The following is a 60948-nucleotide window of genomic DNA, read 5'->3' on the forward strand; positions in this document are numbered from 1 at the left end:
CAACAACCTATATTTCCTAATTATACATTACATTTTAAAAATGAACTACACAATCACACCTTATTCAAGATCAAAAATACATATACATATAACAAAATTGACCTTAAAATCCATACCAATGCAAATTATTCATACCTATATCATATCCCGCTTTAAATGTAAAAGAACATTTATAAACAATATTTTGGGAACATGGGCACAGTTTTTTCTCTCCAAACTGCTTTCTGTTGAATGGGGACGTCGTTAATTAGGTCTTTTATGGTATAACCTGTGTGCTAGTTTCATCTCAGTTGGCAGTTGAGCAAAGCAATTTTCTGAAGATGTTCACAACAACCTTTCAGGAGGGCGTGATCTATCATATCAAATTGGAATAGAAGAAATCCACAGTGTCTGGTCCTCTGTGAAAACAAAGGAAGATGTAATAGCCAGAACCTGGAAACAACCTAGATGCCCTTCAATGGAAGAATGGATGAAGAAAGTATGGAATATATACACGCTAGAGTACTACGCTGCGGTAAAAAACAATGACTTCTCGAATTTTGCATGCAAATGGATGGAAATAGAAAACACTATCCTGAGTGAGGTGTCCCAGACCCAAAAAGATGAATATGGGATGTACTCACTCATAATTGGTTTCTAGCCATAAATAAGGAACACGGAGTTTACAATAGGTGAACCTAAAGAAGCTAAGTAAGAAGGTGAACCCAAGGAAAAACATATAGTTGTCCTCTTGGCTAAGGGAAGTAGACCAAATTTCCGGGGAGAAAATGGGGTGGGGTGGGATGGGGATAAGGGGAGATGGGGAGAGAAAAGGGAGAAGGGGAGGATGGGGGGACCTGGGAAACAGGAGAATTGGGATAAAGGAAAGGTGGATAGGGGAGCACGGAACCACAATTCTTAGTTAAGGGAGCCACTTTAGGGTGGGCAAGAGACTTGACCCTAGAGGGGCTCCCTAGTGCCCAAGATGAGGTTCCCAGTTAGTTCCTTGGGCAGCTGAGGATTGGGAACCTGAAATGACCCTATCCTATAGCAATACTGACAAATATCTTGCATATCATCATAGAACCTTCATCTGGTGATGGGTGGAGATAGAGACAGAGACCCACACTGGAGCACTGGACTGAGCTCCCAAGGTCCCAATGAGGAGCAGAAGGAGGGAGAACATGAGCAAAGAAGTCGGGACCACGAGGCGTGCACCCACCCACTGAGACAGTGGGGCTGATCTATTGGGAGCTCACCAAGGCCAGCTGGACTGTGACCGAAAAAGCATGGGATAAAACCGGACTCTCTGAACATGGAGAACAATGAGGGCTGATGAGACACCAAGGACAACGGCAGGGGGTTTTGATCCTACTTAATGTGCTGGCTTTGTGGGAGCCTAGCCAGTTTGGATGTTCACCTTCCTAGATATGGACGGAGGGGGGAGGACCTAGTACTTACCACAGGGCAGGGAACCCGGACTGCTCTGTGGACTGGAGAGGGAGGGGGAGAGGAGTGGGGAGAGGGGGAGAAGGGTGGGAGGAGGGGAAGGGAAATGGTTGGCTGGGAGGAGGTGGAAACTTGTTTTTTGTTTATGTTTTTTTTTCTTCTTTTCGCAATAAAAAAAAAAGAAGAAGACCCACTCCAAAGCATCATATTCTTAAACCCAAATTTTGAAATCGTAATACACTTATAGCCATTCTGGTTTAGCTTGGCAGCCCATGTAATGAAATGTCTCTCCCTATTTAGCTCCTTTACAGTCAAAAATTTTAAAGAAAGCACAGTGTACATAATCCATATTCTCTGTGAATTTTTTATTTTTACGTGGCTTATTTTTCTTTATTTCTTTTAATCTCTTAACTATCTGTATTCTGTTTTTTTAAAGACTTTACCTTTTTTTTTAAACCATTAACTTTATTCTCTATATTTTTTTTCTTCTCTTTCTCAAGCCTACGTACATTCATCCAACAGTGTGGTCTTTTATGTCTGAATCTGTTTTATTGTGAATCTGTAACATTTTTTTACTATCCAGGAGCATTTCTTAAAATGTTAAGCAGAGCCTAAAAACTTAAGTTGCACCATGTACAGGTAATATGGTCATAAGGTACAGCCTGTTTCCTGCCCAGTCTAAACCTTACCTGTGCTGTTTTTATGGTAATTACGGTAGTTCCTGCCTGAGATCAGCACAGTTCAGCACCGCAGAGCTGAGCAGCTCCTGCCTCAAAGCCATTTGGTGCCTCTGAGCCACACACAGTTCCAGGCACACAGCAGTCCACATTGCCATCAAGCAAGCCGTAGAGCTTTACTCCAAATGCTCCATTCAAAAGCTCTGTCTCCCACAGGGGCCAGACAGAGATCTCAATAGCAGCACAGCCCCAGGAAGTCGCGCTTTAAAATGACACAGCGTTTTTTTCTGCTACTGTTGCCGAATCAGGAAATCTCTCTACAGCACGCCACCAACAAACAGCAAAAATCTGTGTTAAATTCTCTCTCCCTTATTTTTAAGCCTTCTCAGGTTTTTTAAGTGGGTTTAGTCCATCACGTCGGGCACCATTTGTAGTAATAGGGACGGCGGGGCTGCGTTCCCAGCACCGCGGCCGCCTGCTCAGCTAGCTTATGCCCCGAAATAACAACACACAAACTGTATTCTTTTAGACACTGCTTGGCCCTTTAGCTCTAGCCCTTACTGGCTAATTCTGATATCTTGATCAACCCATCTCTAATAATCTGTGAGCACCGGTCTTACCGGAAAGATTCTAGCCCACGTCCATCCTGGGTCGGAGCTTCATTGCGTGTGTCTGCCCAGGAGCCTGGAGAGCGGAGCATGGCATCTCTCTGAGGCGTCTGCCCCCGAGAGGAAAGCTGTGGAGTCTGAGCTCACTTCCTCTTCCTCCCAGCGTTCTGTTCTGTTTACTCCTCCCACCTATCTTCTAACCAATGAGGGCCAAGCAGTTTCTTTTTATTTAACCAATGACCTTCCTCCATCACACACACACACACACACAGAGAGAGAGAGAGAGAGAGAGAGAGAGAGAGAGAGAGAGAGACTTAATTTTTGATAAGAGACCAGAAACACAGACTTGGAAGAGACAGCTTCTTCAGGAAAAGTTTCTGATCAAACTTGATGACTCATGTAGAAGCATGAGACTAGATCCAGATTTATTAACTTGCACAACATTTAAGTTCAAATGGAACAAAGGCCTCAACATAACACCAGATATACTAAACATAACAAAAGAGAAAATATGGAATGCCTTTGAGCTCATTGGCACAGATAAATACTCTCTGAAAAGAACAAAGTTATCACAGGCACTAAGATCAGCCATTAATAAAACTAAGAAGCTTCTTCAATGCATAGGACACTGTGATTTCCCCAAAGCTGTAACCCCAAGAGAGGGTTAATTTCTAAAGTATATAAAGACCACAACAAAGTAGATGTCTTAGTTAGAGTTTCTATTGTTGTGAAAAAAACACCAGGACCAAAAAACAAGTTGAGGAAAAATGGTTTATTTGGCTTATGACTCAGCATTTCTGTTCATCACTGAAGAAAGTCAGTGCCCAAACAAGGCAAGATCCTCGAGAAAGGAGCTGATGGAGGGGCCATGGAGGGGTGCTGCTTATGCCTTGCTTCTCATGGCTTGTTGAGCCTGTTTTCTTATAGAACCCAGAACCTCCAGTGCAGGGTTGTCACCACTGACCATTGGCCGGACCCTTCCCTACTGATCACTAACTGAAAAAGGGCTTTACAACTGGATCTCATGAAGATATTTCTTTAATGAGGCTCCTTCTTCTGTCATGACTCTAGCTTGTGTCGATTTGACATACAAAACATGCCAGTAGAGAAAATATCAGTAAAACAAATAACCCAGTTTTAAAATGGGGTACAAACCTAAACAAAGAATTCTTTGTTTTTTATTGAGAAAAGGAAAAAAAAACAAGTTTCCCCCTCCTCCCAGCCTCCCATTTCCCTCCCCCTCTTCCCACCCTTCTCCCCCTCCTCCCACCCTTCTCCCCCTCCCTCTCCAGTCCAAAGAGCAGTCAGGGTTCCCTGCCCTGTGGTAAGTCCAAGGTCCTCCCCCCTCTGTCCATATCTAGGAAGGTGAACATCCAAACTGGCTAGGCTCCCACAAAGCCAGCACATTAAGTAGGATCAAAAACCCGTGCCATTGTCCTTGGCGTCTCATCAGCCCTCATTGTTCGCCATGTTCAGAGAGTCCGGTTTTATCCCATGCTTTTTCAGTCACAGTCCAGCTGGCCTTGGTGAGCTCCCAATAGATCAGCCCCACTGTCTCAATGGTTGGGTGCACCCCTTATGGTCCTGACTTCCTTGCTCATGTTCTCCCTCCTTCTGCTCCTCATTGGGACCTTGGAAGCTCAGTCCAGTGCTCCAGTGTGGGTCTCTGTCTCTATCTCCATCCATCACCAGATGAAGGTTCTATGGTGAAATGCAAGATATTCGTCAGTATTGCTATAGGATAGGGTCATTTCAGGTTCCCTATCCTCAGCTGCCCAAGAAACTAACTGGCGAAATATAAAAGGGCTCTGAAACACTTAAAAAAATGTTCAACATCTTTAATCATCAGGGAAATATAAATCAAAACTATTTTTACATTTCATTTTATGTAAGTCAGTAAAACCAATGACACCTGCTGGCAAAAATGTAGAGTAACACACATACATTGCTAGTGGGAGTACAAACTTGTACAGTCAGTATGGAAATCAGTGTGGTGTTTCCACAGGATCATGGCTGTCTGTATACATCCAGTGAGGCTTCTTCCTTCTGCAAACACTTGCTCTGCCATGTTTATTGTTGCTTCATTTATAATAGTCATGTGATTTCTTTAAATGGATTATCATATGTGGATTTGGATTGATGTGCAGGAGGGAGAATCGGGGATGATAAGAAGAATGAGAACCATGATCAGACTGAATATATTTTATGAAAAAATGTCCAAATATGTATAGTTACTGAATCATGCTACCTCTGAGTGTATATATATATATGTATATATTCCTGCCTCAACACATTTAATCTATGTAATTTTATAATATAATTATTAGAAGACATCAAAATTTCAACTATTCATCTTTAGAAACATCTGCATATGTATTGGTTTTCAAATATTTAATACAGAAATATTGAATTATAAATCACGAGAAATGTGGGGGATGTAATATAACTTCCAACAGAGTTAATTGGCATCTCAAGTCCTGTTGTTTATATTTTCTTGCTTGTTACTCCGAATTTCTTTTTATATTACTTGCCTAGATTTTTAAAATTCCATATTTAACAATATTTTGCCTGCATGTATATATGTACACCATGTATGTGCCTGGTGCCCGCAGAGGTCAGAAGAAAACTTTGTATCACCTGGAACTAGATTATAGTTGGCTTTGAGCCACCATGTAGGTGCTGTGAATCAAACATGATTTCTCTCCAAGAACTACAGTACTCCTAAGTACTGAGCTACTTCTCCTTCCCCTCTTCCCCTTTTTAAGTTTTGTTTTGAACTAAAAAACTTACAATATTTCTTCATTATATATAAGTGTTATAAATAATCATAAGCATATTTTTCCATTTTCTTCTTTAATGAAGTTTAACAGTATTATTTGTGCTTTTTAAACTCTGTTTTTCATACACAAATAGATGATAAAGAATTAAGCAAAGAAGGAAAAAGTTACGTTTTGTTGTTTTTTGTTAGCAAGGTACTAGTAGCTTAAATTGAGTTGAATATGAAAATTGTTAGTATCTGAATGCTGAACATTAAATATCTCTTATTACCTACTGTGGGATGTAATTCATGGAACAGACATGTGACATTTAAGTTAAAGGAAAAGAATCTACCCCCCTTAAACTCAGACAATCAGACCAGTGCTGCTTGAGTACCATTATTCACAGTCTTTTCATAAGCTACTTAATTTCTACTTCTTGAAGTTGTGCAAATAGATAAGAAGAGTAGACACCAATACTTAAGAATTATACAATTTTGCAGACTATTTGACTTGTTTCATTGTTTAAATGATCTAATAGACCACTTTTAAGTTTTCTCTCAAGCAGCAATGTCAAGGCTGCATCCCTTATCTTAAAGTGATCTTCAAGATCCTTTCACATATTGTGAAGATATACTATATCCATCCAAATCTAGAAAGTTCACTAATGCTTTTTAACTTAAGATATAAGTGGAAGATTTTGGCTCAAGCCTAAGATTCCAGTGTTTCTGAAGCTAAGAAAGAACAAGTTCAATCTCAACTATGAAGTAAAACAGACAGCCCCCAACCAAGCCACAAATGCTATAGATACACATCCTCAAGAAATTTAGTTTAAGTGAACAACATTCAAATTAACATATACCTTTAAAACAGATTTTCATAAAATATTTTTCTTTGAAGAGTTGTCTCGGATGCTTTATTTCTCAAACAGTACACATTTCATGTAAGAGTTAGTGAAAGCATTTCTTATGAAAGAACCCATAAACTATTATGTTTAATGCATACCCAAACATTGTGCTTAAATTTACTAGAGAAACATTGTATAACATCCATATTATAGCAATATTCTCTCTGTACAGTGTTACATGAAACCATTATTATATAGAAAACTATTATTCAAAAGAAAAATAGCATATGTGGACTTATAAAATTCTTATTTAAAAAGAATATTGAATATGAAAGACAAAAATACTAAAGTCTTTCTAGAGGCAGACTTCAGCATATAAGGAAAATGAAAAAGAATCTCCTTTGGAAACATTAAGCTCTTTCTAGCCATTTTAATAAAAAAGTGTTTTAAACACCCAAACACATGCAGAAAGAAATACTAAAAACTCAGGGGAATAAGAATAACTCTCCCAGATTGGTCATCTCTTAGAGAAACCTCTATAAATCTACTGATAACACAATAGGAAGACTTGGCTTTTTAATTTTTCTTGCATCCTGAGACTATGCTGATGGCAGAACCTGAGAAGAAAAGCCAACATGCTTTCCATAAACTGTTTTCTCTCTCGGGTGTACAAGGTAGTCAGACACAAATGGAATTTTGGTAACCATGAATGGACTTCGCTAGAAAGAATAAGTGATACCTAACTTCAGACTTTTCTCAGATGTGCTGCCTGGTGATCTATTTAAGGTACATTTCAACATTTTCACTAATGAGGTTAAATTATATGGAGTGCTCTTAAGTGTGGATGCTGTATGTAAGGGTACTGTGTTTAAAGCAAGGAAAGTGCATACTATTCACAGCTGTGTATATGGGTTACATACACTCTGGTGTTCAGACTCCTCGTCATTAGTGTGGATATCATGATTATATTATTGTGAGAAATGGATACATCTGTGATTAAAATGAAATATTTACAACTCAGAGGACAGAACTTTTCAACTAATAATTTCTCAGATGCTCAAAAAACAGTTGTCAGAGTGAGAACATTGTTGTTCCTTCCTTCCTTTATTTTTCCTCCTTCCTTCCTTTCTTCTTTCTTTCCTTCACATGAACAACTGCTTCTTTAAGTCTAATAAAACTAAATACATTTTCAACTTGTCATCTTGAAGTTGAAAGCAAAGACACATGATAAATGCTGTTTTCTATTATCCCTCCATTAGCAGTTTATTTGTTTTTTGGAAAAATTGTTTCAGCAAGTAATACAAGTATTCTTACTCTTCTGATATTATTGCTTAGAAAATAATATGCTTGAAGTTTTGTAAGAAATGATGACACAGGACCTGGGTTAGTTGGAGTGTTTGTCAATGATAGATAATATTAAACATATTTTTCCATAACTGGACACTAGGTATAGTACAGGGAAGGGTTCTAAATCAGGAAGAGTGCCTTAAGTCCCTGTGTAGTCTGCTGGTTTAAGTATGCACACTTAACTTTCTCTGGGCTATAGAAGGTGCTTCTGAACTGTTCGGAAAAAAGAAAAGATTGAAACTGCTTTGGTGCTCATGGTGGTGACTCAGTCTCTCTTAACATAAACAAAATCACACAAACAGAAAGAACTTTTAGAATTCCTTAGCAAAGCAATAAAAGGGAACAGTAAAGTCCTTTCCTGTTTCACAAGAACAGCAAGACATGCAAAACTGAGGCATATTGGGAAAACAACAAAGAAAAAAATTAGTAATCTGAAGAGGATACTTTGCCTAGAGAGTGGCAGAAAGGAATTTATGTAGCTATTAGCTACACAGCAATATGATTTTTACTGCTAAATAATAATCTTAGGTAAAAAATATGCCGGTTTTGTAAAATTTTATCATAGAGGACAATTACCAGTAACTTTTAAATTTATCAATATTCTTTGTGACCACAATATTAAGTTTTTCACTTGAAATATACTTAAAAGAAACTATTCAGAATGATATTTTTCTACTCATTCCCTTGATAGGTCTGAATGTTTTATACACTTTGCAGTTAACAAAGACATTGCATTAATTTCTGATATTAATATGCTATCAAAAGCAATGGTGCTAAAGAAAATGGGAAGGAAGATTTGCAATGTGGACAGCAGGACACAGGGAATCAAATTTCTCACGTTCACTACTCTAGAACATGGCTCGGTGGCCACAGTTGTGCAGCGAGGGATTCTGAGCAAGACAAGAAAAAGATAAGGATCTTACAGTGTCTGACTGTTAGAGAAAAGAAAGCAATGGAATGTCTGGGAATAAATACAGAGAACGTGAGTTAGTTCTTATATGAGAACATGGAAACAGAAGCCAAAGAGCAAAAGAAAGTTTTAAACAGTTGAATTTATGGTATTGCCATTTGTGAAAAGATTATAATACTTTTTAAAACTCTTAAAGGTAAGATTATATGGACTGAGAAGTCTGTATTTAGGACTATATTTTATATGCTTACACAGACATACATGAAACAACAAATGATGAAAAGAAAAGTCACTAATTTGAAATTGAGAAAGTGTGGGTACATGGGAGTCGGTGGAGGAAAGAGAGTGAAGGCCAGAAAATGATATATTTATACTATAATCTCAGAAATATCATTGTAATGTTAAAAAGGAAAAATCATTAATCTCAGATGCTATGTGGTTACCCTGCTGGCTTCACTTTTGCCAGTGAAAGCTTTGCAAATCTCAGGGCCATTTACAGTAATTTAAAGGAAAAAGATTTTAATTGTTATGTTTAATTTTAAATATTTGGTTCATAAGAACTAAATCCATTATTTATAACATAAATAAATATTATTTTATGTTTTTCCTTCTATAATACTAAATACATTCAAATATTCATGAGTGGATAGTTAATCCTCTATTTTTCACTTAATTTAGTATTGAAAAGATGAGGCTTCATATTATTACTTCCTTATTAAGTGTATTTTCAATAGAATCATAGTGTTATTTTAGTTTGTAATAGTCTTATAGAAACAGCCACCTTATTATGATTGTTTTAGATAGTTTTCTGTTTAAAATATTTTGAAAATATTATATTCTAATGTAAATTTTCTTCATTTAACTTTATTTTATGTATTATATTCTTCATGTAAATATCCTTCATTTAACTTTATTTTGGAATATAATTTAATGACTGGGAATGATAATAAAAAGAATATAAACATGTTCATGTTTCTAAATTTTTTTGCTGAAGTATTTTCCTGAATTAATATTTGAGTGTATAAATGTTATAATAATTGGTATAATTTTAAGATGTGGTTTTCTTTTCTTTTTATTTATCTGTATGTGTTTTGGTATGATTGATATATGCCATTATTCTGCAGGAGTCTATTACAGCCAGACAAGGAATTGAGCTTCTGATCTAGAGTTAGAGAGGGCTATACAACCTGATTTGGGTGCTGCAAAATGAATTCAAGTTCCCTGGATGAAAAATACGTGCTTTTAACCATTGAACCATCTCTCCAGCATCTAAAATGTCATTTTTAAACTGACATTTGTTCTTTAGCTGATTCAATTTTCATCAACGTATGCATGTGGACACTGTTTAAATATTCAAAATTCAAATCATTTATTGAATGATAGTTTGTAGAATGTGTGGATAGGAAATAAGGATTTGGCTTGGTATGGTGACCCAGGATTGAAATACCAACATCTAGAGAGAAAATAGAAGATCTGAAATTTAAAGTCATCCTAGACTAAGTGATATGTACACAGTTCCCACAACAGTGGTGTCTTTGAGTACAGCCTGGGCTGCATCAGACCTTCTCACCCTCTCTTCCTCCAATGTCTGTCCTCAACACAAAATAGAGATATACTCAATTGTCTTTCATGGACCCAAAACGCTGAAGACTGGTAGTCCAATAAATGGTGCATGGCTATTCTACAGACAGTCTTTCTCTCACTCATTTAATAACAGAAAGTGAGCTATTTTTCTTTTTACTTAAAATTTTACTTAGTCTCATTTTATGTTAGCACATGACAGTATTGATGATCACAGACTATCACTCACATAGTTTTACATGAATCAGACACTGCTTTACTGTGAATACCTTTGTCAAGATCATAAAATAAACATTGAAAACCATATTTACCTAAACATTTTATTTATATTTAGCTTAATCTTGAATTATAACCCCTTTAATATTATATTATAGGAATAAATCTATACTGCACACTCTGCTTAGATCGATTATGTTTTCAATGGTTTAAAATCACAAGTCTTGTGATCAGAAATCACAACTACATTACATTTATTTTCCACAGTGGGTGTGTTAACATGTGTTCTGAAACTTGACTCACTGGGAAATGTTAGTGTCATTTTTGTTTGTAACAAATAAGAATTGACTATCTTAATTAAAATTAGAGATATGAAGCTAAATTCACTTAATATTAAAATTAGCATAGGGTTATACTTTCTTTGGAATTCCTCAGTTTTCTACTTATAAGAAAGCTCACACAGGAGTAACTAACTTGGACCACTAATTTTAAGAACATGAGGAGGCACAGTGTATTGAAATGGTCACAACTCACTAAAACATTTAAAAATAATTTGCCATGTGAGTTATTATGAAAAAAACAATAGTCAATTTTGACCACATATGAGCAGGAATTACAACTAGCAGTATCTTAACTTCTCTCTGATTATATGTGACAATTTGTTTTAAACACTCATTTATATCTATGCTTTTGATTCCATCCTTATTTTTGTGACTTTTCCCTAAAACATGTAGGATGTACCCACTTATAAAATACATAAGAATGAAACTCAAGGTGTCTAGAACTTTGAGAATATAAAGTAAGATAATCCACCGTGACATTTTAGATTTCAGTACATGTCTCAGAGTCTGGAGTAGCTGTTGTTTTCATTTGCATTTACATTGTGTAAAATGCTAGGTTCATTCTGACATTTCATGCGAAAGCGCCACGCCTGTTGTCCTCTTATTAAACTTTGTTCTTCCTGAATTAGCTCTGAAAAACAATTGCTAATCTAAGTGGTGATCATCCTAATTTATAGTAAAGGATTACTGCCTGGTCCAGTGAGTTTATAGGGTTTCTTTCAAACCACTGTTTCCTTGATTTTAGTATGTGAGTAGATGGAGGTCATATTAAATAAGGTAGTGAGGAATTGAACTCAAGACATCATGTAAATTACTGTTGAAAAATAAATAGCCCGTCATATGATATATTTATGAACATTAGAAATGATGTCTACTTTCTTTAGATGTCACACATTTAAACATCTCATTTTTTATTTCAGAACAAATACATTTTTCTTATGCACACAGATATTTTACCATTAGACATGTGCACATACATATATATGCACATGAATATATTCACATATGAGAATAATTCACAGAAAAAGATATAGACATTTTTGGGTGGTAACTACCTGAAGAAAATGTATTAGAAAACTGGAATATTTACATAGAAGATTTGTGGAAGTACTTGCTTTGGATGATATAGTTGAGTGGGTTTTTTGTGTGAATTAATTACATCTAACATTATAATGGAATGCTACCATGAGTAACATTTTGATACTTTTCAAATTTAAACATTTAGTACTTGGAGATGAGCAGTAAGACATTATGACATGTTTTATAGTGAATTCTTATAAATTTGAAAGCATGCATCATAGCAAATAATTACGTTAGAAGACTCTAAATTTCATTTCATTCATTAATTTCATTCTAAATTAAATTTTTTAGCTATATGTTGTCACTAATTTTCATTCATAGCTGATTGGCCCTTGGCCTTCTGATCCTTCATTATTGACTCTGTTGCTTTATCAAGATGTCTCATTTGCAAAAGGACAAAAGAAGACTATGCTTTACCCCTTAGAGGGTGAAAGGGATTACAAAGAACACCCCCTTCTGTGAAGTTTTTACAAAGGAGAAAAATCTCATTCTTGACCCTATTAATTCTGTGGAGAGATCATGGATGTTAGATCTTCTGTCTGTAAAAACCCAGATTGAGTATCTTTCTTGTTTGATCATAAAATTTTGGGGTAAGTTTTGCAAAATTAAAACTTACAAACCACTATGACATAATGCTGACTAGGTCTAGGTATTTAAGGTCAGAGCAACTGTTTTTATTTGCATTTTTTGTAGTAGTTCACTTAGCTGTTATGAAAACAGGATAAGTTTTGCAAAGTTCTTGTCATTTTATAAAGTGATAAATTTTGCGAAATTTACAACCTTTCAACATATGCATACAGAGGAATGCTGCATACTTTTTTAGAGAATTTTTTGCTTAATAAAGAACAGATTAATTCATTGGAAGTTTCTATAAATCAACATGTGTACATACATTTAAGCTGAATCTATGCTTTTGAGGTTTGTCCTAAAATATTTTGCCTCTTCTGTGGGTAAATAAGACACTGTTGTGATCAGACAATGAGACTTACAACGTGTTCTTCACTTGTATATAGGATACTTAACAATTCATTTCAATGGTTTACTTCGAGAATCACATAAGAACTAATGAAAACTGACCCAGCATAACTGAAACTTCAGAGATAGACTACTCGATTTAGTCTCACCAAAGTAGATATTTTTATCTTCAAAATATCAAATGTGGCTATTTATAGTATTCAATAATGTATCTCAACTTCAATACTACATGCTATGCAACTATTCCTTAAAAATATTATATTTTTAATGGCAAAACAATCAAGGAAGTAGCAACTTGTACATGGTGATTATATAAATTTAAAGATTTATTTTTCTCTCATAATTTCAGATTTATGTGAAAAGCTTTTACTTCAGTATCTCCTTGAGAATAATGCAAAACCAGAGCATTGTCACTGAGTTCATACTCCTCGGGCTTTCACAGAATGCAGAAGTTGAGAAAATACTGTTTGTTGTATTTTTGATGATCTACCTTGCAACTCTTTGGGGCAACATGTTAATTGTGGTGACCATCATCTACAGTCCTGCACTGCTTGTTTCCCCCATGTACTTCTTCCTGATATTCCTGTCCTTATTGGATGCATGCACTTCTTCTACTGTCACACCCAAGATGATTGTAGACTTCTTCTATGAGAGGAAGACCATATCTTTTGAATGTTGCATGACACAATTGTTTGCTTTCCACTTCTTCACTGGGGTAGAGGTGATAGTCCTGTCAGCCATGGCCTATGACCGTTATGTGGCCATTTGCAAGCCCTTACACTACTCTTCCATTATGACCCGAAGGCTCTGTGGTTTTTTGGTGACAATATCCTGGACTGGAGGCTTCTTGCATTCTATCATACAAATTACTTTCACTTTGCAACTGCCATTCTGTGGGCCTAATGTCATTGATCACTACATGTGTGACTTGTTCCCATTACTGAAGCTTGCCTGTACTGACACACATATATTTGTCATTTTGGTGTTTGCTAACAGTGGGTCTATCTGCATCATAATCTTCTCTATTCTGCTTGTCTCCTATGGCGTCATATTGTACTCTCTGAGAGCCCACAGCTCTGAAGGGAGACTGAAAGCTCTCTCTACCTGTGGATCCCACATTACTGTTGTGATTTTGTTCTTTGTGTCATGCATATTAATATATGCACGACCTACATCAGCTTTCTCCTCTGAAAAAAGTGTATTTTTATTTGCCACCATCTTGACACCACTTCTGAATCCTATGGTGTACACTTTCAGGAATAAGGAAATGAAGAATGCTATCCGGAAAATGTGTAAGAGATTTATAGCAGTTTCTCATGACTATTAAATTATTATATTTCCAGTGCTTTGGAGACAGTGTTTAGGTAATACCAATGTAGTGAAAACTTAGGATATTTTTTACTGATGTTCAGCACCCATGTCAAAAGTCAGACATGGTAGTATACTTTCAATGAAGTACGGGTGTTGTAAAGTATTACCAAAACTAGTGAAGTCAAGGTTCAGTAGAGAGCTTGTCTTAAGGATATAAGGTAGAAAACAATAAATGGACAGAGTCAGTGTCTTCCTTTTTCTCAACATGCATGTGGACAGGTACATAAAACATCCCCTTCTCATTTGCATATACACATGCACACTATTCACATAGGTATACATACACAAATCGATAATTACAGTTAGAAAACTAATTTAAAAAATATCAAGAAGTCAGGGTTGGGGATTTAGCTCAGTGGTAGAGTGCTTGCCTAGTAAGTACATGGCCCTGGGATCAGTCCTAAGCTAAAAAAGAAAAAAAAAAGAAAGAAAAAGAGAAAATAAAAAAAATATCAAGAAGTCACTGTGTATTAGGAAAAGTAATTTATCAGTCATTATATTTAAAAGATGCATCATTTTTTATAGAATGCATTAACACCGGTATGAGAAAACTGTGTTTCTAAGATCACACTTTCACTATGAATTGACTAATTAGCATAGACATATGAAAATTTGTGGAAACACAGAACTGACTTAGAGTACAGGCTGGGACAGATGAGATGAAGTTGGGAAATGACTGCTTGGCATACCAAGCATAAATGGAAGCATACTTTCTCTGCTCATTTCCCAAAGTTCTTTCAGAATTTGTATCTTTGATAACAATGTGGCTTTTGAGGTCAGTTCTTCAGGCTTCACCAGATATAGATTAATAAAGTGCTTTGCTTCTTTATACTTTTTATTTTGTATTGAGACATTGTTTCATGCAGGGTGAGGTAAGAGTATCTCATGGTCATCTATGTGGGTAAGGGGGGGGTTGAGAGTTGAGGTAATGCTTTTTAGTCTGTGTAAAAAGCCATGCAAAATAAAGCTTGTTATGCAGTTGTTCATACTCTCCATCCCCTGTGTCCTGCTTGAAACCCTTGCCCAGGAACTCCAACACACTAGATGATGACAAAAATGGAAACTAATTTAACTTTATTCTTTCAAAAAGAAAAAACCATTTATAGTGAATGAAAGCTTGGCTGGGTATAGTAGTCTGGGCTTGAAACAGTGATTTTTTCAAACACTTGGAATGGGTAAATTTGTCTTACTAGTGTGTATTTTAAGTAAGGAGAAGAAACATATGTGAATGCTCCAAGAGAAAATGGGTTCCTTAAGAGATGATGAGACCTCAGAACCTAAAAATGCATAGACTCATGGCTAAAGCCTAAAGTCCAAGTTTTGCTGGATCATTTGAACACATTTTAAAACTGGGACTATTAATGCCTGGAGGAAACTGAGTCAGGTGCTGAATTTCTAAAATGACCAGACAATTAGAATTTCTAAGGATTGATGTGGGTACCCCTCTTTTTTATGATTTATTTAACTTTATTTTATGTGCATTGGTGTGAAGGTATCAGATCACCTGGAAGTGGATTTTCAGACAGTTGTGAGCTGCCACATGAGTGCTGGGAATTGAACCCGGTTCCTCTGGAAGAGCAGTCAGTGCTCTTAACCACTGAGCCATCTCATCCCCAGCCCCATGGATACCCCTTTTGAATGAGCTATGGGACCTGATTCTCTGGGAAAAACCCATGTTACAACATAAACCATAGACAAATATTGACTATTATCTAAAATGTTCATATACTGAGCATATCTATCATGCTATATTCAGATGTTTGTTTACATTTAAGGGGATATTATATAGATACGAATAATTTGCATTCATGGATCTTGTTTTATTGATACAAATTTGAGGTCAATTTTGTTATATGTATTTCTGATCTTGACTAAGGTATTGTTTTTGTGTAGCTCATTTAAAAATGTAATGTATAATTAAGAAATATAGGTTAGTAGATAGTCATCTAAATAATAGTCAAGATTGTAGTCATGTTAGTTAGGTTTTCTAGATATATAAAGATATATTTCAGTTAGTTGGGTATTCTTTAAATCTTTCAGAGACCTTCAGAATATGGCATTTAAATGTTTTAAAAATTTAGGACTTTTCATGACAGTGAGACACATCTGCTCCTGGCAGCACCAATCTACTTCAACAGGAAAATGGACATCAAAGAGGCTCTGTATGGAATTTATTAGATGAAGTGGACATGCAGGATCCACAAAGAAATGACTGCTGAACTTTCCTAAAGGTAAGATGATCCTTTGGGATTCCTGCTTCGAGAGTCTGTGAGACATTCTTCGGGATACAGGAGAAAGTGACTGGCAAACTGTTAATATAGGCAGACCTGTTTTTGAAATTTCCTGCTTCATGGAAAAGTCTGCTGGATACTATGGGTCTGTAGGCTGAAGGTGGATACTGCAATAGTACAGAAGAACTTTGGGTGACTGTCCAGGTAGCAAGATGTCTCTGTTAATTCTAGAGTTTTGGAAGTTGCTTACAATGTACTTTCTGTTTACTTAGATAATATCATATCCTTCTGGAGTCTTTGATGGAGTTGAAGAATTTATACTTATAGTCATAGTTTTCCTTAGTTATGATAATAGATAAAGTATATATAAATATTGTAACTGTAATTTTTGTTTGATACCTGTTTTGTTATATGTAATTTTACTATGTTGAAGTTTAAACCTTCCTTTTATTTAAACAGAAAAGGGAAAATGGTGTGAGAGGTCCTTCTGTCTGTGTGTTGCTTTCATTGGTTAATAAAGGAACTGCTTTGGGCTATAGCAGAGCTGTAGGGGAACAGAGCTAGGAAGGGAAAATGAAACAAAATTCTTGGAGGAAGAAGGCAGAGTCAGAGAAAGACACCATGGACCCTCCATCAGAGATAGACATGCCAGAACTTTGTTGGTAGGCCACAACCTCATGGTGATATACAGATTAGTAGAAATGGGTTAATTATAAGATGTAAGAGTTAGCCAATAAGAAGTTAGAGCTAATGTGCCAAGCAGTGTTTTAATTCATCCAGTTTCAGTGTGGTTATTTAGGGGCTATGCTAACCAGGCAGCTGGGATGAACAAGCAGCTCCTTGTAACACTATGGTACAAGCCTTAGAAAAATCTAATAAAACAGATTAAAGAAAGTTTCAAACAAAGGCAGTATTTAATGGAGAGCCAATTTCAGCATTGCATTATAAGAATAGAGAAGAACAGCTTAAGATTTTCAGACAACCAACATTAATAAAGTCAGTAATATGATAGAAATTGCCAAATGGCAGAAACTCAGTTACAGCTAAATGGACTCCTGTGCCATTGTTAGATTTAAAGAGAATAAAGGAAGCAATAGTCTTATAAAAGATTGACTTCAGAAGTAAAATGAAAGAAACCAAATTCAGAAACTAGACAAATAATAATTGAATCTCTGCCTTTTAAGAATGCCAGTTCTCTATGTAAAAGGATAATTAGGCTGTTCAAGGCAAGGTCAGCACCTTTGAGGAATGGATCCGAGGTACAATTAATCTAGAATTTCATGAACGTGATTATACATAAATAGAAGAGGTGATTTCCAGAGGTTGGAGGAAAAACTGTAATGTCAAATGTTGTAATGTGGCAAAGAAGATCACTTTAAAAGGGATTGTAGATAGGGTATTTCTAGAAACAATTATTTTTCTAAGAATATTTCATTTAAAACACCACTTCCTCCCAGATTAGGCAGAAGATGTGGCAAAGGCAGGCATTGGACTAATGATTCTAGGTCAACAAGGAATATTCATGGTAATTCCTTACCCTCAGGAAACTCCCTGAGGGGCCTCTTGCAGGCAGGCCCCTATAACAAATTGAGTCCCTATGCTAAATTCAGTTCAGTCATTTCCTTCCATCTTAGAGGAAACTCCTTCCCAGAGTAATTAAAAATGTAATGCCTTTTTAAAGGAACAACACTGTTCTTCATATTAGAACAGCTATAAAAGAGAGAACAAAAAAATTCTGAAGAAGCCATAAAGCAAGTATTTTGGCAAGCATCTGTAAACAAAGACCAAAATTAAAAACATAGATAAATTGTTGTGGTATTTCCCTCTGTATGCTGTGATTGTCATTAATGAACAAAGAAAATTGGCTTGACCTGTTGATAGAGCAGAATTTAGGTAGGTGGGGAAAACTAAACTGAATGCTGGGAGAAAGAAGAGCAAAGTCAGAGAGATGCCATGGAGCTGCTGCCGCAGATAGACATGCTGAAACTTTACTGGTAGGCCATGACATCATGGTGATATACAGATGAATAGAAATGGGTTAAATTAATATGTAAGAGTTAGCCAACAAGAATATAGAGCTAATGGGACAAACAGTAATTTAATTAATAGAGTTTTTGTGTGATTATTTCAGTTCTGGGCAGAGGGAACCAACAAGTAGCTCTCTTCTCCAAAAATAAATGAAGCCATTGAAGGTGTGGTAGACACAGAGGCAAATGTAAAAATAATTTCATCGGAATCTTGACATCCAAATTGGTGTCTTCAGGAAAAACATGTTCAGTTTCTAGGGATTGGAACTATCCCATGTAAAGCAGAGCATGAGATGGGTCGAATGTATAGGGCAAGAAAGACAGATAGGAATAGTGAAACCATATGTTGCTAACATAGCAATTAATTTCTGAGGACATGACTTGTTACAGCAGTGGAATTCTCAGATTATCATTTCCCCATGTTAGAAAGAAACAATAGATTAAAGTATGTTTCAGGAAAAATAATTATAAGGTTTTATAAAGAACAGTCACTGATCATTCAGGATGTACAAGCATACTGCAACCTACCCTTGAAATTGTTGACAGACAAACCTGTATGGATTCAGCAATGGCCTTAAACAATAGAAGAACTGCATACTTTAGAACAACTGGTAAAATAACATCTAGAATTTCAGCGTACTGAAAAATCAAGCAGCTCTTTGAATTCTCCCCATAATTGTTGTTAAAAAGAAATTTGGAATATGAAGAATGGTAACAGATCTAATAGCTGTTAAAAAGGTGACTCACCCAATGGGCTCTCCTTTGCCTGCTCTATATAATCTAAAGGATAGCCTTTTATAGTTATCGGTTTAAAAGATTGTTTCTTTACTATTCCTTTACAAGCAAAAGACAGAGAAAAAATTGTTGTCTCAGCGCTTTCTTATATTAATTCTCAGCCCACTAGAGGATATCAGGGAATGTTAAATAGCCCCACCCTGTGTTGCTATTTTGTAAGTCAGCCATTGGAAATGATATGTAAGCAATTTTCTCAATCTATAGTTTACCATTACATAGGCAATATTCTGCTATTAGATTCAAATGTAGATACTTTAGAAAGAATGTTCCTAGAAGTAAAGAAAAGTTTGCATTTTGGGGTATTACAAATTGCTCCTGAAAAAATAAAAGAAGAGATTCTATTAAGTACTTATATTATAAGAAGGGTTACAGAAAATTAGACCCCAAAACATGCAAATTAGGAGAGATCTATTGCAGACTCTAGGTGACTTCCAAATATTGCCCAGCAACATTTTCCAGCTGTGGCCCACTATTGGGATAAAACCTTAATAATTGGTTCATTTAATCAAAACTTTAGATAGTGACAAGAATTTAAATATTCGCAGAGAATTATCAGCTGATGCTGAGAGAAAATTGACTTTGAAAAAAAAATTACAGAAGACATGTGGATTGTGTGGATCTGAATCTTAACTGCATTCTGTTCATATTATTCTATAAATATTTCCCTACAGAAATTTTAATGCAGAGGAAAGATATGATCTTAGAATGGATATTTGTAACACATATACAGAGCTAAAAGTTAAAAACATATATGTAAAATATCACTGAGTTAATTAGAAAAGGAAAATTGAGACTTCATCAATTAGAAAGAATAGATCCAGCAGAAATTATAATACCTTTTAATAATGATGAAATTGTCAAATTATGGGTAGAAAGTGAAGTCTGGCAAAAAGTTGGTAAAAATTTTATATTTTGGGGTGGGGGAAAAATTAGCAACAACTACTCACAAATTGAGAGAATTCAATTTCTGAAGAGAATGAATTGGATTCTTCCTCACATTGTATGAGACACACCAATAACTTGAGCCCTTACATTCTATACCAATGCATATAAATCAGGAAAGGCAGGTTACAAATCAGAAAATTTAAGTAGAGTGCAAGAAAACCCTTATGATTTTGTCCAAAAGTCAGAATTATATGTTAATCTTATAACACTAAAGGATTTTAAAGAACCTCTCAACAAAGTTAATAATTCACAATATGCAGAAAAGGTTATTTTGCATATTAAAATCACTGAATTTATGCCAGATGATACAGAATTGATTTTATTTCTTATTTGGGTATAAGATAAAATCAGGAATAGTCATCATTCCATACACATAACACACATACGATCCCATACGTGGGTGCCAGATCCTCTAGCACAAGGTAATGCATAAATTGATCAATTTTTGCTTGGATAATGTGAAGAAGACCTCAGAATTTCATTAAAAATCATGTTAATAGCTAAGATTTTAAGAAGAACTTTTCCATTACATGGCAACAAGCCAAGGAAATTGTAAAGAAATATCCTACTTGTTATTTATGCACCCAAAGATTACTACCTGCAGGAAGTAACCCAAAGGTTACTCAAAGGAATGCAATCTGGTAGATGGATGTGTTCTGTTTTGTAGAATTTGGAAAACTAAAATATGTACAGCACACCATTGATACCTATTCAGGTTTTCAATGCGTAGTGACTTTGAGTTTGGAAATGGCTGATTCAGTAATCACACATTTGCTAGACATTAAGGCCATCATGCATTATCTTCACAAATAAGGACAGACAATGCTCCAGAATATATCTCTATAAAAGTGAAGCAGTTTTTGCTTATTATAATAAAACCACGTTATAGATATACCAAAAAATCCTATAGGTGGGCAGTTATAGAAAAATCAAATTGAACTATCAAGGATATGTTAAATAAACAGAAAGGGACAAAAACACTCCCAGAAATAGATTGCATAATGCTTTATTAACTTTGAATTTCCTAAATGTTAATGGAAAAGGATTAACAGCTCTGGAGAGACATTGGGTAGTTGAAAAAACTATGGAATTAAATCAGCCGATATACTTTGAAGATGTACTGACTTCAGAATAGAAGCCAAGATATGTATTACATTGGAGAAGGTGTTTTACTTTTGTTTTCACACGAGAAGGAAAGCTACAGATAACATCAAAAGTGACAAAAATTCGATTTGAACAAGAGACACCTCTTAAACAAAAGAGATTATAGTTCATCAAATATTATGGCCTTTTAATCTGAACTAACCTATAAGCTAACAAATGCTTTTTATTTGTTCAGATATAATTTGCCAAGAGAGAAGCTCCAAAAATTTGTGTTGGGGAAGGGTTTTGTTCCTATCTTTTCAGGAGAATAAAGGTATCCAGTTGAGGAATCTGAAGATTCTTAGACAAATGAGAAATCTAAAGAAAAAGAACAACTCATCTAGAAAACATGTCTCAAAAAAAAGAGTAAATTTTTCTATTATTATATCACATTTCCAACAGGGTAAAATTTTATAAACTTTCCTAAATGTTTGTTTCTGCTATTCTCTACAGACATATATTATACACGATCTTTTTGTAATCCAAGACAAATTAAAGGTTAAAGTCGACTTTGGTGTTGGAGTGTAGCTCTCTTTTTCTAAGCCTAAACATGCTTATCAAAGTAAAATTCAAAATTTCTGTCTTATGTCAGAAAAACCACCTAATATAGTACAGAAGAAAAACAGAAATTTACGGACTATTTTATTGCTATTAATCACATGATCCTTCGGTTTTATGTTGAACATTTGACAGCTTTTCCTATGGTATGAGATTTATAAGATTTATCCATTCTTCGGTTGTGAGACATCTAGGCTGTTTCCAGATTCTGACTATTACAAATAAGTTTCTTGTGAACATAGTTGAGCAAATATCCTTGTGGTGCAATTGCACATTCTTTAGATATATGCCCAAGAGTGTTATAACTGGGTCCTGAGATAGATTGATTCCCAATTTTATGAGAAACTACCCCACTGATTTCCAAAGTGACTGTACAAGTTTGCATTCCCACTAGCAATGGAAGATTGTTTCCATTACTCTACATCATCGCCAGCATAAAATATCATTGGTGTTTTTGATCTTAGCCTTTCTGACTGGTATAAGATGGTATCTCAGAGACATTTTGATTTGCATTTCATTGATATCTAAGGATGTTGAGCAATTCCATGTGTCTTTTGGTCATTTGCAGTTTTTCTGTTGAATATTTTCTGTTTAGATCTGAATCCCATTTTTGATTGGATTATTTGGTAAATTTTATCTAATTTCTTGAGTTCTTTATATATTTTGGAGATCAGTCTCCTGTCCATTCTGGGGCTAGTTAAAATCTTTTTCCATTCAATAGGTTGCTCTTTTATTCTTAGTGACTTTGTTCTTTGTCTTACAGAAGCTTCTCAGTACACAAAGGAATGCTAATCAGTGTTTAAAAAAATGACATCTTGAAATTTTCATGCAAATGTATGGGATTAGACTAATCCATTCTGAATGAGGTAACCCAGACTAGACAAACATAGTATTTACTCACTCATAAATGGATATTATACATAAAGCAAAGGATAACCAGTTTAAAGTCCATCATCCCAGAGAAGCTAGGTAACAAGGAGAACCCTAAGGCAGACATACGTGGATCACCCGGAGAAGTGGAAACAGACAAGACTTTTGGAAAGAAGTAGGAGGGGCAAGGGAAGGGATGATGAAAGGGGAAAGGGATTGGAGAAGGTGAGAGAGGAGGAGAACATGAGAGAAGGGAATGCTCAAGAAGGGGAAAGAGCAGTGAGGGAGAGACAGTTTGAACCATTGAAGGGTGAGCAAGAAACTTGGCATTAGGTAAATTCCTAGGAATTCACAAGGATGACCCCAGCTAAAACTCTAAGCAACAATAAAGCAGATGCCTAAACTGACCTTCTCCTGTAATCAAATTGTTGACTACCTTAATTGTCATCATAGAACCTTCATCCAGCAACTGATGGAAGCAGATACTGAAATCTACAGTGAAGCACTAGGCTGAGCTACCAGAGACTAGTCAAAGAGAGGGAGGACTGATAATATGAGCAACGGGTAATACCCATGATTGTCTGAGCTAATCAGAGTTTGCTGATTCTAAAGTGATATCAGAGGAACCTGTATAGGACCAAACTTGAATGTAAGGAACAGTTGTGAGGCTTAGATGGTCTGTGAGGCAATGGGACAAGGATTTATCTCTAGTGCTCGAACTGGTGTCTAGAAGCATTTTCTCTTTAGATGGATACCTTGTACAGCCTAGACAGAGCAGAAAGGGCCTTGCTCTTGCTTTGAAGTGAAGCTTCAGACTTTGTTGACTTCCAATGGGAAGACTTACCCTTTCTGAGGAATGGAGTAGGAGGTAAGGTGGGAGTAAGTGTAGAGCAGGAAGAGGAGAGGGAGTGGGAACAGGGATAGCTATGCAAAATGAGAAAAGATTGTACTAAGAAATTATTTAAAATAGAAAAAGGATTTATAAGGTATAAAACTTTTTCCATGATATTAATGGTCATTAGAATTAGTACTAAATAATTCTAGAAGAAGGTTTCATCTACTTTTCTGAACACAGTTTTGGATTTGAGTATTTATCAGTTTTCTACAGTGAAACATGAGCACACCTAACAATGACCTTTGAAGTCTCCATAAGGAGGATGGGGTCCCAGAATGATGACTCCAGGACTATGATAAGACCACTAAGCTGAAAAATAACACCTAAGGATTGGCTTTGAACTACAAATGGCTCAGAATAATTTTGAGGTGTCTAGTTGATCTAGCCTAACAGCCTTCTCTAGTCAGGACTTGAGATAACTCCTGCAGTTTAATATTTTGTGTAGACTGAAGAAAAAAATGATAATCCTATCTCTCCCAGGACTTGACAATTAACCCAATTTTTTCAGGATCCCCTAAAGGTACCATCACCCCCAGAGAACTGGAAGTAAGTTTAAGTCCACATTCCCAAAAGGTAGGTGGGTGGTTTTTTAACTATTTAATGGATTATGGATATTTGTCATTGTTTAGGAGGAGTTGTTGCAAGTTAATGTTGGTAATGTTGAAGAAAAAAGCTTAACAAGGAAATTGGATTAAAGGTTCTTATTTTAAAAAGAAAAAAGAGAGATATAGATATGATTGGATAAAAGGGTATATTATTGAATCTGCTTTTTAAAAAGCAACTACTAGTTTTAAATTTTACATTGGATTGGACTTTTATATAGTGTATATAAATTGTATATATTAAGATTAATTTTGGTAAAAAAAACTCTACATACATTTCTACTATTTTTCCAAGATATTGTACCTATATAATTCTTTTAACAATGTAATGCAAATTTCTAGTCCTTGATAATTCTTACCAACTGTTTAGGATAATAAGGAAACGGAGGTTAGTATTTAATCAACTATTATAATCGAACTTGTAGTCATGTATGTTTTCAAGGTCAAACAAAGATATATTTTGCATAGACAAGTCATCTTTCAACACTGCAGAAATCTACAGAGTGTGGCATTTAAGACTGAAATGGTCCTATCCTATAGCCATACTGATGAATATCTTGCATATCACCATAGAACCTTCATTTGGCGATGGATGGAGATAGAGACAGAGACCCACACTGGAGCACTGGACTGAGCTCCCAAGGTCCAAATGAGGAGCAGAAGGAGGGAGAACATGAGCAAAGAAGTCAGGACCGCAAGGGGTGCACCCACCTACTGAGACAGTGGGGCTGATCTAATAGGAGCTCACCAAGGCCAGCTGGACTGTGACTGAAAAAGCATGGGATAAAACCGGACTCTCTGAACATGGCGGACAATGAAGGCTGATGAGAAGCCAAGGACAATGGCAGTGGGTTTTGATCCTACTGCATGACCTGGCTTTGTCGGAGCCTAGCCTGTTTGGGTGCTCACCTTCCTAGACCTGGATGGAGGGGGGAAGACCTTGGACTTCCCACAGGGCAGGGAACCCTGACTGCTCTTCATTCTGGAGAGGGAGAGAGAAAGGAGTGGGGGAAGGGGGAGAGGAGTGGCGGAGGGGGAGGGAAATGGGAGGTGGGGAGGAGGCAGAAATTTTTTCAATAAAAAAATATCAAAAAGATCTTTTAATAACCTAGGTTCTTCCGTTTTATGACAATGAGACATGTCAACTTCTGTTAGCATCAATCTGCATCAGAGAAGAAAATGAACATTGAAGAAACTCCACATGGAGTTTTCTTTCTTTGTGGCAAAAATAAGCATCAACCGCTTACAGTGTGCTGTCCTAATTGGACAAGAGGGACACCAAAGGAAGTGACTGCCAAACATTGTCACGACGAGGAATAATAGCCTTTCAGAATATCCTGCTTCACAGAATAGTCTGTCAGATATGCTAGGCCTGTAGGCCGAAGATGGATGCTTCAACATTATGGAGGAACTTTGGGTGATTGTTCAGGTAGCCAACTGTTCTGTTTTTTTTTTTTTAATTTTTGATATTTTTTTGCGTGTGTCTCCTTCTTGAGTCTCTGAGGGAGTTGAAGACTAGATATAGTTTTCTCTGTTTACTAGTCACAGAAAGTAAGTTATGATAGTAAATTAGGTACAAAAATTTTGACTCACCAGGATAGGATTTTCTATGAATTTGTCAAATGCAAATGTACTAGACATTGTTGATGTATTTTTTGCCTGTATATAGTGTGTATAGTCATCCCACTTATTGTATGTAGTTGTTACAGTATTTATAGCCTTTCTTTTTGTAGTAGATAAATAAGGGAAAATGTAGAAGAATATTATTTGTATTTCATAAATAAATCTTGTCTGAAGACCAGATGCAAAACTAAAGCCACCAAGAGTCAGGATATTGTGTCACACACCTTTAATCCTAGGATTTGGGAAACAGAGTCAGATGGATCTCTGGTATTTAAAGGCCACACTGGGTTGCACAAGATCAAGGCAGAAACAAATTCAGGTGGTGGTAGCTCACACCTTTAATCCTAGTCCTAGGGAGTTACACACCTTTAATCTCAGCACTAGAGGGAATATAAAATCGGAGGAGAGAGAGGCTTCATTTGTTTTTAGTCTTCATTGCCAGTTTTGGATGAGATAAGATACCTCTAGTGGTTTGGCTGCTTTATGTTTCTGGTTTTTAGGCTGAAACCAAATTTCTGGCTCAGGGTTTTTATTATTTGTGCTACAAGGAGTGAAAAAAATTACAAGTGAAAAGATGCTATGAAATCACTTGAACTGGATATGACAGGGAAATTGGAATCACAAATTAACAGTATGTGTTTTTAACTGCACAAAAATGGCACAAAATTTAATTATGTAATATTGCATCATTAATTAGGAATGGACTGATGAGCTCTCTCCTTTCATTGAGGAGATACTGACAGTTAAAGACTGATTGAGTATCGTTTTCTTTAGTTTTTATTTTATTTTTTTGTAATCACAGTGAAGTTGAAAAAACTCCAATAAATAATTCCACACACTTTCTCAAATAAGCAACCTTATAGCCTGTGGATCAAAATCAGTAGGACCAGCTGAGTAAAAGGGACATCATCAGGATTATATGGTGGGCAAAAGAAGGTAATGAATAGTCAGTATGATCATAAAACATATACAATGAAATTCCCAAAAAGCAAATAAAATATTCTTAAAGGGAATTAATACATCTGTTAATTAATATAATCATTGCTAGAATTTTCCTAAAAACATACAAATTAACCTTAAACATTGATTGATAGATTCCTTATGGTAAAACTGGCTTTTATTTTGGTAAGTATACAAGTATTCTATTTAAATTCTGCACAGAGATGTTGTATACTATACATTATATAATAGTGTTTTATTCTTGAGAGTAATAATACCTTAAAAGTTATCAAATAGAAACCTCTCCACCCCAATGTTTTAAACTTGACTTTGGTTGAGAATAAAAGTTTTATTTGATGTTATAAACAATCAAATACAATTATTCCTTGGATAATCCTGGGGCAATAAATTGCACAAACCCTGAGGGAGGTAAGAATAGGTCTCATAGGTGGATTAACTCTCAAGAAACTTACATTAGATTCCATTCACTATTAAAATGGAATCTTGGGTTTTTTTTATTTTGCTTTTATGCTTAAAACATGATGCAGACAATGTGAGAAAAGCATTGGTAACTTTCTCCTCTGACTCAGTAAGAGCTGTTCTTCTCTATTACACATGGCAAAAAGCGTTGGATACAAACAGTAATTTCATCACCAGTGAATAAACTCCTACAAAACAGGGTAGGAATGTCTTCAGCATTTTTTGTACAATTTTTATGTGGTTATAAAGATAAAGCAAATATTTTCATTTTCAGAAATGAATTAAATTATGATAAAGTGATTTATAGTTTTGATACTGTGGTCAACACACTATGTGTTTCAAACATCAATTTTTCATTTCTTAAGTCTTTTTGAGAGAGTTGTAAAAACTGATGATGAGTGAGAAATTTTACTATGAAATTCAGAGACTATAGAAGCTGATAAAATAATACATACAGAGTCCAGAAAACAGCACTTATGGGTAATAACTGCTCATGTGCCCATAAAAAGAGTCTTCAGATTGTAAATTCTTTCTCCCCCTCCTTCTCTTCCTATCATCCCCGCCTCACTTCTCCTCCTCTCTTCTCTCTCCTGTCTTACTGCCCTCCCCTCTCCTATGCTTTCTGTCTTAGTTACTTGCTTTCTTGTCCTTTGATAATCACACATTTCTTAAATTTTAATGTAAGCAATTGGTATTTCATAATTCCACCTTTGTGTTGAAACCATGTAATGGTAAAAAGGCACCAAATTTTGTGTTTTCTATTATTCATGCAATCAAATTTTACTTTTTTTCTAAATACATGAGTATGTATGAGTATACTCACCAGTCTGATATTTCTATGTAAAGGCAGCATGCTTTGAGGTTTTGAAAAGAATATTGATATAAGGTTAGGACATATAGAAGTTCTACTAAACTCTACACAATATTGAAAATGATTATATATATGCAAGTGACATATGGTAAGACAGATATATACTATATCCAAAACTGAACACAAAGCATGACACAATAAATATGTTCAAAGATAGCTGTGCTATAAAATAAAGAGGCTTCTGATTTTATGAGCATGAGATTTTTATCTCAGAATGTTCTAAGAAAATCTAAATTGCGTTTTCTAACTGCATTAAGGCTGGTCATTCTTCCAAATTGAGCTAATTTACCAAGTCATCAAAGCAAATTTTCAAAAATCCATTAGGAAAGATATGAGAGGAACCAGAGAAAGGAACTTTTTTCCCAGTGTTTCTAAGATAAGAAAGCTGAGACATTTAGGGATATTAGCAAGTCAACACTTGTTAGGGGAAAAACAGGGGATTAATCATCTTTAGAGAGCTTCTTTCCCAGAGAACAGTAGAAACAAATTCTATTGTGACACAGAAAAGTAAAACTTGTTTTATGAATAGCTAGCAATAATAGATGAAATTATCTTGAACTTATAAATGTTAACAAGAACAATTTCAAATGTAATTTGAATTTATGATTATCATTTGTAATAAGTGTTTATTTTTTACATAAAATTCAAAACTATCACCCAAAATAACAACTTTTCTGCTCATTTTTCTCATATTTTTTTAATTTTAAAGATATTTTATATTAACAAAGAAATTCTGTGCTTTGTAGATATATTGTTGGCCAATTAGCCTTGCCGTTAAGATAATGGACCATGTGAATAGTTGGGCACAGGAAGGCAAACTTCCCAATTTTATTGCTCAAGGGGATAACTAGTGAAATCCTATATAGGTCTAGATTTTTCAATAATGTAGCTATTAGAGATAAGAATTTCATGGACTATTTTTCCTCTCTTTTAGGTATCCAAGCATTGTTTAAAATAATGTGGATGTCAGCATTTGCAAGTTCCTTTTGACTTATATTTTATAGAATATGATGACAAAATCTATGAAGTTGAATGAGTATGGTGTCACAAGATTTTAATCCTAGTAGTTTGGACATGGAGGCATAAAGATCAGGAATTCAAATTCATTCAAGTTATCTGGTGAGTTTGATTCCAGCCTGAGTAATATAGGACCATGTTAACCCCATTAAAACAAACAGAAAAACCTTATCAACTTTTAAAAATATCTATATAAAGAACAGAGAGTTGGGATGTGGTACTTCACTCAATAATACAGTCATTATTATTAATAAATAATAAAACATCAAGCCATTTTGACACCTTTTTAAAAATACATTTTTTATTAATCATTTGAGAAGTTTATATATGTTGAGAGTATATTGTGATCATATCCTTCTTCTGGTATGCTTCCTTCAAAGAACAGAGAATGAACAATATTTAACTTTATATTACTTTGTATTAGGTCTAATTTTAGATTCATGCAAATAAGATAGAATGGAGGCCTCTAGACTACCACTAGCACTGATTCATTAATATGACCACACATCTTTACTGTATGCATTTGTCAATAGTGAAGAGAAAAATGAAAACATTTGTCTAAACTAAATAACAGATTGTATTTATGTTTAGATTAATTTTCAATTTTGATTTTATATCATAAAATTCAATTTAGAATAAAATTAAAGTAAACAACTTTTGTTAATTATACCCTAAATTATGTAAAATCATAACCCTTGTGATCATAACTATAAAACTACACTGTAGTCACTATTTAGTATGTATCATTAGAAAAATGATAGTGTCATTTTTTTCAAACTAATATTAACTAGAATGTAAAAGATGATGCTAAGATTTAATTAATCTTAAAATTAACATTGTGCCTGTGTACTTTGGAACATATCAGTCAGGGCTCTTTTGCCTGTGGTGTGGTCTTTATATTCTACCATTAATTACTCAGAACTTTAGAAAGTACAGTGGGTGGAAACCATCATATCTCACAACTATCAAATCAAGTATTCTGCCTTGTGAATAAATATAAAAAAACTACTTAACAGCTTTGGTTATGCAAAGCAAAAGTTGTATCTAAAATCAAATTCACTGGTGCATGTCATTATCTAAGGTCAAATATTCTTGGCCTTTAACATCTGTTCTTACAATTTTTGTTTCCATTATTATTATTATTGTTAGTCTTTTAAGTGTGCAGTGGTGTTTTGCCATGGGTGTCTGGTACCCTGAACTGGACTTTGAGACAGCTGTGAACTATCATGTCAATGCTGGGAGTTGAGCCAAGGTCCTTTGGAAGAGCAGTCAGTAGTCTTAACCACTGAACCATCTTTCCAGTATCCCCCATAATTGTTTTTATATATAGGTCACCATAAAAAACTTTGATAATTCATTTATTAAATCTGTTTGTGCAAGGGAAAACATGAGATAATTGCCATGCATAACATTTTGACATTTTCATTTGACCTTTTGCATCATCCTTGCAGAGAGCAAGTAGATTAGTTATGAACATGTTTTAGAGTTAATCCACATATATTTCAAAGCATATACACTGCCAAATTATATTCTCTGAAAAACTCAACTGTATTAATAGCTGGCAGGGAATTAAGTCTCAAGAGTCTAAATTCTATTAAATGACTTTCTTCTTCTTCTCCTTCTTCAGATATATGTTGCTGCCAGTCTCCATGTTTATCTGACAGGACGCTTCATTTTGATTCCTCGCTGTTGCCTTTACCAAGATGCCTTTCCTATATGAAGAAAATCATATCATTATATAACTTTTGCAGAAATGGGGAGACAGTAGAATAAAAAAAAAAAAGAAAATACTACTCTGAAGTTTTCCTTGAGGAAAACAATCTCTGTTTTTGCTCAGTTGACTCTATGGACACCTCCTGGGTGTTCATGCCTGGTCTCTTAAGATCCAAAATTAATCATCTGCTCTTTGCTTTATCTTAACAAATTCATGATAAATTTTGAGGAAATAAAATAGAAACAACTCTTGTTACATACTTACGACTAAGGGGTAAGTCTTGGAGCTTACAGTAGTTTGTAGTTGCACTAATTTCATTTAGTTTTCATGAAAGCAGCCTTATTTATTTACAAAGTTCTGGCCATATTTTAAAATAATAAATTAAAAGTGAAATCAAATTTGAACATACATATAACAGACAGAAATTTCTTTAGTGAAATGTAGGTTGATTAACTTGATGTTTCAATAGCCTCCATAATTGTGAACAAATCCACAGTGCAGCCAGATTTTCAAATACTTGCCACTTCTTTTGTTGGTAGGTTAGTAATCTGATTGATCACTAATTATCTTTGGACTAATTAACACAATGTCAGACAATATTCTTAAGTTGTGATTCTTTGTTCATATATATAGTTTTGAATTCTCTTTAAACCTTTCACTTCAAAAACACTCAGATTATGATACAAGATGACTATTCAAAGATACATTATTTTCTTGCGCCAGAGAAAAGATTCCTTCATCCCCAGTGTTTAAAATATGTCTATTTTATGGTATTCAAAAGTTTATTCTCATGTCAAGTCTGTATGCTATATAATTACACATTTTATAAACAATCTAATATTGGGTTCTAAATATTAATAAGATAGATCAAAATAATTTTGATACATCAACTTGTTCATAGTGATTTTGAAATTGTATTTTTTTCTAATTGTAGATGTATTTGAACTTATTTTACTTTCACCATCGTCTTATGAATCATGAAAAACCAAAGCTGTGTCACTGAGTTCATATTTCTGGGCCTTTTACAGGACTCAAAAGTTGAGAAAATATTGTTTGTTGTATTTTCTTTGGTCTACCTTGCAACTATTGGGGGCAATATGATAATTGTGATGACCATTATATATAGCCCTGCACTGCTGGGCTCCCCCATGTACTTCTTCTTGATATTCCTATCCTTATTGGATGCATGCACTTCTTCTACTGTCACACCCAAGATTATAGTAGACTTCTTCTATGAGAGAAAGACTATCTCCTTTGAATGTTGCATGACACAGCTGTTTGCTGTCCACTTCTTCACTGGGGTAGAGGTGATTGTCCTGTCAGCCATGGCCTATGACCGTTATGTGGCCATTTGCAAGCCTTTACACTATTCTTCCATCATGAACCGCAGTCTTTGTGGAAATCTTGTGGTAGTTGCCTGGGTAGGAGGCTTCTTGCATTCTATTATACAAATTATCTTCACTTTGCAGCTGCCCTTCTGTGGACCCAATGTCATTGATCATTACATGTGTGACTTATTCCCATTACTGAAACTTGCCTGTACTGACACACACATTTTTGCGATTTTGGTATTTGCCAACAGTGGGACTATCTGCATCATTATTTTTTTCTTATTGGTTGTTTCCTATGGTGTCATCTTGTTCTCTCTGAGAGCCCAGAACTCTGAAGGGAAATTTAAAGCTCTCTCCACCTGTGGGTCTCACATTACTGCTGTGGTTTTGTTCTTTGTCCCATGCATATTAACATATGCAAGACCAACATCTGCATTTTCCTTTGAGAAAAATGCTGTTGTATTTACCACAATCTTGACACCATTGCTCAATCCTATGGTTTACACTTTCAGGAATAAGGAAATGAAGAATGCCTTCAGGAAAATGAGGAAGAAACTGATAGTGGTTTCTGACAAATAATAAATATTATCCTTGCTATGCTATGGAAATGGATGAGTGGGTAAGAACATTTCATGCTGTGCAAAGATAAGAACATTGGTTTTGATTTCCAACACCCATGTCAGAAGCCGAGCATCACAGTGCCTCATAACCTAGTGTTGGTTTAGGACAGATAAGTAGATTCCCGAAGCTCAAAGGACTACTAATCTACTCAAAGAAAGAGATATAAAAGTTCAATCCAGAACTTATCCTAAGGCAATCAGGTAGTGCACAACAGATGAACATAATCAATGTCATTTTGTGTACTTGTATATATACATGCACAAACAGCATACTAACCTTATGTGTACAAACACGTATATGCTCCCCACTCACTTGTTCGTTTACCTCCATACAAACATCAAGAAATAAAGGATATACTTCAAAGAAAATACAATGATAAAGAAGTCAATATTTACCTATGCATTTACACATTATTTAGGTATCATACAGAATTTAAGAAAAACATTTTTTAGAGGGTCCTTCAATGTTTGAGGTGAGAAAACATTTTAATGTTTATTTTTGAGATTATAATATGGATACACTATTTCTCCTCCACCTTTTCTCCCTTTAAAAACTCCCATATACACCTCTTTGTCCTCTTTCACAGTCATGACCTTTTTAATTGATTGCTGGTATGTGCATACAAGTATATACATGCATATTCCTACATATAACTGTCTCAGTCTACATAATGTTACTCATATGTACATTATCAGGGCAGAACATTTGATACTGGATAGCTAATTAGCATGCTCTTTCCTAAGGAAGACTATTTCTAGCTTCTGTCAGTCAGTTATGGTGATACACACTGGTAGGATACGCTGATATCTTACCAGAGGCAGGAGGATATTAACACCTCTCTTTTTTTTAATTTATTTATTTATTAAGGATTTCTGCCTCCTCCCTGCCACCGCCTCCCATTTCCCTCCCACTCCCCCAATCAAGTCCCTCTCCCTCATCAGCTCGAAGAGCAATCAGGGTTCCCTGACCTGTGGGAAGTCCAAGGACCTCCCACCTCCATCCAGGTTTAGTAAGGCGAGCATCGAAATTGCCTAGGCTCCCACAAAGCCAGTACGTGCAGTAGGATCAAAAACCCATTGCCATTGTTCTTGAGTTCTCAGTAGTCCTCACTGGCCACTATGTTCAGCAAGTCCGGTTTTATCCCATGCTTTTTCAGACCCAGGTCAACTGGCCTTGGTGAATTCCAGATAGAACATCCCCATTGTCTCAGTGTGTGGATGTACCCCTCGCGGTCTGCAGTAAAAAACAAGGACTTCTTGAATTTTGCGTACAAATGGATGGAAATTGAAAACACTATCCTGAGTGAGGTAAGCCAGACCCAAAAAGAGGAACATGGGATGTATTCACTCATATTTGGTTTCTAGCCATAAATAAAGGACATTGAGCTTATAATTCATGTTCCTAGAGAAGCTAAATAAGAAGGTGAATCCAAAGACAAACATATAGGCATCCTCCTGAATATTAACCTTCATCAGGCGATGAAAGGAGACAGAGACAGAGACCCACAATGGAGCCCCAGAAAGAAATGTCAAGGTCCAAATCAGGAGCAGAAGGAGAGGGAGCACGAGCAAGACGTCTCTTTTTGATGCTGACGGACCCGGATGGCGCTAGGTGGATGATGGAGGACGGCCTCCACAGCCTGAAGGGACCAGTGGGACCAGCGGCAGCAGACAAGGCAGGCCACAGGTGGCGGAGACCAGTGTGGCAGCAGACATAGGCGGTAGGGACCGGCACGCAACACCGAGAGCAGAACGCCCCACTACAATTAAATCAAAGAGGTAGGCCTTTGGTTGTTGAAGTCCCTGGCAAAGGAGGAGCCTGGGGTCCTGTTCCTGAAGACCCTTCTGAGGGGTGAGAGTGATCTTGGTCCCCAGCAGGAGCCAGGAAACAGAGCGAGGGGATTTTGGAAGAGGAGCCCCTGGCCAGCAGGGAAACATGATCCGGTTTTAAAAGACCCATTAGATAGCATCGATAGGAGGAAATGGGCAGGTGCCAAGGCAAGAATTCACCCAATAATCTGAAAAACAACATGAAAACACCAGAACTCAATGATCTTACAACAGAAGGACTTCAACACCCTAAAACAGAAGAAGTGGAAAAAATTGACTTTATGAAAGCAATAGAGTCCCTTAAACAACATGTGAAAACTGCCGTTATAGAAATGGATGAGAAGTATAAGCAAAAGTTTGAAGAAATGAATAAATTCGTACATGATACCCTGGGAAACCAAACAGGTAAAGGAAACAGTTCAAGAATTGAAAACTGAAATGGAAGCAAGGAAGAAAACACAAACTGAGGACCAGCTGGATATGGAAAATATAAGTAAACGAGCAGAGCCTACAGAAACAAGCATAATCAATAGAATACAAGAAATAGAAGAAAGAATCTCAGATTCTGAGGACACCATAGAGAAAATAAACGCACTGATCAAAGAAAACTGCAAAGCCAACAAATTCTCATCACAAAATATTCAGGAAATATGGGACACAATAAAAAGACCAAACCTAAGAATAATAGGAATAGAAAAAGAAGAGTCATAGCTCAAAGGCCCAGAAAATATTTTTGACAAAATTATGGAAGAAAACTTTCCCAACATAAAGAAAGATATTCCTTTGAATATTCAAGAAGCATACAGAACACCAAATGGACTGGATATAAGAAAAACATCCCCTCGCCATATAATAATCAAAACACAAAATATTCAGGTTAAAGAAAGAATATTAAGAGCTGCAAAGGAAAAAGGGCAAGTAACTTATAAAGGTAAACCGATCAGACTTACACCTGACTTCTCTATGGAAACCATGAAGGTCAGAAGGTCCTGGATAGAAGTACTGTAGAAGCTAAGAGACCATGGATGCAAACCCAGACTACTATACCCAGCCAAGGTATTGTTCACTATCAATGGAGAAAACAAGACATTCCAGGATAAGAACAAATTTAAACAATACGTAGCCACAAATCCAGCCCTACAGAAAGTAATAGAAGGAAAATCACAACCCAAGGAATCCAACATTGCCAACACTGCCTACAAAAACTCAGGCATCTAGCGACCCTTCACCAGCACAACTCAAAGAAGGGAGACACACAAACTCTACTATTAAAAACAATAAGAATAACCGGAGTAAACAACCACTGGTCATTAATATCGCTTAATATTAATGGTCTCAATTCACCTATAAAAAGGCACAGGCTAAGAGATTGGATACGAAAACAGGATCCAACATTTTGCTGTTTGCAAGAAACACATCTAAACCACAAAGACAGGCATCTACTCAGAGTAAAGGGCTGGGAAAAGGTCTTTCAAGCAAATGGTACTAAGAAAAAAGCAGGTGTGGCCATATTAATTTCTAACAAAACTGACTTCAAACTAAAATCAATCAGAAGAGATCGAGATGGACACTTTATACTCATAACGGAACAATTCATCAGGATGATGTCTCAATCCTGAAAATCTACGCCCCTAATATAAAAGCACACACTTTTATAAAAGAAATATTACTAAAACTCAAGGCAGACATCAAACCACACGCACTAGTAGTAGGAGACTTCAACACACCTCTCTCAGCAATGGACAGGTCAATCAGACAGAAACCTAAGAGAGAAGTAAGAGAACTATTGGAGGTAATGAAGCAAATAGACTTAACAGACATCGATAGAACATTCCACCCAAATAGGAAAGAATATACCTTCTTCTCTGCAGCTCATGGAACCTTCTCGAAAATTGACCACATACTCGGAAACAAAGGCAACCTCCACAGATAAAAAAAAATATCAGTGTCCTTCTGTGTCTTATCAGTTCACCACAGATTAAAGTTAGAAGGCAACAACAATGCTACCCCCAGAAAGCCGACAAACTCATGGAAACTGAACAGTCAACTACTGAACCACACATGGGTCAAGGAAGAAATTAAGAAAGAAATTAAAGCCTTCCTTGAATTTAATGAAAATAAAGGGACAACATACTCAAACCTATGGGACACTATGAATGCAGTGCAAAGAGGAAAGTTCATAGCACTAAGTGCCCACTTAAAGAAAACAGAGAAAGCTCACATTGGAGACTTAACAGCCCACCTGAAAGCTCTAGAAAAAAAAAGAAGCAGACTCACCTACGAGGAGTAGAAGACTGGAAATAATCAAACTGAGGTCTGAAATCAACAAAATAGAAACACAGAAAACAATCCGAAGAATCAATGAAACAAAAAGCTGGTTCTTGGAGAAAACCAACAAGATCGACAAACCCCTATCCAAGCTAATTAAATGACAGAGAGAGAACACGCAAATAAATAAGATCAGAAATGAAAAGGGGGACATAACCACAGACACAGAGGAAATTCAGAGAATCATTAGATCTTACTACAAAAGCCTGTATGCCACAAAACTAGAAAATGCAAAAGAAATGGACAATTTTCTAGATAAGTACCATATACCAAAGCTAAACCAAGACCAGGTGAATGACATAAATAGACCTGTTAGTCACGAAGAACTAAAAACTGTTATAAAAAATCTCCCTTCCAAAAAAAGCCCAGGACCAGATGGTTTCAATGCAGAATTCTACCAAAACTTCCAAAAAGAGCTAATACCTATACTCCTTAATGTATTTCACAATATAGAAACAGAAGAGTCATTGCCAAATTCCTTTTATGGAGCTACAGTTACCCTGATACCAAAACCACACAAAGACCCAACCAAGAAAGAGAATTACAGGCCTATCTCACTCATGAATATCGACCCAAAAATTCTCAATAAAATACTGCTAAACCGAATCCAAGAACACATTAGAAAAATTATCCATCATGATCAAGTAGGCTTCATCCCAGTGATGCAGGGCTGGTTCAACATATGCAAATCTATCAATGTAATCCACCATATAAATAAACTGAAAGAAAAAAATCATATGATCATTTCACTAGATGCTGAAAAAGCATTCAACAAAATTCAACACCCCTTTATGATAAAGGTCTTAGAGAGATTAGGGATACAAGGGTCATACCTAAATATTATAAAAGCTATTTACAGCAAGCCGACAGCTTCTCAAAGCCATCCCACTAAAATCAGGAACACGACAAGGATGTCCACTATCTCCAAACCTCTTCAATATAGTGCTTGAAGTTCTAGCAATAGCAATAAGACAACATAAGTGGATCAAGGGGATTCGTATCAGAAAAGAAGAAGTTAACCTCTCGTTATTTGCAGATGATATGATAGTATACATAAGCGACCCCAAAAACTCTACCAAAGAACTCCTACAGCTGATAAACACCTTTAGTAATGTGGCAGGATACAAGCTCAACTCCAAAAAATCAGTTGCCTTCCTATACACTAAGGATAAGGAAACAGAGAGAGAAATTAAAGAAGCATCACCTTTCATGATAGCCACAAATAGCATAAAATATCTTGGGGTAACTCTGACCAAGGAAGTGAAAGATCTATTTGACAAGAACTTTAAGTCTTTGAAGAAAGAAATTGAAGAGGACACCAGAAAATGGAAGGATCTCCCTTGCTCCTGGATTGGGAAGATCAACATAGTAAAAATGGCAATTCTACCAAAAGCAATCTATAGATTCAATGCAATCCCCATCAAAATCCCATCAAAATTCTTCACAGCTCTCGAGAAGACAATAATCAACTTTATATGGAAAAACAAAAAACCCAGGATAGCCAAAACAATCTTATACAATAAAGGATCGTCTGGAGGCATTACCATCCCTGACTTCAAACTCTACTACAGAGCTACAGTATTGAAAACAGCTTGGTAATGGCATAAAAACAGAGAAGTCGACCAACTGAACCAAATAGAAGATCCTGACATTAACCCCCAAACCTATGAACACCTGATTTTCGATAAAGGAGCTAAAAGTATACAATGGAAAAAAGAGAGCATCTACAACAAATTGTGCTGGCAAAACTGGATGTCAATCTGTAGAAGAATGAAAATAGATCCATTTTTATCACCATGCACAAAACTCAAGTCCAAATGGATTAAAGACCTTAATATCAGTCCGAACACACTGAACCTGATAGAAGAGAAAGTGGGAAGTACTCTACAACACATGGGCACAGGAGACCACTTCTTACATAAAACCCCAGCAGCACAGACATTAAGGACCTCATTGAATAAATGGGACCTCCTGAGACTGAGAAGCTTCTGTAAAGCAAAGGACACTGCCACTAAGACACAAAGGCAACCCACTGACTGGGAGAAGATCTACACCAACCCCACAACTGACAAAGGTCTGATCTCCAAAATATATAAAGATCTGTAGAAACTAGACCATAAAAGGCTAATCAACCCAATTATAAAATGGGGCACTGAGCTGAACAGAGAATTCTCAACAGAAGAAGTTGAAATGGCCAAGAGACACTAAAGGTCATGTTCAACTTCCTTAGCAATCAGGGAAATGCAAATCAACACAACTTTAAGATACCATCTTACACTTGTCAGAATGGCTAAAATCAAAAACACCAATGATAGCCTTTGCTGGAGAGTTTGTGGAGAAAGGGGTACAATCATCCATTGCTGGTGGGAATGCAAACTAGTGCAACCACTTTGGAAAGCAGTGTGGCAGTTTCTCAGGAAATTTGGGATCAACTTACCCCTGGACCCAGCAATACCACTCTTGGGAATATACCCAAGAGAGGCCTTATCATACAACAAAAGTATATGCTCTACTATGTTCATAGCAGCATTGTTTGTAATAGCCAGAACCTGGAAACAACCTAGATGCCCTTCAATGGAAGAATGGATGAAGAAAGTATGGAATATATACATATTAGAGTATTACTCAGCAGTAAAAAACAAGGACTTCTTGAATTTTGCATGCAAATGGATGGAAATAGAAAACACTGTCCTGAGTGAGGTAAGCCAGACCCAAAAAGAGGAGCATGGGATGTACTCACTCATGTTTGGTTTCTAGCCATAAACAAAGGACATTGAGCCTATAATTAGTGAAACTAGAGAAGCTAAAAAAGGAGAACCCAAAGAAAAACATATAGGCATCCTCCTGAATATTAACCTTCATCAGGCGATAAAAGGAGACAGAGACAGAGACCCACATTGGAGCACAGGACAGAAATCTCAAGGTCCAAATCAGGAGCAGAAGGAGAGAGAGCACGAGCAAGGAGCTCAGGATTGCAAGGGGTGCACCCACACACTGAGACAATGGGAATGTTCTATTGGGAACTCACCAAGGCCAGCTGGCCTGGGTCTGAAAAAGCCTGGGATAAAACCGGACTCGCTGAACATAGTGGACAATGAGGACTACTGAGAACTCAAGAACAATGGCAATGGATTTCTTTTCGTACTGGCTTTGTGGGAGCCTAGGCAGTTTGGATGCTCACCCTACTAGACCTGGATGGAGGTGGGAGGTCCTTGGACTTCCCACAGGTCAGGGAACCCTGATTGCTCTTTGGGCTGACGAGGGAGGGGAACTTGATTGGGGGAGGGGGAGGGAAATGGGAGGCGGTGGTGGGGAAGAGACAGAAATCTTTAATAAATAAATAAATTTTAAAAAAGACCTCTCTTTTTGAGGTTATATATTAATGATGAACTGTCTATTTAGTATTGTTACTTGACAACACAAGTTAGCATGACAATGAAATCACAGCTTTATACTCTCATAGATATAATAAAACACTGGAAGAGGTTTAAGTGTTAAAATGCTTTCCATCTAAGCTATGCCATACTAGAAAATTAGGTTGATAACCTGCTTGTGTATTGAGATTAAAAAAATAATAATGAATTTACTCCAAGGGAAAAATAAGATTCTAAGTGATACTATGAGACATCATATCCACAAAATGCATCGAAAGAAACATGAATTTTAGCTGAATTCTGGATGTTCCTGTATCATTTAACTTTATTTTTAAATCCATAAGTAATTTCTCTTAGATGATGTAATAACTCATCCCAATGAGTTCTGTCACCTAATTCCATATGGTCAAAACCCATAAACTCTTCCTCTTCCAATTCGTGCAAAGGCAGTTGTGACAAAGGCTAAGATTTTGACAACATATCATATTTTTCCTACTCTTTACAGGGAAAGCAAACCCAGAGAAACCAGATTGAAGATTAATTTTCATAAAAGCCATGCATTTCTAACTATTGAAGTATTTTCTTTCCAATTTTTATAATATATACACATATATAATGATCAACAATGAAGATCATTGAGATTTAAGTATATTCTATATTATGCTGTCTGTAGCTAGTCAAAATGAATTAGCAATGAAATAATTTAATAAAGCATACTTTCTCTTTAGTATGACTGACAGGCCAATTACTTTAATGGGCAAATTACTAAATGCTTATACTATGTTTGTCTCTCCTTCATTTTACATGGCATATTCAAAGTATTAGAACCTATAGAAGATAGATGACATTGTATTGTATTCCCATTAGAGAGGGTATAAAAATTAATATCCAGATTAAAACAATGTCTGAATAATGTGTATAAAATCACTAATAGACTAAATGTGTGATAGAAGTTCAGTCATTTTGGGGTGATTTACCCATGTATTTCTGTTAGTCATCAGACTCAAAGGAAATTCATCTTATTAATGTCATTATCCTGCAAAGAGAACATTTTTCCCCAAAGTTGTTCATTTGTCCCCAAGAATTTCCTTAGAATGAACATCTGCCATCAGTGGCTCAAGTGACTTAGGAAGCTACTAATGCAATATTTAAAGTAAAAGCATAAAATAAATTATTTTGTCTATAGTATACTATTCAAAACAGGTTTGTTCCATCACATATCAAAATCAGACATTTTCCTTTTATTATTTTAATTCTGAGTATTCAGTTGTAGATTCAATACCGGTAATGATGTGCCAGGAGAAAGTGATGAGAGGTTAGGGAAATCATCTCTCCTGATGGATGTGGAAGAACAGAAATGGAAAACTGACAACTCAAGGCTGGAGACCACAAGAGGCACATTTCATTCCAAGGTTCATTTATATTGTTACAACTCCTTTTGTAACAATTAACAAGTATAGAGATAAGTGGAGAATCATGATTCACGGGTCACTATGTTCAAGGTGACGTAAAACACAACACTGTTTTTTTAGTAAAACATCTAAGGTATGTCTTAAGTATTATTTAGAAATTGAAGAAGGTATCAAACATTCTTGTGTTAAAATATTTTTCTTCTCATCCTATAACTTAAAGATAAAACTACAAAAATGATAGCACCAAGTAATTTGTATAAATATACAAAATAAATTGAAAGGTGAGGTCTTCAAGATAGCTCAATTGCTATCAAATTTTTCATCTCATAATTGTGGGACTTTTAAGTTTGGCTCCCTGGTGGCTATTTAAATAGCCAGGACAGTAATGGTGGTCATGCCTATAACTTTAATTCTAGGAAAATGGGACTTTAAGCATGTAACCCCAGGAAAGCTGCATATTGTCCATTAAATAATCCTCTATCTATCAACCTTAAAGCCAGTGGGTCAAAATTAATAGACTCATATACAGGAGGAGGTATAGTTAGGAAGAAGACAGGGGTCAGCATAACTGGAATAACCACAAGAAAATGCACTGTGTACTCAATGTGGTCATGCAATACTGTACACATGCATATACACATATGTATGTTTAGATATGTATATATGCATATATATACATACATATATGACCTTGTCAAAAGATCAAAAATATTCTTAGAGGAAATGTGTATTTTTATTAATGTATACATTCTCATATATTTATATATCAAGTGTTTTTTTTTAAGAACAACCCTGCGAGTATTTCCCAGACCATTATATATCCTTTAAGATTGATTAATAATTTCCATGGAACAGAATTCTGATCTTATAATGCTTGTTGAGTATGTGAACATTTTACATAAATTGTGCATAGAGGCATTACAATCTATTAAGTATACAAAAGCTTTTTCATCCTGAAAGTGAAAATGTTTTTTGTAGAACCAGCTCTCAAATTCTAAAAGCTTTGAAAAAAATGAAAATATTACAAACTCTCAAGCAAGTGAAAAAGTTCACAAAGTTATTTCCCAGATACTCTTGGAGCCAGAAATTGTCCAAACCCTGGGGAGCCATGAGTAAATCTCACAAGTAGATGACCTCTCAGGGAATGCCCATTAACTCTAGTTGCAGTTAGGAAGTGAATTTGAACCCTTCATTTTTCTTTTATTATTAAATCACATTGGATATGGGATGAAGGATGCACCTGTAATATTCTCTACCTTCACTGCTAGACCTGGTCTTCACTTTTATGTGCAGAAGGAAAAGTTGGATAAAACATGGCATTTTGGTCAAGATTACACAAATTGATTTCAGTAGAAATCACAAGATGTTTGTCTTAAGGGTTTACAAATAGTCAATACAAGGTGAGATTCATAGGCACATTTCTTCATTTATGGAGATGTTTTAAAATTATGATCACCCAATTTAAATTTGGATGATGTAGTCAGGCCAATATTTGCTTAATGTCATTTCATATTGTATTCTTGAAATTTTTAACAACTGTGATGCTCAGATTCCTTGTCTTTAATGAGGACTGTTATAGTCTAAGAGCACAGAGAAATGAATGAAATAATACCATGAAACATCAGTTAAAGGTAATAACTCTACAAGTGCCCAATAAATAAGTTGTTAGTGTTTAAAATCCTTTCTTCTCTCCTTTCTTCATTCTTTCCCTCAACCCTTGTTTTTCTTCCTTCTTCTCCTGTTTGCTTTTTTTACTTCACAGGATCTTTGTTCTCTTCCTTCCCATGTATTTTTCCAAGTTTAATAAAATTAAGATTATTTTCAGCTTGTCATCTTCAATTGAAACCAAATTATAAAGGAGGCATCATTTTTTTCTGTACAGTTTCCAATAAAACTTTAACATTTTTCTAAATGTGTGTTCAGTTGTACAGGAGTCTAGTTGCCATTCTAACGCTTTAATAAATGTAGTATGGTTTGATGTTTGTAAAAAAATACTGTATAGGGTAGTGACAAAGCTTATCAGATAAACTGCTTCTATACAATATCAAAAATGATTATAAAATGTTCTATTTGCACAACTACATACTAATGCATGGCACAGAGAAGTACATTATGGTCAGATTTATTAACCTCAAAAAGTGATGTTTTCTAATATACATTCCCCCCATGCACTTAAGTTTCTCTCAGTATTGGGATTCTACCTCTGAACTTTATCGAAAATTAAGTGGTTGATGGTCTCAACTGCTTGAGTGGTAATTGTCATGGCCTGGCCCCTCTCTTAAAATGACCTGAACAACCTATGTATCAAAAGAGAAGTTTTAAAAATTCATTTGGAAGGAAATGGGGGAAAAGAGAATTCCCCTATAGTACACATAAATGGTAATACAAGTCAGTTGAGTCATTTAAGGAAATCAGTAGAGCAATGCGGAAAAGCAAGAAAAAGATTAACATCTGAAATGTTTGCTTAGTTATACACACCAAATCAATTTTTATTTGTAGATAATAATTTTAGATTAAAATAAGATTGGCCTAGATAATTTAGCATAAATAGTGATTTAAATTATATTTCAACTTCAACTTGTTATTATTGCTGACAACAATATTTTACTTGTTTGAAATATATTTCAAAGAAGCTAAATATAGTGACATTCTTTTTGTTTATTCCTTCTGATTATTTTAAATATATACACAATTTGCCTTAACAAAAAATCCTGTTTTCTAAAGATAGATTGATGCTATCATTAAGCTTTTTTGATACAATGAGAGGGAAGGAAATAGTAGGCAATATAGACAGTTAGCATTAGGAGAAACATGACCCAACATCATCAGTCAAGAAAAAGGCTGAGTTACCAGTTACTTCAGCATCTGAGAAAGGCCACGGATAGCTCTTTAATGTTCACTTTTATGACTTTTGGTAACAAGAAGATCATGAATAATTTTAGAATAAAATTTTCAGAATATATAAACCCTTACATGAAAGTGTAGACTTGAAATCTAAGAGTATTTGGAGGTAAGAAGGGTTGACTCAGTGTATGATTATTAATGGGAAGAATAATAGTTTTGTATGTTATATATGATGTCTTCCTATATTAGCACATGAGTTCTACTTTTGATAATTTAAAAAAAGAGGAAAATACATCTTTTTTCAGAACTTTATATAAAAAATTATTTTGTCATTTAAATACTGATGTTTACTGAAAATATTCTGATAATAGTAACAACATTTATATTAAAATACCTTCACTTGCATTCTATAATATCAAGAAATGGGCACTTTTCCCCCCTAGGCTTCTCCTATCTAATATACTATAAAAATGATTTATAAGTAAAACCTTAATATCATTAATGTTTTATTTATAGTACTATGGGATTTTATTTTGCAACTGTCTTATTTATATATAATTCCCCTTATGGATATCTTAGGTATTTCAATATTCAATGTTTCTTTGTTTTAGAAATCTGTATTGAGTTCAATAACAAGGAAGGAAATTAATTATCGCTAAATGATGATTTGATAAACCAATAGAAAATATTTTGATATTGTGTCATATCCTAAAGTAAAATATTCTACTTTATTACTTAGAATAAATTTTAAAACTGTGTGTACTAGTATAAAAGATGGTTATAATTTGAAGTTATTTCTTATATGTTCTCTAAAAGCACTGCCTGAATAAATTTCATCTAATTCATATAACTTTTAAATTAAGACTTTTTCAGTATTTTTTCATAAATATATTTTATCTTGTTTCTTCATACCCAAACTTATCCCAATCCTTTTCCACCTCCTTACCCCTCAACTTTATGTCTTTTTCTCTCTAAACACAAAGACATGCACAATGACAATCTTCCTATTTTGAGTGCTTCAGTTTTCATATCAACATATGTATAGTGTTAAAAATGATGTCATCAATACTCACATCTTCTTGCTGACTTACAGTGTATAGAATATGTTGATAAAACTATGAATGTGGCAGTTCATCACGGCACATCTAATCCTGGCACTTGGAGGTGAAGGATTGATGATGAGGCAACTGATAACATCAAAAATGGTTATTTTCGATCCAACTTGAGCTTCATCATACTTTTCCAACATCCCATTATGTAAAAGAGCCATCTGTTTATCTCTCGTGAACCAAAACCTTGATGCCTGACAGTTCATCTCATAGCACATGCCTCTTACACCGAAAGCTGATTTCAGATTATTTGACTACAGACAGAAATTTTTCTTTCTATATAATATTGTATTTGGTCTATTTTATATCCATTAATTTTTGCTTTATAGTTGAGCTTTTTATACTGTTTATACTTAAAAGTGATAATATATAACTCCCATTTCCTTCCTACTCCTATATCAATAACAAAGGTCGCTCTACTTTATTTTTTGTTGTTGTTGTTGTTGAATCCACTAAATCAGTTAGTCTTGCTCCTCTGGATACTGTGCCTTTAGTGGAGCACTGGAAACCTACTAGTGGTCATATCCTCAATAGAGTGATTTTTCCCTTTCTGGAACAATTCATTGTCAAATGTAAGCAATTTCAGAGTTTAGATTTATTTACATGTAAAATTTGTTTGCTACCTCTACCTGACAGTCACTAATATTATCTTTTGCTTTTTCATATAGACACATTATCCTTTTAGTCACTATTTGGTATATGCACATATATGAAGTTGCACATTTATATATACATGCATATGTGTGTGAATTATCACCAAAAAGCATTTATGAATACATTTGATTATGCATATATAAGAAGATATCTATAACATTTCAAGCTGTATGTACCTAAGAAAATTCAGGAGCTAGAATATTTACATAAAAGTTATGAAAGGTTTCTATGGGAAAGAGTTATCAATTGGATGAATTATGCCTAGCATTTTAGGGGCATGTTAATGTGAGTCTTATTTAGATATTTTCAACTTGAGACTTCTATTAAACTTTGGAGGTATGAAGGTAAGCTATCAACATGTTTTATAGTAATTTCATAAGAATTTAAAACCATATGTCTCATATTTACTCAATCAAATTTGCTTTGTATACATGATTTGTAAACAATTAAGTCTCAAGACAAGAAAATATATTCAACGAGCTATTTCTCTTTTTCGCCTCTGTGATTGTCACCAACTTTCTTTTGTAGGTCATTGATCCATTGGCTTCTGTTCCTTCATCATCTATCCTTTTGCTTTTATCAAGAGTCCTCACTCATACATAAACAGGAATTAATTCTTTAACAATTTTATAGAGAAGTAGACTGTGGAAAAACAGTACTCTGAAGTTCTTACTAAGATAAAATATCTCAGTCTAATTCTCTTCCATCTATTAAGTGGTCATTGCTCCTGTGCCTGTGTCTCCAAAGTCCCCAGGTTAACAACACTTTTGTTTGTTTGATCTGAATGTCTTTAATAACTTTTGCACAAATAAAACAACAATATATTGCCTGCTACAGACTGTTGACAAAAAGTTGAGTTCTAAACTTTTATTTGAATTATTTCATTTGTTGATGATTACATTAAAAAAATAAATGAAGAAAATTTTCTGATAATTGCAAGTTTCTATGAACACATTTATTTTAAAATTTTTCTCCACAGCCATGCTAAACCAGAGCTTTGTCACTGAGTTCATACTCTTGGGACTCTCACAGAACCCAAAAGTTGAGAAAATATTGTTTATTGTATTTTTATTGATCTACCTTGCAACTATTGGGGGCAACATGGTAATTGTGGTAACAATTGTATGCAGTCCCACACTCTTTGGTACCCCCATGTACTATTTTTTGTCTTTTTTATCTTTCCTGGATGCATGCATTTCTTCTGTAATCACACCTAGGATGATTATAGACTTCTTCTATGAGAGAAAGACTATCTCCTTTGAATGTTGCATGACCCAGCTGTTTGCTGTCCACTTCCTTGCAGGGGCAGAAGTGATTGTCCTGTCAGCCATGGCCTATGACCGCTATGTGGCCATTTGCAAGCCCCTTCACTATTCTTCCATCATGAACCGGAGGGTGTGTGGCATTCTGGTGGGAGTAGCTTGGACAGGAGGTTTCTTGCATTCTATTATACAAATTATCTTCACTTTGCAGCTGCCCTTCTGTGGACCCAATTTTATTGACCATTTCATATGTGACTTGTTCCCATTACTGAAACTTGCCTGCACTGACACACACATTTTTGTCATTTTGGTGTTTGCCAACAGTGGGTCTATTTGCATCATTATTTTTTCCTTATTGCTTGTTTCTTATGGTGTCATCTTGTTCTCTTTGAGATCTTATAGTTCTGAAGGGCGACGTAAAGCTCTCTCCACATGTGGATCCCACATTACAGTTGTGCTTTTGTTCTTTGTCCCATGTGTATTAATATATGCACGAAATACTTCTGCATTCTCTTTTGAGAAAAATGTGTTTATATTTTCTGATGTACTGACACCATTGCTTAATCCTATAGTTTATACCTTCAGGAATAAAGAAATGAAGAATGCCATCAGGAAAATATGGTGGAGATTTTTTAATATTTCTGGCAAACATTAAATCCTTTATAGGGATAGAGATATGGCTCAATTTGGTATAGAATTGGTGTGTGTTCATGAGGACCTGTGTTTAGATCTTGATGTGTGTTTCCATTTTGGTGAGCATTTCTGATCCCAGCACAACTAAGGCAGGAGTGGACATCAATTTAATGGCAACACCAAATTAAGGCTCTCTTTTCCACATGACTAGCTAAGTCTACTCTTTCACCCCATAAACCTGGGTTCTCTGGGATGCTTACTCCCTTGCCCATCAAGTAGGTACTTCTGTCTCCATATATATTCTATACCCTCCATTCTCTGAATCACTGTGCAAGCATAGCTCTGCTGCACCCCATAGGCCTTTGACTTTTCCTGGATCTCCTGGTGGTACTTCTATACCTACCAGCTCCTTCCAGAACTCCCAATAAGCAGCCTGCTCCAAAGTCATCTAACTACCCAGAACTTCCTGGTAGGCCATTCTCCTGCAGAATCCAACTTTCAAACAGTGCCTTCTCCCAGTGAGTCAGGGACACAGAAAGTTTTAGGATCTAATGATTCACATTTATTTAACAAATGTCAGCACATATAGGTTATATTTATGTCAAATTATTGTTCTGTGTTAGGACAAAATGAAAATTTGCATGGAAAAAATATACCTTTTGTATCTTGATTTGTAGACTATTGAAATGGTGGTGCCTCTGGGTACCATTATCCTAATATTTTCAAAAATCATTAAATTTTTCATGTCCTGTCATGTTTGAATTGATACAAATGAGTATGAATTAATGCTTAAAAATATAATGTAGCAAACTGTTTGATATGTTCCCTTTCTGAAAGCGTCTAATGTGCAACTATAAGTTTTATTTCATTAAGTTGTGGACTAAATTCTCAGCCCTCCTATATTAAACATGCTTTCAAATCATCTTGCAGATAGTAAGAAAGGAATAAATGTCCGTAGATGTCTAGAATCTACCTTTTCAGAATTTTTAAAGTATACTTCAGACTAGGAGTAGAGTCTCATACCTTAATTTCACTATCTGACAAGCTTGTTTGGAAAATTGCTGCAGTTTCCAGGCATTCCTGGGCTAAAGAGAGAAGCAGCTTATGAAAAGAATAGAAGATTTATGAATTTCCAAGATGAATTTTCTTAAACAGTAGAAAACTTAAAACATTCCCGGTAAAATCAACGTGTCCACTCACACTATTCCTATTCAATATAATGGTTGATATCTTAAATAATGCAATAAGACAAGAAAAAGAAATAACATGGATATGATGACAGACAGTTTTGATAGTCATGTTAAGAAAATCTGCAGTCACCTGGGAGACAAGTTTTCAGGCACACATGTGAGGGATTTTCTTGATTACGATAGCCTGTAGAAACACAATTGAGGGTTCCTTTTGAATAATTTTATTGATGTGGGATGGTCCACCTCACAAATGGGAACTATTCGCTTGTCTTGTTTCATGAATGCTACAAACAAAAGAAAGCTATCAAAGCACAGACGTTCATTGCTCTGCTTCCGAATAATGTATGCAGTGTGACCAACTGCCTCAACCTCCTGATATTGTAGGCACCAGTGATGAAGGACTGCCCCATAGAATTATGTAATGCAACATGCTTTTAATTCATTAGATTTCTGTGTCAGGAACTCTTGCTACAATCAATAACATAACTGATGCAAAATTTAGTATAAGAAATGATGTTTTGTTCTAATAAAGTTAATAATAAGTTTCTTAGGCTTTTCAGAATGATTTGTGGCTTTAGTACATTAGGCTATAAAAGCCCTAGCTTGCCAGAGAGAGTGTTTCATGGGACACTCTGGTAGAAGCTTAGAAAATAAGAATCCTGAGAAACTATGAACAATAAAAGCTTCCATCATGATATTTAAGAATCAATAAAAGACTCTACCAGAAAATACACTAGAGATCATTTCAATGGTATTTGAATAATGAGTCTGGTTTTATTTTTGCTTCTGTCTTGAGAACTTGATTACAGTTGAAATTAAAGGTAATGATTAATTTATTGGTGAGAAGAAACTTCGGGCCACCAGATTATTCAGTCTATGGTTTGATTCTTATTTACTGTACATGGGCAGGTCCACAATGAAAGCGATTGACAGTGTGGGGGGTGATGTGGGGGAGTGGTTTGTTGTGTGGAAAAGAATTCCAGCAATTTAGGTTTATAAGACTAGATGTGTGCTAAAAAAATAGAATCTAAATAGAATCTAATTATGAAAAATGAGACACTGGGAAAAACCATAATAATAGCAAATATGATCCAAAGGCAAGACCTGATCAGTCATGGGATCCAATGTAAAAAATGTGACCTATTCAAAAAGAAAAACATAATATTAACTGAGAATGAAACAGAAAAGAAAGCACAAGGAATTCAGTTCTCTCTCAAAGCATCTGCCTAGGGAGTGGGTTCTCCACTATTATGAGAAGAAAGACAAAACTGCAGTCAGTGTGAAATTAGGTTGCCACCCTCAACTGAGGAAGAGTTGACAGCATTGCCTTTGTGGGATTGCCTTTGTAGGAATGAAAGATATAAGATTGTGAAAGATGTATGGGAAAGGTTGTTTAATCATTTAATCAGAGAAGTTATCGTTAAACTCTATAGGCTGGGGTGCCTATAGAGTCATAGAAGGTGACTGCTTGAAGTTGTGAAGAGGAAGCCTAAGATACAGTGAAGACCGAAGACTATTATAAATGCCAGAATAATAGGACATTCTCTAGATATCTCCCTGCAGAGAATTCTTTAAATTGTACCACACAATAGAAACAAAAGGAATATTTCCAAATTCTTTTTATGAGGTCATAGTGACCTAATACCAGGAAAGCTAAAACAATCCCATACAATAAATATTTTTGTAGTATGATTGGGCATCTCTTGTGTATATTCCCAAGAGTAGTATTGCTGGATCCTGAGGTAGGATGACTCCCAATTTTCTGAGAAACTGCCACACTGATTTCCAAAGTGGTTGCACAAGTTTGCATTCCCACCAGCAATGGATGAGTGTTCTCCTTACTCCACACCCTCTCCAGCATAGGTTATCATTACCAGGCATTACCGTCCTGACATCAAGCTCTATTATAGAGCTACAGTAATCAAAACAGCTTGGTATTGGCATAAAAACAGAGATGTTGACCAATGGAATCAAATTGAAGACCTGGATATTAATCCACATACCCATGGACACATGATTTTTGACGAAAAGCTAAAATTATACAATGGAAAAAAGAAAGCATCTTCAACAAATGGTGCTGGCATAACTGGATGTCAACCTATAGAAGAATGAAAATAGATCCATATCTGTCACCATGCGCAAAACTCAAGTCCAAATGGTTTAAATACCTCAATATAAATCCAACCACACTGAATCTGTTAGAGGAGAAAGTGGGAAGTAGCCTTTAATGCATGGACAAAAGAGACTACTTTTTAACTATAACCCCAGTAGCACAGACAATAAGAGCTAAAATGAATAAATGGGACCTTTTGAACTGAGAAGCTTCTGTAAAGCAAAGGACACAGTCAATAAGTCAAAAAGACAGCCTACTGAATGGGAAAAGATCTTCACCAACAACACATCAGACAAAGGACTGATCTCCAAAATATATAAAGAACTCAGGAAACTAGACATTAAAATTCTAAATAACCCAATTAAAAAATGGGGTACTGAACTAAACAGAATTCTCAACAGAAGAATTTCAAACGGCCAAAAGATACTTTAGGACATATTCAACTTCCTTAGCTATCAGGGAAATGCAAATCAAAACAACTTTGAGATACCATCTTACACCTGTCAGAAAAGCTAAAATAAAAAATACACCAATGATAACCTATGCTGGAGAGGATGTGGAGTAAGGAGAACACTCATCCATTGCTGGTGGGAATGCAAACTTGCACAACCACTATGGAAATCAGTGTGGCGGTTTCTCAGAAAATTGGGAGTCATCCTACCTCAGGATCCAGCAATACTACTCTTGGGAATATACACAAGAGATGCCCAATCATACTACAAAAGCATTTGTTCAGCTATGTTCATAGCAGCATTATTTGTAATAGCCAGAACCTGGAAACAACCTAGATGCCCCTCAACTGAAGAATGGATAAAGAAAGTGTGGCACATTTACACATTATAGTACTGTTCAGTGGGGAAAAAAAAAACCATGAAATCTGGAATTTTGCATGGAAATGGATGGAATTAGAAAACACTATCCTGAGTGAGGTAACCCAGCCCCTAAAATAAGTGAATATGGTATGCATTCGCTCATAAGTGGATACTAGCCATAAACAAAGGACATTGAGCCTATAGTTCATGGTCCTAGAGAAGCTAAGCAATAAGGTGAACCCAAAGAAAAACATATATAGACCCACTTGGGAACTGGAAACAGACAAGATCATCTGACAAAATTGGGATCCATGGGGATAGGGGGTAGAAAGAAGAGGAGAAGAGGAGGGCTGAGGAGAACTTGAGAGAATTGGATAGTTGAGATGGAGGAAGGACAGTTATGAGAGCAAGGAAAAAGATATCTTGATTGAGGAAGCCATTATGGGGTTAGCAAGAAACATGGCTCTAGAAAAATTCCCAGGAATCCAGAAGGATAACCTCAGCTAAGACCCTAATCAATAGAGGAGAGGGTGCATGAACTGGCTTTGCCCTGTCGTCAGACTGATGATTATCTTAAATATCACCATAGAACCTTTGTCCAATAACAGATGGAAACAGAAGTAGAGAACCTCATCGGAACACTGGACTGAGCTCCCAACGTCCAGGTGAAGAGTGGAAGGAGTGAGAATATGAAGACCATGAGGTGTTCACCCTTGCAGCAGTTTGCCTGAGCTAATGGAAGCTCATCAACTCCAACTGGACTGGCAGTGAACGAGTATGGGATCAAACTAGTCCCTCTGAATGTGGTTGACAGTTGGGGCAGACTGAGGGGCCACTGACAGTGGCATTGGGATTTGTCTCTACTGCATGCACTGGCTTTTTGGGATCCTATTCTCTTTGGATGTATACCTTGCTCAAAATAAATGTAGCAGGGAGGACCTTGGACTTTCCACAAGGCAGGGTGCCTTTCCCTCTCCTAGGATTGGAGGGGGAAGGGAGTGGGAAAGTTTGTGGAGGGAGTGGGAGGAGGGAGGGTAGGGAGTGGGAATTTAGATTGGTATTTTTTAAAATAATAAAATAATAATTAAAAAAGAAAGTGTAAGACATAGAGAATAGGGAAGAGTGTTATGATACATTGTCTGGTTTATATATCATGGTCATTTAATCATAAAAAGTATCAGCTGTGAATATCTGAATAAATCTTACATAAGACTAGGCCCTTCCACCTCATAGTTAAAAGGTGGGTTTATGAGGCTCCATCACCTCCTAACAAACTATTAACAGTTATGGCAAGACATATTATTTTCTTCAGGTATGTAGGCATAAGTATATTCATGGTCTAGTAAGTTACTACCTATCTATGCAATTATAAATTTAGTAGTTAAAATAAAAATATGTAACTATAAGAAGAGGAATGGTTGATAATGGGTAGGGGATCTGACAGATTGGAGGGAGGAAAAGGAAACAGTATGGATGGACACTCTGATTATAATATGTTGTATACATGCATAGAATTGTCAAAATCAAGGAAAAGATAAACTATTCTCAGAAGTATAAATGATATTCCTGCCAATGTACATATTAATATATTTATACATTAATTTTTTTCTTTAGTGAACAGACCTTGACAGTGTTTCTTAAAACAATGTATTTTTAAATATCCATTGATAAATCTCAGTGATAGAAAGCATTTTATCTGAATTCTTCACAGATACTGCATCCAATTTATTATAAAAATCATGTACTATTTATGAAGATGATAATATACAAAAGCATTTATCTAGTAGAACCCTCCCCAAATTAAATAAAACTCAACATAATTTTGGATGGATATATAACAGCTCTTATGAATACACAATTAAGTGGAAAGACATATTCATAGTGTGTTGGATTCTCATGAGACCAGAAATATTACAAACCTGGTGGGACTAAATTAGTTTTAAAAACTCCTGACATCTCATAAAAACCTTTTTAAATTTGAGAAGGAGCAAAGCAGGAATTTTGGATCCTTCAGTCTTGTTTGGTTCAACAACCATGATGAACACAGATTCAAGAAGCAGAGATAATATCCTCCACTTTCACTGTCCAAGATGCTCTGCTGCTTTTTCTTAGGTTGGAAGGAAGAGCTAAAGGGAAACAGAGAATCCTGGTCACCACTGAATGGACATTTGGTCACAGATTATAAGGGATGGTCACAGATTTTTTTTCAGACACATGGTGAGGATTATAAGGCACTTGTTTTTCATTTTCAGAGATGTTTTTTAAATAGTGATAAAATTTACCATTTAGTGTAACCATGACCCATTCAGTTCATAACTATTCTTGAGAATAGCAAAAACCCTGGTGCTCGGATTGTTTACTTTTATGGATATTGTATGATGAAAGTCAGTGATTCATAAGTGAATGCAATGAGACAAGAGGAGACAATAGATTAGAACTTCACAATGAATAATTGCTCAAGTGCACACAGAACTCAAATAAATGTTATAGGGCAAAGTTCTTCTCCTTCCTTTTTTTCCTTTTATTTTTTCTTCCTTCTTTCTTTTCGTCCTTGCTCCTTTTGAAGAAACTTCTATTTCATTCTGACTATATACTTATCAAGTTTAATAGTATTATACATATTTTAAATGTTTTATCTCCAAGTTAGAACCAAATAATTCAGAAATACCACAAAAGTCTTTTTTAATCTCTCCAACAGTTCTTTGTTTTTCTAAATACATGATAATTTTTGTATTAATTGACACATGAGATGACATTTGAATATAAAGTTGGTATGATTTGAGGTTGTTTAAAGAATGCTGATATGGTGATTGAAATTCTCCTGTATATATAATAGTTGTTGATAGTGAATAAACATGCTCTATTTTCATAAACACAGATGAATGCATAGCACAAGGAGGATAATAAGGCTCAAAAAGTGTGACCCAAGTCACAGAGTAAATTCTGATTTAATCTTGTTCACTCTTTTCCCCTAACCTTTAGTATCCACATCAGTGCTAGTACCTTTGCTTGGTCTCTCTCTGAATGTAAACTGAAACACCAAGATAGCATGCATCAAGTAGAAATGGAAAAAAAAAGACAGAAATGTCTTTTTACTTTCTTTTCAGAAACTCTAAGACAGGGCAAACCGAGATATTTAAGAAAATCAGGAGAGCAACAATTGTGGAGAGAAAAAGAATCTGAAGAGAATGTATTACCCACAGGATCATGGAAAGGAAATTTCTTAGGTATAAAAACAGGAAAAAAATCTTTTGCTAGAAATTGATAATCTTAGATAAAAATATTATGGCCTTATGGAATTTAATGTGTAAAACAATTAAAATTATATTTTAATTTATATTTATTAATTCTATTATAATTTATTTTATTTGTAATAACAGTATTTATTGGTATGCATTATATTTTAAAGCAATTGCTTATATTAATGCCATGCTACTCATCCCTCTGATTGCTTTGAGTGTTATATCACGTCACAGTTATCAAAGACATCATGTTATCTGCAGAAAAATTGGTGATATAATTAACTTTTCTTCTAACATGAATGTGAAGTAAACATGAATGAGCAATGCAGATGATGGATCTAGGGTCTTCCTAAGGTCATATTTCAAGGTCACTGCTCAAGAGGCAGTGGCCAGAGTTTCTGCTGTGAGGACACAGTCAGATCAGGAACAGATCTCCTTTTCAAACTTATGGCTATTTGAGCAAAGAGTTCATGAATATTTAAGAATAAGGATAGAGACAATGGCTTGGTTCCTTTGTGAAAATATGGATTTGAAGCCAAAGAGCACTGGAGGTGGGAAAGTGTTGAATCCACATTGTGGCCATTCATTCAAGGATGATAACCAATCAGAACAGTCAATGTGAGGTAACTTCTTCAGTAAGGTTATTTGTTCCATGTTTGGTAACTCCTTGAATGGCCTGCGAACTTCAGGCTGTTTTCAGAAATTTAATGAAAAGTTTGTTTTCTGGGTTTTAATCTTCATGTTTAAGTTTTGTTAAAAATAACAAATAAAGTCTACATTTTTATTTTTACTTTTAGACTATAAAATATGTTTAAAATATTTATAAATTAAATTTACCTTTCTTCTGCTTAACAAGCAGTTAAATTGTTTCATCTCTGATGTATTCATATCATTAGTGTATTTATAGTGTGTGATAATTATTTATAATCATCTTGTTTACATATCATACCTTTTAGGAATATTTTAGACATTTTTAATTTTCCAATATTTTAGATACTTCATTGTATTCTGTTGTAAATTTCCCTCACCTTATTTTTATAATAAGGTTTAGAGCTAGAGTGCTACCTCAACTATATCAACATGTTTAGGGTTATTCTCTTATTTTTTTTAAGGTGTGACTGAAATCATTGCCTGACTGAAACAATGTCATTGTAATTCATTTTAAAATGTGATCATAACAAGTTGTTTTTCTTTTGACTGATTCTACTTTTTATCTCAATTTATATGTGCAGACATTGTTTAAATAATGTAGACCTCGCTATTCACAAGTTCTTTTTGAAATATTGTTTGCAGAATATGATGATAAAACCTATGGGTTTGACTAACTGTGATGGCATAAATTTATAATCCCAGGATTTGGAGGTGAAGGCAGGAGTATCAGGGTTCAAAGTCATCCTAGCCTACATGATGAGTTTGACTCCAACCTGAGCTAAATTACATATTATTTAATTATATATTGTATATAGTCAACCCCCACTAAGATAAGCACTAACTACCTGTCTTTCATGAACCATAAATCTTGAGGTGCATTCAATTACAAAATTCACCATGACACAAGAAGCTGTTTTGTTAGCTAATTTAAAATATATTTTTATTTATATTTGAGTATTTACAGTTATAAATAATGTTTTATAATCATCATCACCATTTCATCTTCTTTTACAGCTTCTCACAACATAAAAAAACTTTTAGAATGTTTTTCATTTAATTCATTTACTCTAATTTTTTGTAAAATAGAAAAAGAGGCTCTAGAATATCAGTGACATAGATTAACTTTATACTGACACACTGCTAAACTGTGCATTCTTTTGTCAAGATAAAGAAGAAAATATGAAAACTTGGTCTCATCCAAATAATAAATTCTATTTATATTTAGATTTATTTTCAGTATGGTCTTCTTGTGTCAAAAAAATTCAATGTAGGCTACAGTTTGTGTTTAGGTCAGTTATCTTCTGCATTATATAAAATAATAACCCTTTTGATCATAAATCATAATTATAGTCTCTGGTATGGATATTTAAACAAAAAAATTGGGACCTGCTTTACTGTAAAAATAATGGCATCATTTTTTGTGCAAATGGACATCCCAGGTAGAGCATAAGATTTACTTGAGGTTTAATTTAACTTTGGGTCTAGTTTGTCTTGGAGCGTCCCACTCGTTTTGGCTTTCTTTATCCAACGATGCTATCTGAAACAGAACTCAATGTGAGTAGGTTTGAAAGCCTTGATATATTAATGAAACTTTATAGGTGTAGCTTCTCTGATATTACTGGGAGATGAAGTCTTACAGAAATCTTCAAATTCCATCAGATCTTAAAATCTTTCTGTCCTCTAGGCCTACTCTACTAGAGAAAAATCATGCTGGGTACCACAACCAAGTCAGTTATTTAGGGATCTTGGAGAAGACTATATAGCCACCATTTACTAACTGCATTATTAATATTTGATATTATACCCGTAGATAAGTACAGGTCTCATCCCTCATCAAAAGAATGTTTCCTTGAAGCAGATGAAGATCTGAACAGAAAACTATAGATACCTTGTGAAGCTGACATTATCTGGAAAAAAAATTCAAGAGCCAGAGTATTTACTTAGTTCATGGAAGCTGTCTGTGGATAATGCAGCTGACATTAAAAATTAATCATTTACTAAAAATTACCATAAGTAACATTTTGATATTTTCAATTTAATATCATAAACCCTGGAGAAGGGCAGGTAAGCTGTTTATGAACATGTTTTATACCAAGCTCATATAAATTCCAAATCTCAGAAAATTATGTTTTCTTGAGAAGATTCTATTGTATAAACAATTAGCAAATAATTGAGTCTCTAGGGTCTAAATTATATTCAACAAGTAAGTTTTCTCCTTCAGCCATGTGTAGCTACTTGTTCTCACTTGAAATTGATTGATGGTCATCAGCTTTTGATTCTTAATAATTTTCTCTCTTGCCTTTGTCAAAATACCTCATTAACACAGGTGAAAGCAACTATTTTGAGGTTCTCCTCAGGAAATAAATGCTCATATTCTATCTGCTGAGATCTTTTATGGAGATCTCGTATGTTCAAGTCAGTGTCTCTAAAATCTACAGGTTAATCACCCTTTGCTTGTTTGGTCTCAACCTCTTTAGTTCTAATTATAAATATAACAAAATGGAATCAATAACTTTTGACTCATACTATTCACCAGGAAGTAAAATCTTAAGCAGTAGTTATTTTTGTTAGTTTGTTTTTGTTATCATTTTCATACTAATTTCATTTAGTTGTCATGACACAAAATAATTTAAAATATTCTTCTCACATTTTAAAAAGTTCAGTTAAATGTAAATTTTCAACACATTCATTTGAAGCTCCAATATGTTTAGCACACTTAAGCTTATCATGTAGCGAGAATTTTCAATTGTACCTAAAGTATATTTTCCCTTTATTGATATCTTAGATAAGACAGTGTAATAATTAATCATCACAAACCACTAAAAACACAGTTGGCAGACATGGCTAATAAACCTGACCTTTTGTTAATATCAAGAAAATAATATCAAATTGCCTTTTGTCGTTTCACTCCAAAAATTCCCTATAAATCAATAAAAACTGACCATACAAAGTAAAACTATTTCCTCATCTATAGCACAAGGAAATGTTTAAATTACAAATATCCAAAAGGTAGTAATTCTAAAGCATTCATATTTTTATCTCTAACATAATTTACATGTTATAAATGACACTGTACTAAAATTTCTAATATACTGTTCTCAGGTGCGATAAAAGTCTTTTTTCTCATTACTGCAGATTTTTATGAACATATTTTTTTATTTAACATCTTTTTGAGAATCATGCAAAACCAGAGCATTGTCACTGAGTTCATACTCCTGGGGCTTTCTCAAAACCCAAAAGTTGAGAAAATACTCTTTATTGTATTTTTGTTTGTCTATATTGCAACACTTGGGGGTAACATGATAATTGTGGTGACAATCATCTTTAGCCCTGCCCTGCTGGGATCTCCCATGTACTTCTTCTTGGCATTCCTGTCCTTACTGGATGCATGCACTTCTACTACTGTCACACCCAAGATGATTGTGGACCTCTTTTATAAAAGGAAGACCATTTCCTTTGAATGTTGCATGACACAACTGTTTACTAGCCACTTCTTTGCAGGAGTGGAGGTGATTGTCCTGACAGCCATGGCCTACGACCGCTATGTGGCCATTTGCAAGCCCCTTCACTATTCTTCCATCATGACCCGAAGGCTCTGTGGCACTCTTATAGGGGTGGCCTGGACAGGAGGATTCATACATTCTATCACACAAGTTATCTTCACTTTGCAGCTGCCCTTCTGTGGACCCAATTTTATTGATCATTTCATATGTGACTTATTCCCATTACTGCAGCTTGCCTGCACAGACACACACATTTTTGTCATTTTGGTGTTTGCTAACAGTGGATCTTTCTGCATCATTATCTTCTCCTTGTTGATTGTCTCCTATGGTGTCATCCTCTTCTCTCTAAGGGGTCACAGCTCTGAAGGACGAAGTAAAGCTCTCTCCACTTGTGGATCCCACATTACTGTTGTAATTTTGTTCTTTGTACCATGCATACTAATATATGCACGACCTTCATCTGCCTTTTCCTTTGAGAAAAACACACTTATATTTGCCTCTGTTCTGACACCATTGCTTAATCCAATGGTTTATACTTTCAGGAATAAGGAAATCAAGAATTCCTTTAGAAAAATGTGTAGGAGATTGACAGTGGCTTCTGATAAATATTAAAATATTACATGTTGGTCAGATGGTTCAATGGGAAAGAGAATTTTCGGTACAAACATGAGGCCCTGAACCCCAGGACCCATGTCAAAAGCAAGCTGAATCAGAAAACTTTTAATCTGGTCTAGTAAAAATAGAATAAGCAGATTTGAAAGGCTCAAACTGTTCATCTAGTACAGAATCAGTGTGTGCAAGATTAAACGGTGACTTGGTTCAATTAAATTAGGTATAGGGCTACAGATTGATACAATCCTCTCTTGTCTCTATATTCATGTGCAGAAGCATAAATCTTTCCACCTCACATGTGTAGACACATTTTATATGACCCACATATGTACACAGAGGCACAAACACAAAGAAACAAAAAAACACACCTAGAAAATAATGTAACCAATGAAGAAGTAACTATTTACTGAGATAAACACTTTATGATTTAGTCATGATTTACTATAGAGTAATGAGTAATATTACTCAATAGTGAGTGTATCAATTTACTAATAAATCTTTCCACATGAAAATTAATACCTGTATAATTTTATGCTCACATAAATCCAATGATATATTGGGAGAATCTCAAATATTAGAAG

At 35.2% G+C, this 60948-nt stretch overlaps 4 protein-coding genes across 4 annotated transcripts; all 4 read left to right on the forward strand.

The window, feature by feature from the left end:
* The first annotated feature begins 13127 nt into the window (after positions 1 to 13127).
* On the forward strand, positions 13128 to 14093 carry LOC121461859 (olfactory receptor 4C15-like). The gene has a single exon (XM_041673192.1). The coding sequence runs from the start codon at positions 13158 to 13160 to the stop codon at positions 14091 to 14093; it is 936 nt and encodes a 311-aa protein (XP_041529126.1). The 5' UTR covers positions 13128 to 13157.
* A 17731-nt stretch (positions 14094 to 31824) lies between these two features.
* Positions 31825 to 32757, forward strand: LOC121461868 (olfactory receptor 4C15-like). Its single transcript, XM_041673201.1, has one exon. It carries the CDS (start codon positions 31825 to 31827, stop codon positions 32755 to 32757), a length of 933 nt encoding a protein of 310 aa, XP_041529135.1.
* A 14573-nt stretch (positions 32758 to 47330) lies between these two features.
* On the forward strand, positions 47331 to 48266 carry LOC121461864 (olfactory receptor 4C15-like). Its single transcript, XM_041673197.1, has one exon. The coding sequence runs from the start codon at positions 47331 to 47333 to the stop codon at positions 48264 to 48266; it is 936 nt and encodes a 311-aa protein (XP_041529131.1).
* An 11150-nt stretch (positions 48267 to 59416) lies between these two features.
* On the forward strand, positions 59417 to 60367 carry LOC121461862 (olfactory receptor 4C15-like). Its single transcript, XM_041673196.1, has one exon. It carries the CDS (start codon positions 59432 to 59434, stop codon positions 60365 to 60367), a length of 936 nt encoding a protein of 311 aa, XP_041529130.1. The 5' UTR covers positions 59417 to 59431.
* The last annotated feature ends 581 nt before the right edge of the window (positions 60368 to 60948 follow it).

The sequence above is a fragment of the Microtus oregoni genome, unplaced genomic scaffold (assembly GCF_018167655.1).
Source record: "Microtus oregoni isolate MIOR12 unplaced genomic scaffold, Mior012 000023F_ref0000262, whole genome shotgun sequence".
In the NCBI taxonomy this organism is placed as follows: domain Eukaryota; kingdom Metazoa; phylum Chordata; class Mammalia; order Rodentia; family Cricetidae; genus Microtus; species Microtus oregoni.

Excerpts from the sequence above, each read along its gene's own strand:
- LOC121461859 (XM_041673192.1), top strand. The coding sequence starts at position 13,158 with ATGCAAAACCAGAGCATTGTCACTGAGTTCATACTCCTCGGGCTTTCA.
- LOC121461862 (XM_041673196.1), top strand. The coding sequence starts at position 59,432 with ATGCAAAACCAGAGCATTGTCACTGAGTTCATACTCCTGGGGCTTTCT.
- LOC121461868 (XM_041673201.1), top strand. The coding sequence starts at position 31,825 with ATGAAAAACCAAAGCTGTGTCACTGAGTTCATATTTCTGGGCCTTTTA.
- LOC121461864 (XM_041673197.1), top strand. The coding sequence starts at position 47,331 with ATGCTAAACCAGAGCTTTGTCACTGAGTTCATACTCTTGGGACTCTCA.